Genomic DNA, 72,089 nt, shown 5'->3' on the forward strand with positions numbered 1-72,089 from the left:
GTTTTTATACACGTTATTTTGGTGCACATATGAGCATTCTTGTAAAGAACATACATATTTTATCTATTCCAGAGGAGATGCCATGATAATAAACTGAACTTCTACAGTTACTAATAAAATTGAGTCCATCGCCATATTTACTCATTATTGGGAATATCACCTTTTGTAGGTGGCTGTTAAAGTGCTTTTTACAACCCATTTTCATTTGGAATTGCTAGTTTATTTTTTAAGTTATTATGAAACAATTTTAAATTTAGAAAATAATTTCAAAGAAGGTACAGAGCAGACTGTTTCTTTATACCTTTCCCTCAAATTTCCTCCAATTTTCCCCAATATTAACTTAACGTATAATCCTGGTACATTTGTCAAAACTAAGAAATTAATGTTTTTAATGATTGATTGATTGATTGATATTTGGCTTCACTAGGTCTCCGTAGCCCTGTGGCAACCTAGGCTTTCTCTAGTAGCAGCGAGCAGGGGCTACTCTCTAGGTGTGGTGCACAGGCCTCTCATTGCGGTGGCTTCTCTTGTTGCAGAGCGTGGGCTCCAGGGTGCGTGAGCTTCAGTAGCTTCAGAACGCTGGCTCACTAGTTATGGTTTATGGGTCCAGAGTGTAGGCTCAGTAGTTGTGGCTTTAGCTCCTCTGCGGCTTGTGGGATCTTTCCGGACTAGGGATCAAACCTGTATGTCCTGCTTTGGCAGGCGTTGTCTTATCCGCTGTACTACCAGAGACGTCCAGAAATTAATATTAATACAATAATGCTACTAAACTTCAGATGTCATTCCCAAGTCAACAGTTTTTCCATTAATGAATACTGAATACTAAACCAATGATCCATGAGTTGTGCATTTTTCTTTTACTCATTTATGCATTTACTCTCTACACCATGCAGCCTGTGGGATCTTAGCTCTGCAACCAGGGATCAAACCCACAGCCCCTGCAGTGGAGGCACTGAGTGTTAACCTCTGGATCTCCAAGGAAGTCCCTGTGCAGTTTTCAATGTGATTGGTGGAAACAGATACTATTTCCTGTTCTGTAGGAGCCTTGGGTACTGTTATCCGCCATCCTTTCAGATGTCTCCCTTCCTTCACTCATCCCAGACTTGAGTAGTTTTCTCACATACAAATTGTAATCTGTATTATCTTCAAAACTGTAGATGAATCCCTACTGCTGTTGCTAAGTGACTTCAGTCATGTGGACTCTGTGCAACCCCATAGACAGCAGCCCACCACGCTCCCCCGTCTCTGGGATTCTCCAGGCAAGAACACTGGAGTGGGTTGCCATTTCCTTCTCCAATGCATGAAAGTGAAAAGTGAAAGTGAAGTCGCTCAGTCGTGTCCGACTCTTCACGACCCCATGGACTGCAGCCCACCAGGCTCCTCCGTCCCTGGGATTTCCCAGGCAAGAGTACTGGAGTGGGTTGCCATTTCCTTCTCCAATGAATCCCTACAGAACTCCAGTATTTTCTCTCTCACCCTTCATTCTCAGTCAGTCTTTCCCCCTCTCTCTTTCTCTCTTATTTAATCTCAATCCCCTCTTGTTAATTTACCTCTCCAGTACTCAGCTCTGTGAACTCCAGCCACTATGGTCTCCAGTGTGTCTCAGCTCTGGGTCTCTAACTCAGGATATTGTCTAAGTTCTATTTATGTCTACCCCTCTCCCACTTCTTCACAATGTCCTTGAAACACTATCAAATCAGCAACACAATAATCATAGAATTCCATTGATGTGTTTACTGCTTCACAGAGTCACAGTACTAAGTTGACTGATACTCAGTGCCTTAATTGGAGCTTCCAAGGTGGTGCTAGTGGATCAAACACGTCTGCCAATGCTGGAGATGTGAGAGACATGGGTTCTATCCCTGGGTCAAGAAGATTCCCTGGAGAAGGGCATGGCGACCCACTCCAGTATTCTTGCCTGGAGAATCCCATGGACAGAGGAGCCCGATGGGCTACAGTCCATGGGGTCATAAAGAGCTGCACACAACTGAAGCGACTTAGCATGCATACATATGCACAATGTCTTAATAACTGATTTATTGGTATATCTTGTAATTGATTCAGGGAAAGAGTGTGAATACATTTCCTGTTGTTCCATTGACTAAAAGCAGAATGTTATCTCTTAATCATATCTACTTTATTAGTGGAGTATTGAACTATGTAAATATTTTAGAATATAAAACTTTATTTCTTCTGTGAAAATATCAATTGAAGGGTCTTGTTATTTTTATTCTGAGTAAATGAAAACTTGCTAAAGATCCACAAATAGAGTACTGATTGTCACATATGTTAAATACAGGTTACTAGCAGTATGACCGGAGAAGGCAATGCACCCCATTCCAGTACACTTGCCTGGAAAATCTCATGGATGGAGGAGCCTGGTAGGCTGCAGTCCATGGGGTCGCTGAGAGTTGGACATGACTGAGCTACTTTACTTTCACTTTTCACTTTCATGCATTGGAGAAGGAAATGGCAACCCACTCCAGTGTTCTTGCCTGGAGAATCCCAGGGATGGGAAGCCTGGTGGGCTGCCGTCTGTGGGGTCTCACAGAGTCGGACACGACTGAAGTGACTTAGCAGCAGCAGCAGTATGACACAGTAATTTTAAATCACACTAATTTCTGTGAAAAGGCTTCCTGAAAATTGTCTTTCTTTGGCTAAATTCTGAAGGGCATTTAGAAGTGAACTAGACAAAGAAAAGAACACAGTAAATTAAACTGAGAAAACAGCATATAGGATTCATATGCTATATTTGATGAGAGGCTACTGCAAATGGTTTAATAAAATTGCAATGACAAATATCCAGAAAATGCCAACAGAAAAAAGCTGAAGATATCTAAATAAGCTAATTAAAAACATCAGTAGAGAAAATAAATTCATTGTAGGCTAGAGAAGAGGTACACATTGAAATTCGCATTTAACTCTGCTTCATCCTTCATGTTGAATTTATCAGAATAAATTATGTCTGACAAGTACTCCTATTGTCACTCAAATGCCTTTCTTTTCTTTTTTAAACACCTTTCTATATAAGCTAACAAATTTACCCTGAGTAAACTTTAAAAGTTTGAAAATGTTCTTGACCCTAGTTAAATATTGAGAAAGTTTTATTCTATACCCTTAATGAAGAATATATGACAGTCTTCACTTTTGCTAAATATTGGGAAAGGAAGGTTAGCATAAGAAGACCTCTTAGTGTCAAGGCATCTGGGTGTGCACTTCAGTGCAGTATCTGGGAATTACTTGAGCAAGTCTTTTTTTTTTTTTTTTTGTATTTAAAAAAAAACACTTTATTAAGGTCTGATTGATGTATTAAAAAGTTATATATGTTTAATGAATACAACTCAATGAGTTATATATTACTGTATTTTTTTCAGCTTTTATTTTATTTTATTTTTTCTTTTTTTTTTTTTAATTTTATTTTATTTTTAAACTTTACATAACTGTATTAGATTTGCCAAATATCAAAATGAATCCGCCACAGGTATACATGTGTTCAGCAAGTCTTTAAAAGCAAAATGAGCAAGAAATTGTAATATATCACTGGTTTTATTACAATCTAAAATTTAAAGAAATAAAATCATTGATTGCCCCCTTAGATGTTTTCTATCCTCTTCCAATAAATTAATTGCTCCTTAAAGCAATGGTTGCTTATAGTTTATTTTTTTAACCCCATGAGCTGATTTTGCACATTTTTACAAATAGGCATTGGTTGAACTATTTAGGAATAATTTTTAAGTGATGTTAGGTGTTATTTATCATGATTTGAGTTTGTATAACTTCAGAAAGATAGTCTAGACTAGAAACATGACTTCTGACAGTTATATTTGAACTGACAAAAGAAGACTAGAAATTTACTTCTGCAATGACTTGTGCAATGTTTCCTATTAACATGTCAGCTCCTTCTTTAAGACTGAGATTTATCCATTAAAACCAATTCATAAGAAGAAAAATAATTTGTACATAAAAGTACAGTGGGGTTTAAAAATTCTCTTGTTGAATGCATCTGTATTTCAAAGGAGGCTGACAAAATTGAAATTTAGAAAGTAAATCTAATTCTTACTGCAGTATTGATAAAGCAGTAGGGTGTGTGTGTGTGTGTGTGTGTGTGTGGTGCTGCTGTTTTTGTGTGTGTGTGTATGTTTAGCTGCTCAGTCATGTCTAACTCTTTGCGACCCCATGGACTGTAGCCCACCATGTTCCTCTGTCCATGGGATTCTTCAGGCAAGAATACTGGAGTGGATTGCCATGCCCTTCTCCAGGGGATCTTTCTGACCCAAGGATTGAACCCAGGTCTTCTGCGTTGCAGGCAGATTCATTACCATCTGTGCTATTGTTTTACCACCTCTTAAATTATTACAGCCAATTAAAAGTAGTGAAAGAAAGAGCCAGAAAACTATATGAAAATTTTAGATAGAGTTGTGTTTTTGAATCATGCACTCAGTTGTTCTCAAGATTTCCAGTAAATTACATCATGACTTGATTATTAAATAACTCAGGAATAATCTTATAGAAGGAATGACAATCACATCATCCATTAGCATACATTTCTTGGCACATATCTTCTGTGATTCTATGCATTTTCTCATCCTTCTCAAAGTCCAATTTTCTAGACAAAATGGTGTCTGGGGCTTTTAAATTAAAAAAATGCATGACTATTTACAGATTGCTTAAAAAGGAAGCCCTATTGCAAACACATCCTAATATGTTAGTCACCTTGCTGGAATAAAGACTCCTTAAATCTCAGTGTCTAACAATATTTATTTCTTGATTATATTACATAGGGATTGCTGGCCAGTTGTTGCTGTCCTTCAGGCCATGGTCTACTGTATGTCATTTCATGCAGCCTGTCATCCTGGTACAAGAGCTTCAAGAGCAGATTTTATGAGCTAACACAGGGAGTGTCAAATCAGAGTCTTAAAAAATGAGAGATCTTACTAAGTATAAAGATTTACTGATAATCTTAAGGTTACAGACAATCAGGTATCTCAGATGAAGAAGAGAGAATTCCAAGTCTTTGTGACTTCCCAAGTCTTTTTTCCAAAATTGACCTTGCACTTCCTGGGCCAAAATAAGATGGGGAATCTCTGAGTATATTTCATGCTTCTCTTCACACAAGAGTCAGGTTTAAGTTATGAGTTCAGTCTCTCATATGGCACAAAAATTGTATAGCTTACAAGTCATTGTAAAGAGGTATATCATAAGTCATTAGTCATTAGATCATAAGACTCATAAGTCATTAGATCAATTAGGCTGTATATATGATCAATCAATTGTTGAAAAATGATATTAAATCTCCAATTTTAATTATGAATCTATTTCCCCTGAAGATACTGTCATAATTTTTGTGTGCATTTCTTTGAAGCGTTACCATTAGCTGCCCTTGTATATAGGATTGCTATATGTATGTCAATTATCTTTTAAATAGATTAAAGATAAGACAAATCAGATTGCTTATACAATCATAGATATGCAGATCAGTATCAATTAAGAGTGTCAGAAAGAACCATCCTGCAGGTCGCCACAGCATCTCCCTGTGAAAGTTTCTTGTGTACTACATCCCACAACATGAGCCTCCTACGTTTTTCCAAACTCTGGTTTCTGTCTCTTATTTCAGTAAGTTGACTGGGCTTAGTTTACTTTTTCCCTATCTGAGCTCTAACCTGGAAATTGCCTCTAGACAGTAAAATTTTTCTCCCTTGTTTCACAGTAACTTGACAATTCTTCCAGGTATAAAGAAAGAAAGAAAGTGAAGTCACTCAGTCATGTCTGACTCTTTCTGACCCCATGGACTGTAACCTCACAGGCTCCTCCATCCATGGGATTTTCCAGGCAAGAATACTAGAGTGGGTAGCCATTTCCTTCTCCAGGAGATCTTCCTGACCCAGGGATTGAACCCGGGTCTCCTGCATTGTAGGCAGACGCTTTACCATCTGAGCCACCAGGGAAGTCCTTAACTTGACAATTCTTCCAGGTATAGACCTGATCCAATATTAAGACTTACCCATTTGTTTCCATTCTCTTGGTAACTACAGCACTGTGCTATTGAGGAATATTCTATAAAATACCTTATCAATATTCTTCAAATATTTAATACCACAAAAAAGTGAGAAACTCTTTGGGATTGACATGTACACACTGCTATATTTAAAATGGATAACCAACAAGGTCCTATTATATGGTACAAGGAATTCTGCTCAATATGATGAGGCAGCCTGGATAGGAGAGGAATTGTGGAAAGAATGGATACATTTTCCACCTGAAACTATCACCAAATTCTTAATTGGCTCCAAGGAGTAAGTGTCTTTTAATTTCATGGCTGCAGTCACCATCTGTAGTGATTTTGGAGCCCAGAAAAATAAAGTCTGACACTGTTTCCACTGTTTCCCCATCTATTTCCCATGAAGTGATGGGACCAGATGCCATGATCTTTGTTTTGTTGAGCTTTAAGCCCAATTTTCACTCTCCCCTTTCACTTTCATCAAGAGGCTTTTTAGTTCCTCTTCACTTTCTGCCGTAAGGGTGGTGTCATCTGCATATCTGAGGTTATTGATATTTCTCCCGGCAATCTTGATTCCAGCTTGTGTTTCTTCCAGTCCAGCATTTCTCATGATGTACCCTGCATATAAGTTAAATAAACAGGGTGACAATATACAGCCTTGACTTGAGGGCAAATGTTTAACTTTGAACAAGGTTGGTAGAGTTGAGAATGTTTTTATGCTCAGTCGTGTCTGAGTCGTTGCAGTCCTTTAGATTGTAACCCGCGAGATTACTCTGTCCATGGGATTTTTCAGGCAAGAATCCTGGAGTAGATTGCCATTTCCTCCTCCAGCGGATCTTCCCAACCCAGGTATCGAACTCAAATCTTCTATGTCTTTTTGATTGCAGATGGATTCTTTACTTGCTCAGCCATCTGGGAAGCCCAGAATGTTATTATGTCAATGTTAATATCCCAGTTTTGATCACTCTACTGTGATTATGAACATTGTTACCATTTGAGAAGCATTATGAAGTGCATTTGGGAATTTTTTGTGCTGCTTCTACTTCCTGTATATACTTTTGTGTACATGCCAAATCATTTCAATATGGAAATTCAAGTACAAAAAAGAGAACTATTCCAATAAAAATTGAAGCTACAAAAGGAGAAAATATCCAGGGGCAGTAAATTATTCTTGTGGCATATTCCTGAAATCCCCAGTTCTGGTGCTGACAATGTTACTAATGCCTTGGGGCACTTCTGCCTCCTGCTCATTCTTCATTATGCAGACCTTTCCATCCCATTATCAGTGTCTTATGTACTCTCAAACTTCTTATCTTTTGTTTTCAGCTACAATGTAGAATTTTAAAGCCATACTTGCAAGGCTGACAACTATCACAGATCTATCTGACTTATGAAAATAGTTTATTCTCAATGCAAAAGAAGCAGCATTTATATATTCTTATATTTTATCCTTCCCCCAATTATGTCTAATGTTAATAAAATAAACTGAGTTAAAAATAATTTTCAAGAATACATGTGACATTTCACCTTATACCATTAATGTAACCTTTCCAATGTGTATATTTATTATAAAAACAGATACTTGCCATATACAAAATGCCACTTAAAATGTAATGTGGAATATTTATTTATTATGATACAGTTTTAAAGGTTTTGGCTATTGTATTAACTTTAAGTAGAACTCTGAGTTACAGAATGACTTACAAACATTGATGTTCAACTGCTAAGTCATGTCCGACTCTTTGCAACCCCTGGACTGCAGCATATCAGGCTTCCCTGTCTTTCACTATCTCCCAAAGTTTGCTCTAACTCATGTCCATTGAGTCAGTGATACCATGCAGACATCTCATCCTCTGTCACCCCTGTCTCCTCTTGCCTTCAGTCTTTCCCAGCATCAGGGTCTTTTCCAGTGAGTCAGCTCTTCACATCAGGTGGCCAAAATATTGGAGCTTCAACTTCAGCATCAGTTCTTCCAGTGAATATTCAGGGTTGATTTCTTGTTTCTCCTTCTCACAAACTTGGTAGTCTAGAGCTCAGACTGCAGTTTCGCAAGCACTGTTGACTCAGTCCATGCTGTTACTCAGCCACCTTCAATCTCTAGCCTTCTCCTGGTGGTCCAAAGTACCTGTTCTAATGCTGGTCCCATGATAGCATCCCAGCTTTCAGGGACACAGACATGAGATAAGTTTAGTCTTTCATAGAAACTGCTTGCACAACATTTATTTGTGTCCCATTGGCCAAAAAGTAGTTGTAGGCTCACAGACAAAAGTGAGAGAACCTGCAAAATATAGTCTACTCAAGGCAGCCAGGTATATAGGGGTCCTATTATTCTATAAAAGCAGAATAGATGTTGGGAAACAGCTAGCTGTTTTAATAAAAATTACTTAATGGATAGATAGAAAGAAAAAAACATCTGTAACCTATCCAAATAAGAACCTTTATTTGATACACAATTTCAAATAATTTCTATCTTAAAAAGTTCCGTAATAGCCTTTTCTTTTTTACAAAACAATGAAACTGCTGTCACTTATTGATAGTGTCTTAATCATTACCTTCTCTAAATTTAAAACTCTACTTAGATTATTGATCATCTTGGAAGAGGAAGAGGGTCATGATGGAGAAGCATGTGAATGGGTTTCTGGAACCCTGAGAATGTTATGTCTTAACCTCAGTGGTGATTAAATGAGTGAACACTTTATAAATATTAGCTATGTTTTCTGTAACCTTTTAAATGTATGTTTTATTTTTCAATGCAAAATTAAATACACATATATGTGTGAAAAGCTAAAATAAAACTCTATACGTAAAATCAGTAAGTTCATTAAAAAAGAAGTGTTGTCTCTCATTATTCTGGAATTCAACACAATCCCAGGGCAGAAAAACAGTTATTACAAACATTTGACTAAACCATTGAATGTGTTCAAATTATATTGCACTGAGCACATTTATTAGGGACTCATATTCACTATGCCTATTTATCTTAAGCTATCATCCCTTGGACAACTTCACTGTATATGCCATAGAAATATGTCATTATAGACTTTAATTGCGTACATTTTATGGCTGCTGCCAACATAAGGGTAAAAAGATTAATCACTTCTGCACTTAGTGAACATACTAGGGCCTTTTAAAGGTTTCAATCTTGTTCATTTTTCTGAAGGGTTCATTTGAATGCACAGAAGTACATTTTGATTGACTACCTTTCCCACTATTTCAATGATCAAGCTAAAAGCCAAGACATTTATCAATAAAAAGAAAAACCCACTAGGAATACAGTACACCTGGGAGTAAAAATGTTGAATAAAACTTGCAATTTTGGTTGAAAGACTTGCATTGTTTCAAATAAAATGGCAAAGAAATACCTTGTTTTTTAAGTATTTATTTTTTCCAAAATGACACATTTATATATGTTTAAAGGTTGTGAGAGAATTAGAGGATACTACGTGCTTTTAATATGTTCTAAAACAAAAGTACAATTCAACTTTCTATCAAACACTGAATTGAACAGTAAGCAGAACTTTCCATAGATTAAATAAAAATTGTTCTGTGCTCAATTCTGCTGGTGTCTATGACCCCTGGTTAACTTTTATGCTTTCAATTTGGCTTTGTTCTGGAACACTTTTTCCTGCATCACTTACTTTCAGTTACTCTGGAGGGGAAAATGTATTATCAAAAGCAATGGCTATTTATGACACTGCTTCTAGAATGTTAGCACTTGATAGCTAATCTTAGGTTCCTGCTGTTTAAAACAGATTCTAGGATTTTGTTTTTCTTATGTCCAGTCATGTCAAATCAAACATTATTAACTTGCTAAAGAGAAAAGCTCAAAATAGTTTATGGCACTGATTGACCAGTGAATAGGAAATGCTTTCCCAAGAGTGTAGGAAACAAAGAAATGTGAAGGGTGTTGTAACTGACTAGATCAGAGCACAATAGACTGAAATCCCTAAATTCTACCTCTGTGCATCACACTGTCACACTTACCCTCCAGTAAAACCTCAGCATTTTTAAGATCATTGCTCCAGGTAACATCCTACATGGGGGAAAAGGACACCAAAAGTATCCATGTAGCATAGCTCCTCAGATTATCTTGTTTCTTTTCCCACTGAGATATGTCTTGACCCATAGTTCTAAGATCAAAATTCCTTGTTATAACATGATATATGCAATAATTTCCTTGGAGAAGAAAAGTAATTTTTCAATGATGGAGAAAAGGATGTTAATAATATGATTTGAAAATTAATTGACATATCAGTAAATTAGCACTTGGTAACGATTAAGTAAATTATTTTGTAGTTAACTTGGAGATGTGCCTAAGTTATGAACAGATTCTCCCCTAAATTTATTTTCTTACACCCAGTAGGTGTAAGAAAGCATAAATGGACATTGGGAATCTTCTGAGAGCACATACCCATCACTGCATTTTTCTATCCTTATTGTAAACAGAACGACTTCAGCTTTATGCTACTGAGTAAAAGTCATTCAGTCGTGTCCAACTCTTTGTGACCCCGTGGACTATACAGTCCATGGAATTCTTCAGGCAAGATTACTTGAGTGGGTAGCCTTTCCTTTCTCCAAGGGTTATCTTCCCAACCCGGGGATCAAACCCAGGTCTTCTGCATTGCAGGAGGACTCTTTACCAGCTGAGCCACAAGGGAAGCCCGAGAATACTGGAGTGGGTAGCCTATCCCCTCTCCAGCAGATCTTCCCAACCCAGGAATAGAACCGGGTCTCCTGCATTGCAGAGGGATTCCTTACCAACTGAGCTAACTTTATGCTAATTCATATACAAATATACTCTAATTTAAATTTATGTAGTTATAAAGAATTTCCTTAAATGTTTAGTGACAAATATTTTTCTAAATCAATCATTATCACAAATTTGCTTTTTAAGTTGTATATAATCCTTGACCTGATAAAAAACTACATGTTGCTATCCCATAAGTAACCATCACATGTGGATATTTTTTGTTTCTCTTTCCACTTTGAACTTTCTACAGAACAGAGAGCAACAACTAGGATTATATAATATAAAATTATGCACAATCCTATAGTGTCAACAAGTAGTATATGAAATTTCTAAAAAGCACCAATAAAATAGAGAGGCAAAGTTGGGATCTTTGATTTCCCTAATTCTAGCAGACTGAAGAGACCTTTGTAAATAGCACAGCTGTTTTGATACATGTGAACTGCCACCTCTACTTCCAGGTAATCTGATTTTTCATCTGACAGTCTTCTTCTTTGTTGCTTGGTACAGCAAGCTGCTAGTATGACAGAACTGGCTACTTGCTTCTGTTTCTGTGGTTATAGATGCCCAAACAAAAGTAAAATAATTTCAAGTCTATTCTGTAAACTGTTTGTGGGAAAGAGAATAGTATCCATTCCATCCCTATAAAAATGTTCATGCCATAATTCCTGAAAGCTAAGAATCTGTTATATTACATGCCAGAGGATTTCTGTGGGTAAAATGGAGCTCACACACTTTACTGAGATTACCCTGAATTGTCGGTATGAGGCCAATGTAATCATATAGGTCTTTAAAAATGGAAAAGGAAGGCAGAAAACCAAAGTGAGATGGCAATGGAAGAAGCAGGGAGTGATTCAAAACATGAAAGCAACTAGATCTGTCTTGGCCAACTTTGGAAAAGGGAGGAGATGGCCAAAAGCCATACGTAGATAGTCTCTGGAATGAGCGCATGTAGTGTATATGGTTTAGCCATTCTACTCCTCACCACTTACCGGACAGAAATGAAAACATATATTATACATAGACTTATACATGGATGTTCATAGCACCGTTAGCCTGAAATGGAAATGACTAATATTTCTATCAAGTGAACAGATAAATATATATTTAATACATGATCATACAAGGAAATACTACACATAAAAACAGGAATTATTATAACATGCTACACCACATATGTATCTCAAATAATTATACCAAGTGAAGAAGCTAGACAAGAAAAATAATATACACTTTTTAGTTCCATTTATATGAAAACTATAGAAAATTAAAACTAATCCCAGTCACATGGACAGAGGTACCTGGCAGGCTATAACCCATGAGGCTGAAAAAGAGACATGACTTAGGGACTAAACAGCAATAGTGACAAAAAACTCACAATGTTTGGTGGACATCAAGGAAGGGCATGATACAAAGATAGGCAAGAATGAAGGATTACTTAGTGGCACATGGAAATTTATGCAAGTGATGGGTATTATATATTAATTATCTTGATATTGCAGGTAGTTTTATAAGGGTAAAAATCTGAAGAATCCCTCACACTGACATTTAAATACATGAAGTTTATTTCTATGTCAATTGCATCTCAACCCAAGCCAATAAAAATCCTAGTAATAAATGATACTTAGATGTCTCAGTAAGCAAGATGCTTCCATATGATTTGAATGAAATATTAACTCTAAACGCTTTGCTATTATAAATACAGCAAAAATACATTTTTGCTGGAGGCAAGTAAACTTTGTGTATGTGTTGTCTTAAATATCCATTATCTGCTTTAGAATGTTACACAGAATTTTAAAATTGTAAGTAGATTATAGGTAAAATACTTAGACTATCAGCTCCTTGACTGAAATCTCTAGTGAATGTTGAAAGCAGAAAAGTAGTAATATATTACAGTGTTCTATTCCAAAGCATTTATATTTTTATGGCAAGTGAAGGGCACGTTTATGGGGTCTAGACGGCCCCACAGAAATTTTTAGTGTATAGTTTACATTTAATGGATTAAATTTATTATGCCAAGCAGATGTTTGCAATTGGTCATTTCCACACACTGGACATAAGAACTTGAAAATTAAGATTTTTTTTGAATTTTGGAAAGAATTATATATATATATATATAATTTTAGATAATATGCTTTATATCATCCTAAAGACAGTAAAATTTGAATGGGGTTTTTAAATTACAGATTTTAAAATAGTGTAATGCATATAATCAATTATAAACTAATGGGAATAATGTAAATTAATTGTTGTTGTTCAGTCGCTAAGTTGTGTCTGACTCTTTGTGACCCTATGGAATGTAGTAAGCCAGGTTCCTCTGTCCTTTGGAGAAGGCAATGGCACTCCACTCCAGTACTCTTGCCTGGAAAATCTCATGGACGGAGGAGCCTGATGCGCTGCAGTCCATGGGGTCGCTAGGAGTCGGACACGACTGAGCGACTTCACTTTCACTTCTCACTTTCATGCATTGGAGAAGGAAATGGCAACCCACTCCAGTGTTCTTGCCTAGAGAATCCCAGGGACGGGGGAGCCTGGTGGGCTGCCATCTATGGGGTCGCACAGAGTCGGACATGACTGAAGCGACTTAGCAGCAGCAGTAGCAGCAGTTTGCTCAAATTCACGTCCATTGAGTTGGTGATGCTATCAGCCATCTCATCCTCTGCCACTCCCTTCTCCTTTTAGCCTTCAGTCTTTCCCTGCATTAGGGTCATTTCCAATGAGTTGACTCTTTGTATCAGGCGGCCAAAGCATTGGAGCTTCAGCTTCAGCATTAGTTCTCTCAATGAATATTCAGGACCGATTTTCTTTAGCACTGACTGATTTGATCTCCTTGCAGTCTAAGAGACTCTCAAGAGTCTTCTCCAATGCCACAGTTCAAAAGCATCAGCTCTTCAGTGCTCAGCTTTCTTTATGGTCCAACTCTTACATCCATACATAACTACTGAAAAAAACATAGCTTTGACTTTACAGACCTTTGTCAGCAGAGTGATGTTTTTGCTTTTTAATATGCTGTCTATGTTTGTCATAGCTTTCTTCCAAGAGGCAAGCATCTTTTAATTGTATGGCTGCAGTCACCATCCATAGTGATTTGGAGCCCAAGAAAATAAAATCTGTCACTGCTTCTGTAAAACAATACAAAACTCAATAATCTAATTTTAAAACAAAGGCATTTATCTATAGTATTTCCAGGGTTTGAATTTCATCAACTTGTGTTGACAAATATTATCTCTAAAAATGTCACCTTCTTATTTACAAATTAACAGAAATACTCATGTAAAATAATAACCACATATATTTAGATATTTAGTGCTCTTTGAAAGGTTGGGAAAAAAGACAAAAAGTTTTTCAGTCCCTTTGTCATGTCTAGAAAATATAAACAGAAAATTTTTCCAATTTTACCATCCTTTTGTACATATATGTGAAAAGTTTACTCCAAACTTTAATAAGTTCTATTGAACTCAAAAGAATTTCTGAAAGAAGAAAACAATATTGTTTATTTTACAACTATTTTCTAAAGGGATCTAACTTCAAGATATAAAAAATATTTATTTAATTATATTATTTATATCAAATATCCACTATTTTGAAGGACTTTATATATTTCTTTGCATATGTTTTCTTCTCAGTCTATACTGTTCTTAGGCATCCATAATGATGTAATACTGGGATTACAGGGAGAATCAGTATAAATTCCTCTTATTCCACCTCTTCTCTTGTTTAGTCACGAAGTCATTTCTAACTCTTTTGTGACTCCATGGACTGTAGCCCACCAGGCTCCTCTGTCCATGGAATTTCCCAGGCAAGAATACTGGAGTGTGCTGCTCTTTCCTTCTCCAAGGGATCTTCCTGACCCAGGGATTGAACTCGTGTCTCTTATGTCTCCTGCACTTCCAGGTGGATTCTTTACCACTAGGCCACTGGGAAGCTTGAACTGTAAGCAAGCTCTTTCTGTGCTCAGACCTATGCTTTTATCAATAGCAAGTCACTGCCACCAAAAATGGACAAAGCTAGCAACTTCTCCTCCCCAATACTGGTGTCTTAATTTCTATTAAAAGTGAAAAAATATGATAATTAACATAAAAATATAAAAGTGTAACAAAAATGCCATCTCCCAAGAACTCTTTGCCTATTTAGGTGTCCATGAGATATTAACATCACTTGTTCAAGAGTTACCAACACTCAAGTGGTTCTTTTTTAAAAAATGTATTTATTTTGAATGCACGTGGTCTCTGTTGTTACATGAGGGCTTTCTCGTTGCAGAGAGTGGGGGCTACTCTCTAGTTGCAGGGCTCAGGCTTTTCACTGTGGTGGCTTCTCTTGTTACAGAGCATAGGCTCTACGCACTCCAGGTTTAGTTGCCCCGAGGCATGTGGTATTTTCCTGGCCCAGCAATTGAACCAGGGTCCCCCACTTTGCAAGGGGGATTATTAACCAAAGGAATACCAGGGAAGCCCTCAAGTTGTTCTTTGGGTCTGTGATGTCTATAGAAGAGACGGTCACACATCTGGTTAATGGTGTTTCTATTTGTTTATTGTTATACTCTCAAAATTGAATAGCATGATTCTACTATCCAGAGACATATCATTTTCTTGGAAATATTGTGAGTTTGGTATTAAGAGTGATCACTGGAATGAATTGTGCAAGTGCACATGCCTGGCAAGTCAGATGCCAGGACAATCGTCACTAAGCAAAGGATGACTATTCCTCAAGGGAAGTCAAATCTTACCCAGATTATAGAGAAGGACATTTATTAATCTGTATTTGTATTTTAATAAATGGAACAGAATTCTTAGGGCACAGTGATATCTACACTGAAATTGCTATTTACTCAATTCATTTGAGTAAAAATCAAATATTTATTTATATTTTTAAACTTTACTTTCCTAGATGTTGATTAAATATTTTACTAATAAAATATTTTCATTAAATATTTTTTATTACATATGTTTTCTACTTCCCACATACTATTTTGAAGCATAAAATTCTCCCTTTCTATATGTAGTCTAATCTTTTTTTTATTTGAAATTCTATTAGGATGAATCAGATGATATATAGAACTCAATACAGATTTACTAATAATGGTCCTGTGCAAGCTTTTGAAATAATTGTAATCAGTTTTAATTCTTAATGAAATTCTAATTAAAAGTTGTATCTGGGGTGAACTTTGAAAAACAGATATTTTGAGGCTTTCAATATTATATGGAAATTTTTTATAACATCTTTTTCAAACTGCCTTCTGATTTTAAAAATTATTTTGTCATTTCTTTTCTTTTTTAACTTTTGTCCCCCTGAAAATTATTTATTAATCTGAAAATACCACCAAAATAGTATTTTTCATATTTAATCTCAGCACAAAATTAATAGCACTATGTAAGAGTATCTATTCCATGTTACACTATGAAGGATTTTAATTGATTTGGTATAATTTTGGGCCATTTTATGATGTTTACTTTCCATCACTGTAAGTGTTTAAAAGCAGATATAAACTTCAATCTGGGAAACGGATTTATGAGGACATTTTAAAATACATTTTCCATTCTCTGAATAACAACTCACTTGGGTTTGCAATAGATCAAGTTTTGACATTAAAATTTGGATGTGATATTGCTTGTCATGGCAACTCATTTGCACTCATCAAAGTCTCTACATTGAAAGAAAGATATTTCACTTTTTAAAGCAATAAATTCAATCAAATTATATTTTAAAGTATATAAGTTAATTATAATTGCAGCCTAAAAATCATCCTTAGGTTTAAAAAATATTCAGTTCATTTCAGTCGCTCAGCCGACTCTTTGCAATCCCATGAACTGCATCAGATCAGGCCTTCCTGTCCATCACCAACTCCTAGAGTCTACCTAAACCCATGTCCATTGAGTTGGTGATGCCATCCAACCATCTCATCCTCTGTTGTCCCCTTCTCCTCCCGCCCTCAATATTTCCCAGCATCAGGGTCTTTTCCATTGAGTCAGCTCTTCGCATCAGGTGGCCAAAGTACTGGAGTTTCAACTTCAACACCAGTCCTTCCAAAGAGCACTCAGGACTGATTGCCTTTAGGCTGGACTGGTTGGATAGCCTTGCAGTTCAAGGGACTCTCAGGAGTCTTCTCCAGCACCACAGTTCAAAAGCATCAATTCTTCGGTGCTCAGCTTTCTTTATAGTCCAACTCTCACATCCATACATGACTACTGGAAAAACCATAGCCTTGACTAGACGGACCTTTGTTGGCAAAGTAATGTCTCTACTTTTTAATATGCTGTCTAGGTTGGCCATAGTTTTTTTTCCAAGGAGTAAGCATCTTTTAATTTCATGGCTGAAGTTAACATCTGCCGTGATTTTGCAGTCCCCCAAAAAGACAGTCAGCCACTGTTTTCACTTTTTCTCCATCTATTTGCCATGAAGTGGTGGGACCGGATGCCATGATCTTCGTTTTCTGAACATTGAGTTTTAAGTCAACTTTTTCACTCTCCACTTTCACTTTCATCAAGAGGCTCTTTAGTTCCTCTTTACTTTCTGCCTTTAGGGTGGTGTCATCTGTGTATCTGAGGTTATTGATATTTCTCCTGGCAATCTTGATTCCAGCTTGTGATTCTTCCAGCCCAGCATTTCTCATGATGTACTCTGCATACAAGTTAAATGAGCAGGGTGACAATATACAGCCTTGATGAACTCCTTTTCCTATTTGGAAACAGTGTGTTGTTCCATGTCCAGTTCTAACTGTTGCTTCCTGACCTGCATACAGATTTCTCAAGAGGCAGGTCAGGTGGTCTGGTATTACCATCTCTTTCATAATTTTCTACAGTTTATTGTGATCCACACATCAAAGGTTTTGGCATAGTTAATAAAGCAGAAGTAGATGTTTTTCAGCAACTTTCTTGCTTTTTCCATGATTCAGCGGATGTTGGCAATTTGATCTCTGGTTCTAAAACCAGCTTGAACATTTGGAATTTCATGGTTCATGTATTGCTGAAGCCTGACTTGGAGAATTTTGAACATTACTTTACTAGCGTGTGAGATGAGTGCAATTGTATGGTAGTTTGAGCATTCTTTGTTAAGATTCAAATAAAATACATATCCTCTTCTACATGAGAGTTTTCAAAAATTTGAAAAGTAGCTCTTTTTCTACTTCAGTTATATATTGCAGACCTCTTTCACATTCACTGCAAATTTAAAATATTTAAATATCCTTCACATCAAGATGCTTTTTCTCAGAATTTAACTCAAACTCAATGTCTTTAAACTAATTTTATCCATTACTGACAGCAATTCTCTATGTGCAATATAACCTACAGAAACAAGAAGAAAATAATGACCTCCCATAATGCAAATGTCATGCTCCTTATGTTAGCACTAAGATCACATTCAGCCTATGGAATGACCAACTATGCTATTCAATAAAATCCTATGCCTTTCTCATACATGCTGCCTGAGCCTCACATTTCTCTCATCATGATCCCTTATGGTGGACATTAAAATTTCAGAGAAACATATAGTTTTGTTGTTTATGAAGAATTTAGTCAATAACAAACCTGGGTGCCCTATACACTTAAAATTATTTTATGAATTAATTTACTGGATTCAAATAATTTAGATTTTTATTAAGAACATGGGCTCTATTGGCAAACTGTGTGGAAATTGAGTCTAAGCTTCATCATCTATAAAGTGAGGATTATATTCAACCTTACCATGAAAGAACACTGTATGGACTAAAGAGATAATTTTCTATTTTTTTCCCCATATTTACTAGCATGTGATAAATCACTTTAGTCATGATCTGACTCTTTGCAACCCTGTGGACTGTAGCCTGCCATACTCCTCTGTCCTTGGGATTCTCCAGGCAAGGATACTGGAGTGGTTTGTCATCCCCTCCTCCAGGGAATCTTCCCCACCCAGGGACTGAACCCGCATCTATTAAGTGTCTTGAATCAGCAGGTGGGTTCTTGACCACTAGCGCCACCTGGGAAGCCCAATAACTAGCACTGCTGCTGCTGCTAAGTCGCTTCAGTCGTGTCCGACTCTGTGCAACCCCACAGACGGCAGCCCACCAGGCGCCCCCGCCCCTGGGATTCTCCAGGCAAGAACACTGGAGTGGGTTGCCATTTCCTTCTCCAATGCATGAAAGTGAAAAGTGAAAGTGAAGTCTCTCAGTCGTGTCCGACTCTTCACGACCCCATGGACTGCAGCCCACCAGGCTCCTCCGTCCCTGGGGTTTTCCAGGCAAGAGTACTGGAGTGGGGCGCCATTGCCGTCTCCATAACTAGCGCAGTCAGCACTAAAATGACAAACATGATGGCAATGATGGAGCCAGAGATCTCTCACTTGTCACTTAAATCTCTTTTTAAAGCTTTTTAAAGCTATAAAGCACTAAAATCTATCATGTCATAACATAGGGAAGAATGGACTTCATTACCCTTATAAGAGCTCTTACCTAATGAGATATAGACATGCAAAAAGTAAATGGAAATTAACATAAAACGTATATGTAATGTATGTCTTTGACAAAAATGGAATATTGATGTACCCAGGTATATCTAGAGTAATCAAGGTAGTGTTTCCAGGGGAAACAGGACTTGAGTCAAAACAGAGGATGAATGAAAAACTTTCAAAACTTAAAATTTAAAAAAGTGAAAATGTTAGTCACTCAGTTGTGTCTAACTCTTTGCAACTCTTTGGACAGTAGCCCACCAGGCTCCTCAGTCCATGGAATTTTCCAAGCAAGAATACTACAGTGGGTAGCCATTTCCTTCTCCAGGGCATCTTCCAGACCCAGGGATCAAACCCAGGTCTCCTACATTGGAGGCATATTCTTACTGTCTGAGCCACCAGGGAAGCCCCAAGAAACTTTCAAGCAGCCCAGTAAATATATGATGTCCTGGGAAGATCAGAATAATTGCCTAAAGCTATAAGAAAGACTGGCATTGTCAGGGATGAAGAATGGTGAAACAGAAAATGTGAGGAAGGGAGGGGAGATGAGAAGACCCATCAGATTGACAATACCTAATGAGATTGCAAATTAAATATAAGATTTTGGATTTTTATTTCACACACTAAGGGAAATTATGGGACTAAGTAGGCAACTATCATAAGCATAGTAATGACAAAACCATATTCCAAAGTTTGAGAGATGAGTGTCATAGAAATAGAACATGTGAAATTAAGCAAATGTGTGCCTGATGGCAGGGAAATTTTTAAGAAAGAAATGAAACTATTAGGTTAAGAAAATTGTTATTGGTCAGTCACTAAGTCATGACCAACTTTTTGCAATGTCATGGACTGCAACCACCAACCTCCCCTGTCCTTCACTATCTCCTGGAGTTTGCTCAAACTCATGTCCATTGAATTGGTGATGCCATCCAACAATCTCATTCTCCGTTAAGAAAATATGAGATTCTAATGCAAGAAATAGAAATTAGAAAACAAATAACAAGTGTCGGGGATACTAGCAGGGAAATATTGAAATATTAATATGGGGTCTTACAAGCAAGAATTTGGAAGAAAATTGAAGTTTACTGTTTCTTGGCATAGGAGAAATGGTGCTCTATTCTGTGAAATAGAAAATAGGGAATGGATACAAGTTGGGAAACATAAGAGATTATTAGATTAAATTTTAAACTTAGACTGAAAGTTTTAGAGACCAAATAAGGATGAGGGGAAATGAGAGGGATTCTGAGAAACAGTTCCAATATGAGAGTCTCAGAGACAAAGTAAAATTGCTCAGACAGACTATGAAGACTAAGGAAAGCTCTGAGTACAAGCTAAGTACAAGTCCCATAGAAGGTCAATGATGACTGGGTATGTTTTGATGTGTGTGCTTGTGTGTGGAGGGAAGAAGTGAGAAGGTAGATTTGAAGGTACCCACAATTGAGCCAAATCCCCAGGGAAACTGAAGTCTTATGTTATGTTATAAATGCTTATGTTGAAGTCTTATCAGTTCTGAGGTCTAAGGCAGGTCATGTGATATCTCAACTTCCTCAACCATGTCATAAGAGGTAGATATCTAATAGGGTTTCTGTGAGTATTCAATGTTAATAATACATCACTTCACTTAGATGAGTGTCCTTATATAATAATAATAAAATCTAATTAATATTGGATTTTAAAATACTTAGAATTAATCAAAAAAATATTTCCACAAGATTAAAGCAGCATTGCAAAGAAATAAAGGTCTTTAACCACTAATTTAATGATAGAATCAGTCCTAAAATATAGGCTCCTTTCCTTTACATATCAATATTTCTTCCCATTCCTCAATGAGAAGGAATTCATGAGTTTAGTACTTAATGAAATATTACATTGTAATAAAATAGAAAATATCTTTGGCTTAACTACATTCCAGAAGAATACTGTTTTCTTTCTTTTGTTTTATCTTGATACATGTTACTACTCAGTACACAGAAAAATCCTAGATTTAGTAAATCCATTTCAGGCAGGAAAAAGCAGAAATATATTTAGTCTGGTTAGAGAAAATAAAAAGATAAAAACTTTAATTTTCAGTATTAAGTACAGTTAAATTGTAACTTTTAAAGGATTAAATACTTTCTTCCCATTAAAACTTAAAACATAGAGACTAAAGTAATTAAATGTTATACAATCTCTTTTAAGTTATTCTGATTAATTAAAGCAATCTAGAGGAAATAATTGCTTCCAGCTTTTAAATTGGAAGGTGATAGAAGATCGATACAGATAAACTAGACAGAAAGAAGAGATTACAGAAAATACATAGATAATAGTCTTAACAAAGACATCAAGCTTATTAGATGGATATAAGTAACTGGTAAAGTTAACTTTGCAACAGGAGATATTAACATCTGTTTCGTAATTCTTGACTCTTTCTTGTGTGTGGAAAAACACAGCTCATAAAAAATATTTAAATCTGTCATAAGAAAAAGCAAGGCAGTCATGAGAAATATGCTGTTTAATGTAATACTGAGCTCTGTCACTATCTGCCACTGAATTATGAAATGTTAGAAATAATGTCAAGAAGCTTAGCATATAAAATTTTTGATATAAACTACTCAAGACATAAACATAAATGATGTTTATTCAGTGATGCCCAAATATACAAACCAGGGAATATCTGATACAGTAATCTTAAATTCAAGAAGTAGGAAAAAAAATATGTTCAAGTCTGTAGCTGATTCTGTATAAATAAATCATATTTCTATGAATAATTGTATGGGCCGATCAATTCATGGAGCATAAAATATAAAAAGACAGTTTGATGAGTTTGTATCTATTTTATAAAACACTCTCCTTGCCAGATACGTGCAGTTTCTCACTTTTTAAATCATCTATAATAAAATTTATATGTATCTCCAAGGAAGTGTATATGACCTAGGACTTTCCTTTCTCAACATTGATGAACAGAGGTAAGAGGAGACTGATGACTATCAAACAGTCAAAAACCATTATTTTGAAAAATTAAAAAAAAAAAAAAAGAAAGAAAACAAATATACTGAAGAGAAAAGCAACAGCTTTCTTCTTTGGCAACTGGGGAATGTCAGATCTAGGACTAAATCCCTGGTCCCATAACTTCGCACTGTGTAACTTCTCTTTTAAAATATTGTACTTACAGCTGATAAATGTGCCATGTGTTTTCAATGGAAGTCACAAAGATGTCTACATTATACAGTTGAGAGTTTTAGAGATCAGGGAGTGAACAGAGTTGGAAGAAATGATTTCTACAGTTCAGCCCATGGCTACAGTGTACCATCAGTAAGAAAGTAGAGAGATTTTTAAAGCAACATAGTTCAAAATGCTTGAAAATTGGCTACATACTAACTAACATTAAAATTGCTTTAAATTTGTATTAAAAGATGAGTAAATGGAATTCTCCAGGCTAGAATACTGGAGTGGATAGCCTTTCCTTCTCCAGAGGATCTTCCAAAACCAGGGATCAAACCCAGGTCTCCCACACTGCAGATGGATTCTTTACCAGCTGAGCCACAAAGGAGGCCCAAATGGATGATACAGAAATAGCCCACAAAATGGCACCATTCTTCCTTCTGATAAATTATTTTCATAAGTTCCAAAAATATTTCCATAAGAAATCATTGAAATAAAAACTCCAGTTCAACCTGTCAACATACAAATATTAATGCAGAAAGAGCTAAAGATCTACATTTAACATGGATGACCAGATTTGATTAGAACAATAGCTACTGAAAAGTGACTTTTCTCTGATTTTCACTGTATGCTTACTTGATTCAGTATTAGGATTAGCTGTAAGTAATTTATACAAGTTTATCATTTTCACAAAAATCAGTTTCAAAAAGCAAATTAGAAATGATTTCATCTGAAAGCTTCTCATAAAAACTGGTTAAAACAAAAGTTTATATTCCATGAGAGTTCACAAAGGTTGCCCACAGGGAAGTACTAGCACCCCATGGATATATGCCAAGAGAGTTAGAACAGATACGTATTTTAATATGATTTTAAAAACGTTCTGCCAGTGATTGTATGATAACACGCTTCTGAAGGCTTATGTGAAACACTGGTTTTAACTCTCACTTGGTAACTTTTGAAAAAGTTCTGAAAAGAAATAAATTTTTTTGTTGTTGTTTTTTATGGGTTTGGGAAGTGGGGCACATTTTAGTAGCATACTTCTGAAAATTGCCTAGTGCTGTTTGTATTACAGGGCAGATAGATATGTAAAATCCGCTTCAGTCAGTTCATTTCAGTTGCTCAGTTGTGTCCAACTCTTTGCGACCCCATGGACTTCAGCACGCCAGGCCTCCCTGCCCTTCACCAGCTCCCAGAGCTTGCTCAAGCTCATGTCCATTGAGTCGGTGATGCCATCCAACCATCTCATCCTCTTTCATCCCCTCCTCCTCCTGCCTTTAATCTTTCCCAGCATTAGGGTCTTTTCCAATGAGTCAGTTCTTCACATCAGGTGGCCAGAGTAAAGAATCTTCAGCTTCAGCATCAGTCCTTCCAATGAATATTCAGGGCTGATTTTCTTTAGGATGGACTGGTTTGATCTCCTTGAAGTCCAGGGGACTCTCAAGAGTCTTCTCCAACACCACAGTTCAAAAGTATCAACTCTTCAGCACTCACCTTTCATTATGGTCCAACTTTCACATCCATACATGACTACTGGAAAAGCCATACCTTTGACTAGATGGAGTTTCCCGGCAAAGTAATGTCTCTGCATTTTAATATGCTGTCTATGTTGGTCATAGCTTTTCTTACAAGAAGCAAGTGTCTTTTAATTTAATGGCTACAGTCACTACCTGAAGTAATTTTGGAGCCAAAGAAAATAAACTCTGTCACTGCTTCCATTATTCTCCCATCTATTTGCCATGAAGTGGTGGATGCCATGATCTTAGATTTTTGAATGTTGAGTTTTAAATCGGCTTTTTCACTCTCATCTTTCACCTTTATCAGGAGGCTCTTTAGTTCCTCTTCACTTTCTTCCATAAGGGTGGTGTCATCTGCATATCTAAGGTTATTGACATTTCTCCTAGTAATCTTCATTCCACCTCATGCTTCTTCCAGTCCAGAGTTTAACATGATGTCCTCTGCATATAAATTAAATAAGCAGAGTGACAGCCTTGACATACTCCTTTCTCAATTTGGAACCAGTCTGTTGTTATACATCTGGTTCTAGCTATTGCTTCTTGACCTGCATACAGATATTTTTAGGAGGCAGGTCAGGTGGTCTGGTATTCCCATCTCTTGAAGAATTTTCCACAGTTTATTGTGATCCACACAGTCAAAGGTTTTGGTGTAGTCAATAAAGCAGAAATAGATGTCTTTCTGAAATTCTCTTGTTTTTTCTATGATCAAATGGATGCTGGCAATTTGATCTCTGGTTCCTCTGCCTTTTCCAATTCCAGCTTGAACATCTGGAAGTTCTTGGTTCACTTACTGTTGAAGCCTGGCTCGGAGAATTTTGAGAATCACTTTGCTAGCATGTGAGATGAGTGCAATTGTATGGTAGTTTGAACATTCTTTGGCATTGCCTTTCTTTGGGATTGAATGAAAACTGACCTTTTCCAGTCCTGTGGCCAGTGCTGAGTTTTCCAAGTTTCCTGGCATATTGAGTACAGCACTTTCACAGCATCATCTCTTAGGATTTGAAATATCTCAGCTGAAATTTCATAATCTCCCCTAGTTTTGGTCATAGTGATGCTTCCTAAGGCCCACTTGACTTTGTACTCCAGGATGTCTGGCTCTACGTGAGTGATCACACCATCGTGGTTTTCTGGGTCGTGAAGATCTTTTTTGTATACTTCTTCTGTGTATTCTTGCCACCTCTTCTTAATATCTTCTACTTCTGTTAGGTCCATACCATTTCTGTCCTTTCTTGTGCCCATCTTTGCATGAAATTTTCCCTTGGTATATCTAATTTTCTTGATGAGATCTCCAGTCTTTCCAATTTTACTGTTTTCCTCTATTTTCTTGCATTGATCACTTAGAAAGTTTTTCTCCCACTGGGGAAAGAAATGGCAAACCTCTTTAGTATTCTTGCCTTGAGAATACCATGAACAGTATGAAAAACACAAAACTCCCTTATGGGAAAACAGACAAAAATCAAAGAGATTGCATGTATTCAAGTGGTAGGAATGCAACAGTCAGACTGAGGCCAGTACTGTCTTGAGATGAGTTGACTAAAGAGAGTAGAATCACCTATAAGCATGTGGCAAATGTTGTGTTTGTTTAAATACTGGATCTCAAAATAAAAATCATAGTGCTTATATTAGTTCATCCATTAAGGTGAATGGGAAAATACTATAAACTCTCTATGTATTTATTTTCAGTTGATTTCAATATTATATTTTCTGTGAATGGTTTCTAATGGCCATAACCTTGCAGTACATTATGCAAGTACACACACACACACACACACACACAGGGCCAATAATACAGAAGCATTAGCTAATAATTGTTTTTCAGATGATCAAAATCAGAAATGATCTGATTTCTGATGATTAAAATGATCAAAATCAAAATGATCAAAAATCTTCAGATATGTCTGCTTTAATAGATGTGAAGTTTCTCCTAGGAAATTTGTAGATTCTAAAAAGCTGCAAAGAGTACAACAAGGAAGTAGGGAATGCTGTCATAGGTCAGTGATAAACAGAGACCAGGAAATATCTTTCAGCACAGATAAGACCTTAGTGGAACATAAGCTTTAACAAGTGAAAGATAAAGCTGGATTTTTTTCTAAGTAAATAAGAAACTCACTTTATAGCAAGATGCAGTTACAAATCGACCACAGAACAATATAGAGAACATACAGCAAAGAAACATCAGCTTCTAAACCAGTGCAAGAGAAAAAATAGTATATGGTGTATAGATCCAACAAAAACATAGAATAACCCAGACCAGCCCTTCTTAAGATAATTCAAAATAAAGTGCAAAGAAAGAATATAACATAGTGGTTAAGAACACTTTGTAAACTGAGAAATGGGCTCCATATTTCAGTTCTGTCTGTTACTGCCTGAGACCTCAAATTTGTCACAAAATCTCTCTAAATATCTCAGCATAAATCCCTGCATCTTTGAAGTGGGTATATTTCTTGTTTCTTTAAAAGATATAACAAAATAATGAGCATGGTATATTTAGGTCACTTTCTGAGGTATTTTATGCCCTCAATGGAGAGCAGCCATGATTAGTAGTAGTTTTATTGGAATACATTCATAGATTTATGCCTACTGTCAGAAATGATCCAGATGGAAAATAAGAGAAAAGGCAATATATTTTAAAAATTAAGACGTCAACTGCATCAAGTTTAGGAAAACCACTTGGTATTAAGTTAAGTAATCCATCACTGGTAGAGTGGGTTGAATGGTGGCCCCACCAAAAGATATATCCACATTGAAATTCTCAGAACCTATGAATGAGGCTTTATTTGGAGAAAACAAAAATCTTTTGGCAGATGCATTTAAGTTAAGATCTCAGGATGAGATCATCCTGGCCTATCCACTAAACCCAAGTATCCTTGTAAGAGACATACAAAGAAAGATATACACAGAGGAGAAGGTCATGTCGAGAAGAAGGTCAATTTGGAGTTCGAAGCCACAAATCAGTGAACCTATAGAGCTACTTGAAACTGGAAGAGGCAAGAAAAGACATCCATTCTACTACTTCAAGTAGGGGTACAGCCTCCAGACTGTGAGAGAGTAAATTTCTGCTGTTTTATTAATCAATTACCAAGTTTTCATGATGATTTGCTATGGCAGCCTTGGGAAACTAATAAAATTGCTTAAAACAATAAAGAATTAGTAGTTCAAGGTCGTTGCAAATATTGATACATTTATCAAGCACAATGTGTCTGCTATATATCAAAACTGTTAGGACCCATAAAAGATGCAAATATGAATAGCTCCTAGTAATTAAAATATTTGAGACCTGCTGCTGCTGCTGCTGCTAAGTCACTTCAGTCGTGTCCGACTCAGTGCGACCCCAGAGATGGATCTCTGGGATTCTCCAGGCAAGAACACTGGAGTGGGTTTCCATTTCCTTCTTCAATGCATGAAAGTGAAAAGTCAAAGTGAAGTCGTTCAGTCGTGTCCGACTCTTAGCAACCCCATGGACTGCAGCCTACCAGGCTCCTCCATCCATGGGAGTTTCCAGGCAAGAGTACTGGAGTGGGGTGTCATTGCCTTCTCCGATTTGAGACCTAGGTAACTCTTGAAGAACAGTTTTTTAACCTTTTAATTTTTTTCTGTTAACGTTTGTGTTCTGGACAATTTTGTAAAGGATTTCATGCTTTGTAGAGATACCCATTATTAAAGTAAAAATGTCCAATATCTAAGGGTTCTTTCAGAGATAAAGAATTTATCCTCTACCCTCTTAGGCTCATTGTCTGGGAGTATGTGAATTAAACCAACAAGAGGCAGATTAACAGGAGAAAAGGCAAAGAAGTTTTGTTAACATTCACATGGGTGGGAGTTCACAGAAAAGTGAAACTCATAAAAGTGGTTAGAATTGGGGACCTATGTACCATCTTAAAAAAGGAAAAGGGATTTGGGCTTCAAAGAAGCATAAACTGGGAACATGACTAGGAACTATACGGGGAAACCAATGGAAGTTAAGGGTTATTTCAATACAGTTTGTTTATGACTGCTCATCTTGTTCCTACTCTGTCTGCAATGATGAGTCACTCTATTCTTCCAGGTAAAGGAGAGAGGGACACCCTCACAGGGCAAAAGTGTGTTGCCTTCACAAAGGAAATCTATATCTTACTTTTATGGAAAAGGGAAGGGTAGAGAACTTCTGCATCTCCTCATTTTCAACTGCTTTCAGCTCAAAATAATCCTAGGCCAAAATGACATATTTTGAAGTCAAATATTCTAGACACTTTCAGTCCTAAATGGCCACTTTACTCAAATTTTGTGGCCCATGAATAAATTAACCAATTATGTAAATATGCATATACTTGCTAGAATAGTTTAAAAGATGGCTATTATTATCTACTAATTGCAGTTAAAAAACTGTGGTTTTCCAATTGTCTAAGGTCATGGTGGCATTTAAAATTATAATCAGCATTCAGACTAGCATTTGTCTGAATGAAGCTTGCATTCTGAACCACTCCTCTATTGCCATGTAGCATAGTCTCATATTGCATAGCTCATTATAATACAGGAAGTGATGAATCTGGCCCCCAAAAGTCATTTACATTTCATTGTGTTCTTATCATATTTAATTTTCATTTATTGCCATATGTAATCAACTATAATTTTTGTTGTTACAAGGTTTAAATGCCAGCAACCAGATAAGTGATAAACAAGTTGGCACAAGATTATCATTTTCTCCAGAAAGATATTTCTTAAAAATATTCCCTAGATGTTTAGGCAGCAGATGGTATCTAATAAGTTAAACTCCAATAGCAGTCATGACAGCGATGATTAAATTTTAAATCAAATCATGTTCTCAGATATAACTTGATATCTTATTTTATTCATTAATTGCACTCTGAATTGTTCAAGTCTTAGAAATAATCAGTGCAATTCCATGTGTCTACATTTCATAAGAAATGTTCATTTGGAAATTTGTACAGATAATCAGGGAGGCATAGATTTATAAAACTTTGTTTGCTATTTCATTTAACAATCCCAAATATATTGAGCTGTTAATATATGTTGAACTGCAAGGCAGGTGAAAGGGATAAATAATACATGACTCTTCCTGCAGGAAACACCTAATCTAATAAGACAGACTAAAATAAAAGAACACAGGAATTTCAGAATGTAAAGAACAAATAGTCATTGTACAAAAATGGAGATGAAATACATTTTGGGGTAGGTCAGAAATTGATTGTGAAAGGTGAATAGGAATTACCTGGCAGACAAAGCAAAGGCATATATTTAAGGCAATGAAACTTCCATAAACCAGATTAGAAACAGGATCGCTAACCTTGAGGATCAGCAAGTTTTTATTCTTAGCAAGCGTAATCTAACATTTATTGTACACTTACTATCAGGTGAAGATGTGGAGGCTTTAAAATTTACACACATTACCAATGGGAATGTGAAATGGGACAGCCACTTTTTTAATTCAGTTGACAATTCTCTTAAAAAGTTATGCCTATGCCCACAATATGACCTGGCCATTCAAATCCTTGGTACTTACTCAAAAGAACTGAAAGCATATATCAAGACAAAAACTTCTACACAAATATTTACAAAAGAATTATTTGTAATAGTCTGAAACTGGGAAAAGCTTAGATGGCCATCAATAGCTGAATGGATTAAAAAATTGTGAAATATTCATACGGTGAAATACTACTCAGTAATAAAAAGGAATTAACTATCATACATGTCAATGTGGATAAATCTCAAAATAGTCATGCTGAATCAAAGAAGTTTAATTTATAAAAAATTGTAGGAAATTCAAACTAATAGATTTTGACAGAAAATCGATCACTGCTTACTTGGGAATGACATAGGGACTGAGAATTGGGTAAGAGAAATGCATTACAAAAAAGCACTGAGAATCATTAGGGAGCAATGGATATGTTCATTATCTTGATTGTGGTGGTGGTTTCATAGGCATATACATTTGTCAGTACACCCCAAATTTACATCTGAAATAAATATATGCAGTTAACTATATATGAATCATACCTCCATAAAGTTGTCAAAATAAATGCTCAAAAGTTGACAGACTCAAGAAGAGAAATGTACAGATCTATGAGCTTATTTATGCATTATGAAAATTTCTTTCTGTAATTAAAAGAAAAATCAGTAAGAAAAAAAACAACATGAAACATTATGCCTAAAACACTCTACTAATTCACCTGAATATAATAATGCAGGCAACAGTGGTAGCATGCAAATTTATTTAATTGCAAGTGAAAAAATTACACTAAAAACATGAGGATGGGGTAATAAAGCAAGTAAAAATAAATTTCGTATGACTTAAATAATACAGTGTTATAGTGTCTGATTGTAGTAGCGCTAAGCTAAAATATATAACCAAAAAATAACTGGAAAATCCTCAATTATTTAGAAGTTCAAAAGCACACTTCTAACTTATCTCCTTAGGTCAAATAAAATATATTAATGGAAACTATACAATTTTTTTTTGCATAATGTGAAAATAATGTACACACAACTTCTAGGGTTTACTTAATGTTTGCTGGAAAATATGCAATTAAATATCTATATATTGTATGTGCATGACCATCCCATCATTATGTTCAAATAAAACTCAGTTTCCTTTGTACATATTAATGCTTCTCAGAATCATTGACTAGAAGGTTGAAAATATGTGTTTACCCAAAGGCTTTCATCTGTGATATTCGAGAGTTTCCTAGGGGAAGTATATCCCTAGTATTTGTATCTGTCAACAGTTTGCTTTAATCCTATATGTCAGCATTTTGTTGTGTTCTGTCCTTCAGTCATGTCCAACTCTTTGAAAGTCCATGGACTGCAGCATGCCAGGCCTCCTTGTCTTTTACCATCTCCAACTCATGTCCATTGAGTCAGCGATGCTATCCAACCATCTTGTCCTCTGTCATTCACTTCTCTTCCTGCCTTCTGTCTTTCCCAGCATCAGGGTCTTTTCCAATGAGTTGGTTCTTGGCATCAGGTGGCCAAATGATTGGAACTTCAGTTTCAGCATCAGCCCTTCAATGAATTTTCAGGGTTGATTTCCTTTAGGATTGACTGGTTTGATCCTTTACAATCAAAGGGACTCTCAAGAGTCTTCTCAAACACCATAGTTAGAAAGGATCAATTCTTTGGCTCTCAGCCTTCTTTATGGTTCAAGTCTCACATCAGTACATGACTACTAGAAAAAATCACAGCTTTGACCATGCAGACCTTTGTTGGCAAAGCAATGTCTCTATTTTTTAATACTGTCTAGGTTTGTCATAGCGTTTCTCCCAAGGAGCAAGCATCTTTAATTCCAAGGCTGCACTCACAGTCAGCAGTGATTTTGGAGCCCCCAAAAATAAAGTCCATTACTGTTTTCATTGTTGCCCCATCTAATTGCCATGAAGTGATGGGACCACATGTCAAGATCATAGTTCCTCGAATGTTGAGTTTTAAGCCAACTTTTTCACTCTTCTCTTTCACTTTCATCAAGAGGCTCTTTAGTTCCTCTTCACTTTCTGCCATAAGGGTGCTGTCATCTGCATATCTGAGGTAATTTATATTTCTCCCAGAAATTGTGGTTCCAGCTTGTTGTTTCATCCAGCCCGGTATTTCCCATGATGGACTCTGTATATGAGTTAAATAAACAGGGTGACAATATGCAGCTTTGATGTACTTCTTTCCCAATTTGGAACCAGTCTGTTCCATGTCTGGCTGTAACTGTTGCTCCCTCAGTTGCATGCAGCTTTCTCAGGAGGCAGGTAAGGTGGTCTGTTGTTCCCATGTCTTTAAGACTGTTCCACAATTTGTTGTGATCCACACATTCAAATGCTTTATTTAGCATAGTCAATGAAGCAGAAGTAGATGTTTTTCTGAAACTCTCTTGCTTTTTCTAAGATCCAATGGATGTTAGCAATTTGTTCTCTGATTTCTCTGACATTTCTAAATCTAGCTGGTATGTCTGGAAGTTCCTGGTTCACTTACTGTTGAAACCTAGCTTGAAGGATTTTGAGCATTACCTTGCTAGCATGTGAAATAAGTTCAATTATGTGGTTGTTTGAACATTCTTTGGCATTGCCCTTCTTTGGGATTGGTATGAAAACTGACTTTTTCCAGTCCTATGGTCAATGCTGAGTTTTCCAAATTTGTGGCATATTGAGTGCAGCACTTTCACAGCATCATCTTTCAGGATTTTAAATAGCTCAACTGGAATTCCATCACCTCCAATAGCTTTGTTCATAGTGATGCTTCCAAAGGCCCACTTAACTTCACATTTCAGGATATCTGGCTCTAGGTGAGTGATCACACCACGGTATTTATCTGGGCCATAAAGATCTTGTTTTGTATAGTTCTTCCGTGTTTTTTTGCCACCTCTTCTTAATATCTTCTGCTTCTGTTCATTCCATACCATTTCTGTTCTTTATTGTGCCCATCTTTGCATGAAATATTCCCTTAGTATCTCTAATTTTCTTGAAGAGATCTCTGGTCTCTCCCATAGCTTTCCTCTATTTCTTTACATTATTCACTTAAAAATGCTTTCTTATCTCTCATTGTTGTTCTTTGGAATGGACTTCTCTGATAGCTCAGTCAGTAAAGAATCTGCCTGCAAGGCAGGAGACCTGCGTTCAACCCCATTGTTGGGAAGATCTCATGGAAGAGAGAGTGGCAACCCACTCCAGTATTCTTGCCTGAAGAATCCCCATGGACAGAGGATCCTGGTGGCTTGAAGTCCATGGTGTCACAAAGAGTTGGACATGACTGAGTGACTAAGCACACACACACATTCTTTGGAACCCTGCATTCAGATGTGTATGCCAGCACTGTAGAAAATACTGAAATAAACATACATTGTCAATCAACTGTATTCCAATAAAATAAATCTTTTTTTGAAAAGCCTTAATTAGAGTCAAAAGACAAAGTGGAGTGCTCTGACATCCTGTGACCATAGTGAAGCCTAGCATAAAGAAGGGAGACTCCTGTCCCTTCGAGGCAAGGACTCAACCAATGAAAAGCCATGGACTCTTAGCTTACTGCAGTCATCTCATCAAACTTTCTTTCCCTCTTTATAAATGTGTTCTCCTTCCTTGGTGTACCAGAACTTATACATGGCTCACCTCAGACTGTCAACTGTAATTCTCTGTTGATCCAGAATAAACCCATTTTTGGCTAGAGAAATATCTGGCAGTCTATTTGTTTTAGATCAATATTTAACAACTTATAGCATCCCCTAGCATAATATTGCACTTATAACAGGCACAACATTTTACTTTTATTCTATTATCTTCAAGAGTTATATTAATGGTTTTGTTAAACATGGAAGGTAGATTTTAATCAATGTGTACACTCTAGCTTATTTACCTAGTTTTGAAGTCTTACAATATTTCCTTTTAAATGGATTTATGATTATATGTATAATCAAAATTGCTTAAACTTGAGCCTAATATAGATTTTGACATAACACTAAACATATATGTGATAATGCATGCTCAGTTGTGTCTGACTCTTTGCAACCCCAAGGACTGTAGCCTTCTAGACTTCTCTGTCCATAGATTTTCCAGGCAAGAATACTGGAGGAGGTTGCCATTTCCTACTCAAGGGGATCTTCCTGCCCGAATGATCAGAGCCATGTCTCCAATACCTCCTGTATTGCAGGTGGATTCTTTACCGCTGAGTCATGGAGGAAAATGTGATAATAAATACCAGCAATTACAAACTAGATTGCATCACGATTAACATGCAGTATCTTTGAAATATTCAGAACCTTTGAAATTATTAGCATAACTTTTAAGCATGTATTGTGAGTCATAGATTTACATTGTAAAGTGCATGCTTTAGGGAATAAGGTAGGTATGCCTATCATTTCTGATAAATATCAATTGTCACTTCAAAAGTCACATTTATAAATGTCAACACTTTAATACAAGTCTTCTTGTGTTTGAGGTGTCAGTGTACTAGCAGATTAGTTACTTTCATCCAGAAATCCCGCAGCTCAATATCCTCAGGGAAAGTATAGGATTTTAGAAGAACCAAAGGCAACAGGATTACATGGACATGCATATAAAAGATATGAAATAGAGAAACTACAAAGAATTTTAACACAATAAAATCCCCTCTGTGTAACAAAGCAGACAAGGGATTATATACGTATAATATACAGTTATTGCTTAGTATCCGTGGGATTTGTTCCAGGATCCCAGGGAATACCAAAATCTCAAGTTCTTTATATAAAACCATGTTCATTTTTCCACATAATTTAGATATATATTATTTATAATACCTAATACAATGTAATTTGTTGTTTAGTCACCAAGTCATGTCCAACTCTTGCAATAGCATCAAGTGTAGCCCGCCAGGCTCCTCTGTCTGTGGGATTTTCCATATTCCAAGAATATTGGAGTGGTTTGTCTTTTCTCTCCAGGGGATCTTACTGACCCATAGATAGAATCCTGTCTCCTACATTGCAGGTGGATTCTTTATAGCTAAAAAATCAAGGAAGCAATACAAAGTAAGTGTTATGTGAAAAGTGAAAGTGAAGTCCCTCGGTCGTATCCAATTCTTTGTGGACACGCAAGATCAGATCAGATCAGATCAGTCACTCAGTCGTGTCCGACTCTTTGCGACCCCATGAATCGCAGCACGCCAGGCCTCCCTGTCCATCACCAACTCCCGGAGTTCGCTCAGACTCACGTCCATCGAGTCAGTGATGCCATCCAGCCATCTCATCCTCTGTCGTCCCCTTCTCCTCTTGCCCCCAATCCCTCCCAGCATCAGAATCTTTTCCAATGAGTCAACTCTTCGCATGAGGTGGCCAAAGTACTGGAGTTTCAGCTTTAGCATCATTCCTTCCAAAGAATACCCAGGGCTGATCTCCTTCAGAATGGACTGGTTGGATCTCCTTGCAGTCCCAGGGACTCTCAAGAGTCTTCTCCAACACCACAGTTCAAAACCATCAATTCTTTGGCACTCAGCCTTCTTCACAGTCCAACTCTCACATCCATACATGACCACAGGAAAAACCATAGCCTTGACTAGACAGACCTTTGTTGGCAAAGTAATGTCTTTGCTTTTCAATATGCTATCTAGGTTGGTCATAACTTTCCTTCCAAGGAGTAAGCGTCTTTTAATTTCATGGCTGCAGTCACCATGTGTAGTGATTTTGGAGCCCAGAAAAATAAAGTCTGACACTGTTTCCACTGTTTCCCCATCTATTTGCCATGAAGTGATGGGACTGGATGCCATGATCTTCGTTTTCTGAATGTTGAGCTTTAAACCAACTTTTTCACTCTCCACTTTCACTTTCATCAAGAAGTTTTTTAGTTCCTCTTCAGTTTCTGACGCAAAGTGTTATGTAAATAGTGGTAAATATAGTAGTTATAAATGCTACACAAATAGTTGCCAGGGCAAGGTAAATTTAAGTTTTTCTTTGGGGAACTTTTGGGATTTGTTTTCCCTGGTGGCTCAGATGGTGAAGAATCTGCCTGCAATGAAGTAGACCCAGGTTTGATCCCTGGGTCGGGGAGATCCCTTGAAGAAAGGAATGGCTATCCACTCCAGCATTCATGCCTGAAGAATTCCATGGACAGAGGAGCCTGACAAGCTACAGTCCATGGGAATCACATAAAGAGTGGGACATGACTGAGTGACTAACACTTTCACAAATATTTTCACCTCATGTTTAATTGAATCTGTGGATATATAGAACTCTAGGATATGGAGAAGTGATTGTGTTAATATATATCTATCTGGGAGGGTTATAATTTTGATTTTCTTGAAACAATGAGTGGCAGTCAGATTGTGTTGTTCAAAGATCACCATAAAAATACTTCTAATTCAACAAGATGACTAAGAACACTACCATAATACCATTAAAAAATATTACTAATCTTCTCCCTTAAATCTGTGTGTGTACCTTGCTAATTACCAAGAGAATCAGTGGCAGAAGTGGAAGTCAGCAGCTTCCAGAGATAAAAGAGATGCAGCTTCTACGTTGTTCACTGGAACACTAATGTCGAAGTCCTGAATCATTATGTAGAAAATCTAATGGCCTAGGACCACTATTGTACTTCCCTTCTGGCTCATAAAGTAAAGAATCTACTTGCAATGTAGGAGGCCTGGGTTCGATCCCTGGGTTAGGAAGATCCCCTTGAGAAGGGAATGGCAACCTGCTCCAGTATTCTTGCCTGGGAAATCCCATAGACAGAGGAGCCTGGTGGGCTACCATCCATGGAGTCACAAAGAGCTGTATACTACTAAGAGACATTTCCTTCTCCTAAGACCACCATGCTAAGAGAAAGCCTGGGTCATATGAGAAGGTCCCTATGTAGGTGTTTACACTGACTATCTAGCTGAGATCTAGGCCAACAGCCAGCAGTAACCACTAGACCTGTGAGTGAATATCCTTCAAATCATTCTCTCTCCAAGCAGTTGAACCCACTAACCTATGGCTCAAAGTCTTCTCAACTAAATCTCTAGCCATTATGGAACAGACTACTGTCTCCATGACACTTTTTTCTGAATTTTTGACCTTGGAATAGATTATGAAATATTGTTTTAAATCATTAAATTTGGGGAGTATTCTATTAAGCAGCAGCAGAAACTAAAACAAACAAAACACTTATTAATTAACTGTATTTGAAAATTATTTATGAGAATTTGTGACTCAATTCTAGCTATTTTCAGATGAGTTGATGTGGGTTGAGCAGTATGTCAGTGTGATAGTTACTTTTTACTGGTGACTGTTATGAGTTCATGATATTAGCTCCCAGTGAACAGTTCATATGTTTAAATTCTTATAAAATGGAAATATGGAGATAGTATCAGAAATTTAAGAATTGAGCATTAATGTGGTTGGAATCACTTGAAAAATAACAAATTTTTCTTCGTTGGCTTACTCAAGGAATGACTTTACCCATTTCAGAGATATAAAAGTAAAATAATCTGATTTTTAAACTAGATAAATACATATCAATATATTATGTTTTTTTAAATAAATACCAAAAATATTGTTGTTGTTCAGTTGCTAAGTCATGTCTGACTCATTGTGATCCCATGAACTGCAGCACTCCAGGCTTCCCTGAACCTATAATAAAATATTGAATGTACAATAAAAACATTTTTGGTTTAGTTTGTGTTATAAAGTTTAAAGCCTTACTTAGGCAAAGCAAATTCTTTCAGCAAATAACTCTAAAAGTTACTTTAAAATATACCCAAATTATCCATGTGTGGTAATATCTCATTTTAGTTTTGATATACATTTTTCTGATGTTCTGATGCTCAGTGATGTTGAGCAACTTTGCATATATTTGTTGACAATTTGTATGTTTTCTTTGAGTTCCTCTGCTCATTTTTAATTTGTTGTTGGGGGAGGTTTGCTATTGAGTTGTATGAGTTCTTCATATATTTTGGATATTAACCACTTATCAGATATACAAAATATATAAATGTCTTCTCTTATTAGTAGATTGTCTTTTCATTTTGCTGATGGTTTCTTTTGCTGTGCAGTCTGACATACTTCTATTTGATGTCTTTCCTATTAATCCCAGAGTGTAATGACATCTGTAAATAATAACTTTATTTTAATTTTACACATATCAACCATCGATTAAGACCTCCTGTTTTTGTTACAGTTTCTGTTTTTGTTGTTGTCTATTTGTGTTTGAGACTGATAAATTGAGAAAGTGTGTGCTCTATTTATTGGCTCTGTGCAGTATTGCATGAGATCTGGGAGAACCTTTTATTATTTCTTTCCTCAATCAGTTTAGTCTCCATTGGTGATTTTAATTACTTCTTGGCACTCTCCAGTAATTGTGGCAGCTGTTTCTCTTTTGCTTTTCTCTCTCAAGATAATGACTTTATAGGAATTTAATGCATTGTAAAATGTTTGTTGACCTGATTGATATGCTTCTTCACCACAGTATATAAAAACACATATTATGCAAAATTTGCAACAGGTCAGTTCAATTCTTATGTAACCATGCCACTGTACAGATACATAGAAGACAGTTTATGCTATCTCCTGACATGGGAAAAATTTATGTTACCCACTGACACATAGGAAGCCTTTATGTTACCCATTAGCTAAATGAATATGCTAATTTCTGGAAGGATTTTTATCCTCTTAGAATTATACAGAAATAAAAAATGAAAATCCCCAGTAATTAGGGGGCTGTTTTATATAAGATGAATCTTTGCTAAATTTCACTACTAGAAGAAAGGAAATGTCTAACATTGGAAAAAGAAAATCTGCATGACTTTATTTTTTAATTTCAGTTTTTAGCATACTGAATGTCAATTATTTTTTTAAATTGAAAGTTATCTAAAACAAGACTAAAGTGCTTATACTAACCTGTTCTCTGGGCAGTTTTAAACATTAAAATGCTACAAACAAAAAAGTTTAAATTGATGAATATAAACTTTAATTCATAAAATATGGTTATAATAAAATAACTTGACTAGTAAAAAAGAATATAAGAAAATATAAGTCAAAATATACAAATTAGAGGAAAAAACACAAGAAAAAGTTCTTCGGGAATAAAAAATTAGACAAATCACTATCAAATTCAAGCAAGAGAAAATACAGAGGTCTTAAAAAATGATTAGAAATATATATAAGATAAAATAGTCTTGAAAGGAAAAAAGAAATATTGAGAGAACTGTTTCATTACAATGCACTGCAAGGATGTCCAAGAATACCTGTCACAAAAGGTATGCAACCAATGTAATTTTTGTTTGTTTGTTTTGTTTTACTATAAAGCAAGCTGAGCACTGAAAAATTGATACTTTTGAACTGTGGTGTTGGAGAAGACTCTTGAGAGTCCCTTGGACTGCAAGGAGATCCAGCCAGTCCATCCTAAAGGAGATCAGTCCTGGGTGTTCATTGGAAGGACTGATGTTGAAGCTGAAATTCCAATACTTCGGCCACCTCATGCGAAGAGCTGACTCATTGGAAAAGACCCTGATGCTGGGAAAGATTGAGGGTAGTAGAAGAAGGGGACAACAGAGGATGAGAAGGCTGGACGGCATCACCAACTCGATGGACATGAGTTTGGGTGGACTCTGGGAGTTGGTGATGGACAGGCAGACCTGGCGTGCTGCAGTTCATGGGGTCGCAAAGAGTCGGACATGACTGAGCTACTGAACTGAAACTGAAACATATTATTTCAGACACATAAAAATACATGTCCAAACTATCTTAAGAACAAAAAGACCATTTTGGAAAACTTCTCAGGTCATTTTATTAGGTCATCAAAAATTTAACTCCAAAACCTTATAAAGTAACTCAGAGTATAGATCAACAGTATTTATGAATAAAAATAAATAAATACTGCACAATATATTTTGAAAAGGGTATAAGTGTAGTATATAATGTTGTACTTAGTAAAGATGATTTATTCCAGAAAAAAAAGCTCATTATTATAAAACTATTTCTCTAGTACATCACTCCAATAAGTTAGAAAAAAAAAGTCAAATAGTTAAAGCACCATAAAAGAAAAATGTAAGTTATGTTTTAAAAATTCAACATGTTTCTCATGTTAAATCACTAAAAGGGAAAAATATATTTTATTCATAAGATATTGAGTAAGTATCATTATTAATCAAAAAGATTCAATATCACAAAATTTAAGATATTCAGACATTTATATAAGAATGGATATGCATGGCAGTAAAGCAGTTAAGACTTTGATTTTCAATGTAGGCTGTGTGGGTTCAATCCCTGGTTGAGAAGCTAAGATCCCACATGCCTCCTGGCCAAAAAATCAAAACATAAAACAGAAATAATATTGTAACAAATTCAATAAAGACTTTTAAAAAATGAATGGATATATATGATATACGGAACTAAAATAAAAGAACAAATACGTCTTCAATAAATAAGGGAAGCACCAAGTTAGATGGTTGGCAATTGCCAGTATTCCAAAATTCATTTATAGGTTCATCTTCAACTTGCATCAAAATAAATTCTAAATTAATAAAAATATAATTATGGATAATCATTAATGACCATGTGGAGTAACAAGGATTAGATGTAACTTCTCACTGTAAATAAGAAAACTGCAAAATACATGAAATGGCTAGTCTAACATTATACACCAGCTGAATAGGACAGGGAATCCTAGGAAAAGAAAACCAGTGAGGAGACTGGGTTATTCTATCCTTCTGCCTGTAGATAGATAATTATTGTTCTGCAAACACAGGGAAACTGTACAAGCTAGGGAAATAAAGAAAGAGGAGCTGTTAACCTAACAGTTCTCAGGGCTTACACAGAATGGGAGACATCTGAGCTCAAAACAGAGTGAAGAGTAATATCATAGGGCTTTTTCCCAAATAAAAAATTCTCTGTTTCATGTTTCTCTCTTTTGAAATGTCTTCTCATTTATTTGTTTTGACTGAGTTCACACAATTTGGATTTGCCTGTATGGCTTAGAGACTCAGATAATTTATCTTGTCAGCATTGCCTATGCACAAACTGAAAAGAAAAATAAAGCCCAAACTCTTTCCACTGGAACATTTTGTCTTTGTTTAATAAAACACTTCCTCTTTCTGTTGATGGCCATTCAGATAGTCTCTTTGTTATAGAAGCCCATATATCAGGGTAAAAACTGAGGTTTATATTTATGATGGGACTAAAGAGCAAAATCTAGCTTTGTGTATGCATATGTCTTTCTGTTAGTTTAAGTGCTAAATCTTGACACTCTGCTACAGTACTCATGAAGAAGAGATTGTTTTTTAAAAGTACTCTGTAATCATACAAAGTAACTTTAGTAAAGATAAAAAAGTTTTGTGAATATTGATTTTCAGAAGTGCTCAAGATTTAAAGTGAGAGACAAAATTTAAAAATAGCATCTGTAACATGAAGCCAAATGCATGAAAAACTTGATTTTATATATTTGCACTCAAAAACGTTAAGAGGTAAGATTATATGTGATGATCACTTTTTTCTTCATACATCCCTATTTAATTTTAAATCTTTATATTATGTTTATAACTATCTTCTATTTATTATATTAAAATTTATTAGCAGTACATTATTATTATTAGTTCATATCACTTCCTTGGTACAAGAACCAAGTGAATCACATACCTGTAGTCCTATCTTGTCTTCTCATAATTATACACATTAACATAAAGTAAAAAGTGAAAGTGTTAGTCGCTCAGTCATGCCCAACTCTTTGGGACTCCATGGACTGTCACCTGCCAGGCTCTTCTGCCCATGGAATTCTCCTGGCAAGGAAATTAAAGTTGGTAGCCATTCTCTTCTCCAGGGAATCTTCCCAACCCAGGGAATCAAACCTAGTTCTCCCACACTGTAGGCAGATTCTTTACCACCTGAGCCACCAAGGAAGCCCATATAATATAGCTATTCATTAATTATTAAGTATAGTATTTTTTCTAGATGTTATGGAATTTCAATGCTTGTCAGCATTCCTACCAGGGAAAACCAGAGAAGCCATAATTGACATATGTAGGTGCATTGTGTTTGTTTGAGTGTGTGTGTGTGTGTGTGTGTGTGTGTGTGTGTGTACATGCACATACACATGAGTATAAATTAGGAACTGATGAGCCTAATGGTATGTGATGTACCAACATCACATGAAGAAGGAACTATGGTGAGATAAGCATCTATTTTGCTCATACTTTTTCCTCAAGAGATGTTCCTATTCTTTCCAGAGGTGGGATAGAAGTTGAAAATAAAAACAGAGGGCCAGAACATAAAGCAATTACTGCTAAATGACAAAAAATTCATCAGAAAATTGGCACTTTCATAGGATTTGAAAGAGAAAAATTGAAATTCAGAGATACAGAAGCAGCTAGGATTTGGGAAGGGGGTAAATCTGTCCTCCACATCAATATTAATATATTAAATCTTAACCTCCTTACCTGAGAATATGCTTATTTGGAGACAGGACTATAAAAAAGGTATTTAAAGTGAAATATGATATATGGACCTAATCCAATATGACTGGTATCCATATAGAAAAAGGAGACAGGAAAGAGCCATAGGGAAGACCTTGTGAAGATACTGAAGAAGCCAGCCAACTACAGGCCAAGAAAGAGATCACAGAGAAAAATAAATCTACCAATATTTAGATCTCAGATCTCTGGCCGCCAAAACTATAAGGAAATATATTTCAATTGTTTAAGCCTTCCAGTCTATGGTACTTTGTGGTGACTTTGTTACAACTAATACAGATTCTAATGAGAGGGAAAACATAAAGTTTTGAGCCCAATCTGGCTATTCCTTCGATGCATTGGTCAAGTTTTTCAACTACAAAGGTATAAGAGAAAGAAGCAAAGCAGGAGAATGGTGAAGGGTAGAATAAATATATCAGGAATATCATGTATTGAGGAGGTCATATCTTCTAATATCTCAGTTAGGAAACTTGGAAGATCTTACCCTAGGATCTATTACAATCAGGGTGAACAAAGCTCTCCCAAAACAATAGCCCAGTTTTGAGTATGCTCTGGCTGAAGTCATGATAGAGTGGTGTACTGGACTTCCCTGGTGATCCAGTGTTTAAGAACATGCCTGCCAATGCTGGGAACATGGGTTCCATCCCTGTACTGGAAGATTCCACATGCCAGGCAGCAAGTAAGCCTGTGCACCACAACCACTGTGTACACATTCTAGAGCCCGAGATGCAACTCCTAAAGCCTGTGCAATGAGAAGCTCAGGCGCCACATCTGGAGAAAGTGATGCACAGCAACAAAGATTCAATGCAGCCAAAACTAAATAAAATATTGTTTTTTTAAATAATGATGTACCAGCACTTTGTCTTCCTACACAGAGTAAAGTGAACTCCCTCTGGTGTGAGATGATGCTATCCATTCCCTCCATAATTTGCCTCACACGACATTAGCCATATAAACAATTATTTCCATCTATATGGAGGAAAAAAAAGTCACACAAAAATTACATGCTAGAAAGCCTACAGGTGATTTACATGTAGGAGTTATCATAGATAACTTTAAAATTATAGTGGTTAAAATACTGTGGTCAAGGAAAATAGCAAGATATGTAGAAATGATTCAATTTTGGTGAACATTTAGGTGTGGAGGCCAAAAATTTTGTAACAAAATGGATGTAGATTTTAAGAGAAACATGGTTGCTGTAGACTGAATGCCTAAAATTCCTATGTTGAAATCTTATGTGATGATGTTAGGAGACAGGCCTCTGGGAGGTGAATAGGTCAGGAGTGGGGAATCACCATAATACTGTCTTTGTAAATGAGACCTTGAGGAGCTCCCTTCCCTGTCTGCCATGTGAGAACATAATGAAATATGGGCCATGCTGTGGGCCCCTACAAAACATAGGTGACTTGCTCTTGCTTATTCTTGGAATTACCAGCCTCCAGAACCACAAGAAATACACAATCATTGTTAAAGTCACCCAGTCTATGGTATTTTCATGATAGCAGCCCCAAAACACTATGAAAACAGGAAGTAAGGATGATACCAAGATTTCAAGTTCTTTCTTTACATGATGTCTTTTGTAACACCAGTTCTCAGACATTAACTATACATTCAGTAATTCAATTTTGATACTTACTAATAAGATTTAATGCAAACCTCAAGAGTTAAGGGCCCATTTCCACAAGTCTGTCCCTACTTCACTGGCCAGTCACAAGTTCGAAGACCAATCCCACATATGGCCAATTGGCTGTAAGTCAAGGGTTCCCACAACTCCCTCTGTGGGCTTGGTAATTCAATAGAATGTTCACAAAACTCAGGAAAACACTTCCTTAATGATTCTCCATTTATTATAAAGGGTACAAGTCCAGCAAATGGAGGAAGTGATACAGCCAAATGGAGGAAGTGATGGGGAAGGTACTGGAAGAGAAAGATTTTATGCTGTGTACTGGTGTGCCAACCTCTCAGAACTCTATTATATTCACAACGTGGAAGTTCTCAAAATTAGCTTTGAGTTTTCAATGAAGATTGGACTAAGTAGGTGTGATTGACTAAATCATTGGCCACTGGTTATTAAATTCACTTTCTAGCCCTTTGGTCTTCCTAAAAGGGTGTGGGTGAGGCTGAAAGTTCTAACCCTCTAATCACTTAGTGATTTTTACTGGTGACCAGAGCTGCCCTAAAGGTATCTGGACGCACACCAAGAGTGACCTCATTAGACTCCACTCAGGGATAATGTAAATGAAAGGAATTCCTTCTGAATAACAAAAGATACTGTTAACACTCAGCAGATTCCAAGGATTTCAAGAGCTATGTGTCAGGAACTAGGAATAAATACCAAATATAATTTTTCTTTTATTTGTTTTTAATTGAAGGATAATAGCTTTATACTACTGTGTTGGTTTCTGCCATACATCAACATGAATCCACCATTGATATAGATATGTCCCCTCCATCTTCAACCTCCCTCCCATACCATCTCACTCCTATAGATTATTACAGAGCCCCAGTTTGAGTTCCCTGAGTCAACAGCAAATCCCCATTGGCTATCTATTTTATATATGGTGGTGTAAATGCCTCCATGCTCCTCTCTCCATTTCTTCCACCCTCTCTTTCTTCCACCCTGCCCCATGTCCATAAATCTGTTCTCTATGTCTCTGTCTCCATCGCTGCTCTGCAAATATGTTCATCAAATATACTTTTTATTCTTTACATAAGATTTGTGACCTGAACCCCTGAAGGATGTAATAGCCATTAATTAAAAATGGGAAAAATTCAGGTAGTTTACAACTTTGAAGGAAAACGATAGTTTAGTTTTGAACATATTTACTTTGAAATGTCAAGTAGTATTCCAAGAGATGCTGAGTTTATGGCTATATCAAAAACCATAAACTAAATTAAAATTTGACAGAATATTTCTAGAATCACTAATATAAACTGCAATAAAAATTTTATTTAAAATAAGCTTGTCAGTTCAATTCAGTTGCTCAGTCATATCTGACTCTTGTGACCCCCATGGACTGCAGCACACCAGGCTTCGCTGTCCATCACCTACTCCCGGAGTCAGGAAGATCCCCTGGAGTAGGAAATGGCAACCCATTCCAGTATTCTTGACTAGAAAATTCAATGGACAGAGGATCCTGGCAGACTATAGTCCATGGGGCTTCAAAGAGTCAGACATGACTGAGCAACTAATTACAGCACCATAAAAAAGGAAAACACCAGAATTAGATACATTTGAATATGTTATTCCTCTAATTACAGTAGAACCAAAAATTCTAATACATCTATTGAATAACTCACTAGCTAATAATCAAATTAAATAAAACGTGATTTTGTTTCAATACAGCAAGAAATTAGTATTAAAATTGGAAAAGGTAAAAAATTATAATAATAGCATTGATGAGAACTGTGCAGAGTCTTTGGTAGTAACAGTGATTGGTAGTTAGACATTAACAGCAAGCGGGTGACAGAGATGAAAAGACAAGAGGAGAATCATCATGTTACACCCTAACCATCTGAAGAACATGTGAGATTATGGTCACGTGGTGGGCAACTTATCCTGATAAAGAGGGAGCACAGTGACACGAGAGAACTTTCCCCAGACTAGACAGGTACATAAACTCTAGTAAACCCAAACTTATCAACATAAAATCTACATGTGATTTCACCACCCCCTCAGGTGGGCTTTTCTTAACAAATCTAGGCTAAAGGCAGGCACAATAATAATTTGTTACAGAACTTGAGACAGTCAACCAAATAGTGATGGCCTATTACTCATCAATTATCACACTCCACCTTTTCCCCCTTCACTTATCCATTGATCACACCTGTCTCCTTGAAAAACAGTTCCTTATAAACACCCTTAACCCTGTATATGAGGGCTGGCTTCACCTCGAAGTAACTGCCCACTCTTCCTCTGAGAGTGTATCTATGCTTTAATAACTTTGCTTTGTGCTTAAGCCCAAGGCAGTAGTTTGCAAATTTTTGCTTGCTATGGCAAGGACTGAGATTGCTGGTCTGGGTCTCCCGTTGACCTCCTGGGTTGAAGCCTTCTGTCTGATACAAGCATGCCAACCTGGTATTACTACCATAGTTTTCATGGAGAAAAACTCAGCATATCAAAGACTTATAATATATTCATTCTCTTCCATGTATTAATAGTAACTTATTTTATACTTTTAAGGAAAAAAAAAAGGCTTTTGAAGGAACTACATGTGGAGTACTATGATTTATTTTTGTTCCTTCTCAATGGTTTTTAGGATTGAAAGGAACTGTAGTTATCTAGAATACAACATATCTTATCCCTTTTTTCTTTGCTTGAGTTTCTTTAAATCTTGTCTAAATCAATTGAAATTTTCAAAAATCCTATGCTCTAAATACAGTGGCTAAAGTAAATAAATGCTTCCTAACCATGAAGAAACAAATTTCCTAGTTTCCTAGGGCCATAACAAATTGCCACCAACTTGGTGGCTTAAAACCACAGAAGTTTCTTCTCTCATAGCTCAAGAGCACAGAAGTCTGAAATCACATTATGGCAGGTTGCTTCCTTCCAAGTCTCCAAGACAAACTGTCCCATCCTCTGTTAAAAGATAAACTGAAGCTTATTAAATTTTAATAAGTTTATTTGAGCAAAAATCTATTTCAATCAGGCAATGCCAAACCAGAAATAATTAGGAGCTCTCCACCAACAGGAGCTAGGGGCAAGACCTTTATAGTAAAGTCACAAAAGCAACACAGGGAAATTATATTTGATTGACTACAGCTTAAGTGGCTGCCTTATTTGGGAAAGCACAGTTACCCTTTGCAGCAGGCTGTCTTTAGGTTTTGATTTCTTAGCCTCAAGCTATTTACAGGTTTGTTTTGCTGCTTATCTGGGTTACTAAGACAGAACTACCTCAGCCTAATGGAGGTAGGTTAAAAAAAGCCTCCTTGTTTAATGTAATACCTCTCTCCTAAGATTTGTTGGTTGCAAACAATCTTCGGCATTCTACCCCAGTATTCTTGGGGCTTCCCTGGTGTCTCAGATGGTAAAGAGTCTGCCTGCAATGCCGGAGTCCAGAGTTCGATTCCTGGGTTGGGAAGATACCCTGGAGAAATGAATGGCTACTCATTCCATATTCTTGCCTGGAGAATAGTCCATGTTATAAAGAGACGGACACATCTTTCACTTTGAGCTTCCCAGGTGGCACCAGTGGTAAAGAACCACCTGCTGGTGCAAGAAATATAAGAGATGGAGGTTCCATCCCTGAGTCAGGAAGATCCCCTGGAGAAGGGCATCTCAACCCACTCCAGTATTCTTGCCTGAAGAATCCCATGGACAGAGGAGCCTGGCAGGCTACAGTCCATAGGGTCCCAAAGAGTCAGACACGACTGAAGTGACTTAGCACGCACCATGCACAGCTTGTAGATGCATCATTCCAACCTCTATCTCCATCTTTGTATGGCTTTCTTCTCTAGGTAGGTATCTCCACATGGCCTTCTTATAAGAATACCAGTCATTGGATTTAAGGTCCAATGTTATCCAGTATGATCTCTTTATAACTTATTATATCTGCAAATACCCTATTTCCAAAGATGGTCACAATCTGAAGCTCCAGGTAGACATGAATTTTGGTGGTGCACCACACAACTAATATGTAATGTAAGTATGTATTAATGTAGATGATGTGGTTTATTATACACCTAAGATCAAAAATTAATGAAATTATATTCTTTTCTTCACTGTCCCCTTGTTTCATCTATAAAGTGATATTTTATAAGTCTCAGATCACATCAGATCAGATAAGTCACTCAGTCATGTCCGACTCTTTGCGACCCCATGAATCACAGCACTCCAGGCCTCCCTGTCCATCACCAACTCCCAGAGTTCACTCAGACTCACGTCCATCGAGTCAGTGATGCCATCCAGCCATCTCATCCTCTGTTGTCCCCTTCTCCTCCTGCCCCCAATCCCTCCCAGCATCAGAGTCTTTTCCAATGAGTCAACTCTTCGCATGAGGTGGCCAAAGTACTGGAGTTTCAGCTTTAGCATCATTCCTTCCAAAGAAATCCCAGGGCTGATCTCCTTCAGAATGGACTGGTTGGATCTCCTTGCAGTCCCAGGGACTCTCAAGAGTCTTCTCCAACACCAAAGTTCAAAAGCATCACTTCTTCGGTGCTCAGCCTTTTTCACAGTCCAACTCTCACATCCACACATGACCACAGGAAAAACCATAGCCTTGACTAGATGAACCTTTGTTGGCAAAGTAATGTCTCTGCTTTTGAATATGCTATCTAAGTTGGTCATAACTTTCCTTCCAAGGAGTAAGCGTCTTTTAATTTCATGGCTTCAGTCACCATCTGCAGTGATTTTGGAGCCCAAAAAAATAAAGTCTGACACTGTTTCCACTGTTTCCCCATCTATTTCCCAGGAAGTGGTGGGACCGGATGCCATGATCTTCATTTTCTGAATGTTGAGCTTTAAGCCAACTTTTTCACTCTCCACTTTCACTTTCATCAAGAGGCTTTTTAGTTCCTCTTCACTTTCTGCCATAAGGGTGGTGTCATCTGCATATCTGAGGTTATTGATATTTCTCCCGGCAGTCTTGATTCCAGCTTGTGTTTCTTCCAGTCCAGCATTTCTCATGATGTACTCTGCATATAAGTTAAATAAACAGGGTGACAATATACAGCCTTGACGAACTCCTTTTCCTATTTGGAACCAGTCTGTTGTTCCATGTCCAGTTCTAACTGTTGCTTCCTGACCTGCATATAGATTTCTCAAGAGGCAGATCAGGTGTTCTGGTATTCCCATCTCTTTCAGAATTTTCCACAGTTAATTGTGATCCACACAGTCAAAGGCTTTGGCATAGTCAATAAAGCAGAAATAGATGTTTTTCTGGAACTCTCTTAATTTTTTGATGATCCAGCGGATGTTGGCAATTTGATCTCTGGTTCCTCTGCCTCTTCTAAAACCAGCTTGAACATCAGGAAGTTCATGGTTCACATATTGCTGAAGCCTGGCTTGGAGCATGACTTTACTAGCGTGTGAGATGAGTGCAATTGTGCGGTAGTTTGAGCATTCTTTGGCATTGCCTTTCTTTGGGATTGGAATTAAAATTGACCTTTTCCAGTCCTGTGGCCACTGCTGAGTTTTCCAAATTTGCTGGCATATTGAGTGCAGCACTTTCACAGCATCATCTTTCAAGATTTGGAATAGCTCAACTGGAATTCCATCACCTCCACTAGCTTTGTAGGAAATGTTTATTGTATATCTTGTTTATAAGAATCACACAGTGGATCTAATCACATGCAGTTTATTGTTGGGAGTTTTTAATTGTTCAAAATCCAATATTTCTGTTAATCAATTCAGAAAATCCTGACTTTTTATCGTCTGACAGGATGTTATGTGATATAATGTGTTTGCTTTTCATGAATAGCTACTCTGTTTTCCTTTTTAATCCGTATTTGAAACTGAGAATTTACCGAGATTATAAAACAAAGGTAGACAAATGTGATTTGTCTTATTTTTATAAATGTACTTATTTACTTTGAAAGAAATCCAAGTTTTAATAAACAGATTCTTTTGGGGGTGGATTCTTATGTCTTATATTTTTATAACCCATATTTATTTCAAAGTCTTATTCATAGGGACAGATAATGTCATTTTTAAACACTCATTTAAACAGGGTAAATCTAAAATATCTGCTGAGGTAAGTAGCCTTGTTTTATGCTAATCTTCAGTCAATTTCCGGACATCGACAAAGTAATGAAGCATTGCAGCAGATTGACTTGTAATTTTTCTAGTCTCTGTAGTAATTTAGTTCAATTTAATTATTTTGTCCCATTTCCCTCATGTATGTATAATATGTCATATTATCAGAGCTTTAACTCTAAAACTACAATGTTTTAGGAGTTTTAATTCTTTAAAATAATTTGTTTTCAAAGTGCTATTTATACAATAATCTGAAAGATCTGTTATTAAGTCATTTTAGAGTACTCTAATTATTTCCAATAGAGCTGATTATCACTTAAATTCTAGACCCATTGTGAGTAGAAAACTAACCCATCACTTACCATTCTGAATGAATAGGAAATTATTTTAATAGCATTTCTAATGAACTTGAGATTGAGGAACAATTGATTATCTAGGCCAAGACTTTTCCATGTTCAAATATATTTTCATAATTGTTCAGCACAATTGCTTAGCAATTAGGCATGATAGCAATATTTGCTAACTAAGAGGTAATATGTCCCTATTTGCTTTTGCCAGTACTGATAGATAACTGATATTCCTAAGTAATCAGTAGTCATGCTTCTATTTTCATTCTTAAAAAAAAAATAACTCCTAATTTGGACAGTAAATTAAATACCCAGCTAGTGATAATATAAGTTTTCTTTACCCATAAATATGAAGCCTAATTATATGCCAAGAACTATTCTCTTCACATCTGGAGAGAAGAATCCAGAATGAATTCTGTTTACCAATAAGAAGCTTAAGGATCAGTTTGTGGTAAATTTCATATTTATCCATTTCTGAATAGATGAATGTGCAGATTCCAAACTAGTAACATGAGTAAAACTGAAGAGACATGCATTTTATCCAACTAAAATTTCAATTTAATTCAGTAGGTATGTTAACTCTATAGCATTTTTATAAGAATAACTATTGCCTATTGATAACATGAACAAGAAAAGTTACATTATAAATAACGTGTATTTTTTTTAAATGTGCTAAGCATCTCTCAAATTCATGCACTACTACCCGTTCAGTCTGAGTCACCATAATTGTATCTGGACTATTGGACATGTTACTAGTTTCTGGACACCCACTGTGAAGACCCTCAGGTGTGTCCTTTCTGTTGCCATCAGTCTGATCAGTTTCAAAATGAAATCCAATGGCATTGTACTTCTCTACTGCTCACACCATGTACTCTTATCTTGTTACTCTTCATAATGAACAGTTAGTTGACTTTTTGTCACCCCCAAATCCCACCAGATTTCATTCTTACTAACTCTCCAACCTTGTGTGCCACAATATTCCTGCTATCTGCCGCCCAGCCCTCCAGGCTTCCTGCAGATCCTCGCGATGTCATCCAGTGTTTTGCCTTTCTTTTTGTACATGCTTTTCTCTTTGCCTAAATGTACATCCACCCAACACCTATTTAATCACCTCCAACTTATTGCTTATGTTATTGCTTTTATCCAGATACAATTCAATCCCTAAGAGAACTTCCAAACTAAGTCAGTGCTGAAACAGTATTGTATGGGCCTTGGGATGCAATGTCTCGGCCTGGGGATTCCTTGTCCTGTGTTTGGTGTCTGGTGTCTAGGTGTTCCCAGTTCCTCTTGGGCTACAGTATGCAACCAAGGGGTGGGGTTGGTTCTCAGATCTCAGCAGTGCACCCAGACTGGTTTCCTCTCTACTAAAGCCTCAGTCAGGATACATACAGAAAACCCACTTTTGGCATAGGCTATGGAATAATGGAATAATTGGCTTCCCCAGTGGTGCAATGGTAAAGAATCTGCCTGTCAATAACAGGAAACTAGGAGCTGTGGGTTCAATCCCTGAGTCAGGAAGATCCTCTGAAGTAGGAAATGGCAATCCCCTCCAGTATTCTTGCCTGGAATATTTCATGGACTGGGGACCTGACAGGATATAGTCCAAGGGGTCACAAAGAGTCAGACAAAATGAGCTGTGCACACAATGAGCTGAGCTTAACTCAATGAGCTAGGTGACCTGATAGTTATTTGTGGATGAGATGACATTTCAGTATCTCTCAAGTTATCCTACAATCAGATCAGATCAGATCAGTCGCTCAGTCGTGTCCAACTCTTTGCGACCCCATGAATCTCAGCACGCCAGGCCTCCCTGTCCATCACAAACTCCCAGAGTTCACTCAGACTCACGTCCATCGAGTCAGTGATGCCATCCAACCATCTCATCCTCTGTCGTCCCCTTCTCCTCCTGCCCCTAATCCCTACCAGCATCAGATTCTTTTCCAATGAGTCAACTCTTCGCATGAGGTGGCCAAAGTACTGGAGTTTCAGCTTTAGCATCATTCCTTCCAAAGAAATCCCAGGGCTGATCTCCTTCAGAATGGACTGGTTGGATCTCCTTGCAGTCCAAGGGACTCCGAAAAGTCTTCTCCAACACCACAGTTCAAAACCATCAATTCTTTGGCGCTCAGCCTTCTTCACAGTCCAACTCTCACATCCATACATGACCACAGGAAAAACCATAGCCTTGACTAGACGAACCTTTGTTGGCAAAGTAATGTCTCTGCTTTTGAATATATTATCTAGGTTGGTCATAACTTTCCTTCCAAGGAGTAAGTGTCTTCTAATTTCAGGGCTGCAGTCACCATCTGCAGTGATTTTGGAGCCCCCAAAAATAAAGTCTGACACTGTTTCCACTGTTTCCCCATTTATTTCCCAGGAAGTGGTGGGACCGGATGCCATGATCTTCGTTTTCTGAATGTTGAGCTTTAAGCCAACTTTTTCACTCTCCACTTTCACTTTCATCAAGAGGCTTTTTAGTTCCTCTTCACTTTCTGCCATAAGGGTGGTGTCATCTGCATATCTGAGGTTATTGATATTTCTCCCGGCAGTCTTGATTCCAGCTTGTGTTTCTTCCAGTCCAGCGTTTCTCATGATGTACTCTGCATAGAAGTTAAATAAACAGGGTGACAATATACAGCCTTGATGTACTCCTTTTCCTATTTGGAACCAGTCTGTTGTTCCATGTCCAGTTCTAACTGTTGCTTCCTGACCTGCATACAAATTTCTCAAGAGGCAGATCAGGTGTTCTGGTATTCCCATCTCTTTCAGAATTTTCCACAGTTAATTGTGATCCACACAGTCAAAGGCTTTGGCATAGTCAATAAAGCAGAAATAGATGTTTTTCTGGAACTCTCTTGCTTTTTCTATGATCCAGCGGATGTTGGCAATTTGATCTCTGGTTCCTCTGCCTCTTCTAAAACCAGCTTGAACATCAGGAAGTTCATGGTTCACATATTGCTGAAGCCTGGCTTGGAGAATTTTGAGCATTACTTTACTAGCGTGTGAGATGAGTGCAATTGTGCAGTAGTTTGAGCATTCTTTGGCATTGCCTTTCTTTGGGATTGGAATGAAAACTGACCTTTTCCAGTCCTGTGCCCACTGCTGGATTATATGCTTCTTGCAGGAAAAAGGACAAGCTTAAGGATTTGGTGATATGAACCCTTTCTAATAAACTGATGTTACATAGATCATTTAAATTATGTAATTTATCAATTAGAGCTATAAAGGAAGAGAGATGATGCAATATTTGTCCTCATTTCAGAGACTCACAATGACATAAATGAGGTTAACTAATTAACAGAAGATAGTTAAAAGAAGGAAGATGAGGGCAGCTTCTATTTAAATGCCACCACATCCTAGCCTCCATAGAAACATTTCACATGAATTCTCAAATTTAATTAAGTATGTACTACAGTAAGCCTCAGTGAATATTTTTAGATGTACATATCAATAAATAATACAGCACTTTAGGGGTAAAGTATTATTCAGTTAAGTTCAGTTCAGTCACTCAGTCATGTCTGACTCTTTGTGACCCCCATGGACTGCAGCATGCCAGGCCTCCCTGTCCATCACCAGCTCCTGGAGTTAACCCAAACTCATGTCCATTGAGTCAGTGATGCCATCCAGCCATCTCATCCTCTGTCGTCCCCTTCTCCTACTGCCCTCAATCTTTCCCAGCATCAAGGTCTTTTCAAATGAGTCAGCTGTTCCCATGAGGTGGCCAAAGTATTGGAGTTTCAGCTTCAACATCAGTCCTTCCAATGAACACCCAGGGCTGATCTCCTTCAGAATGGACTGGTTGGATCTCCTTGCAGTCCAAGGGACTCTCAAGAGTCTTCTCCAACACCACAGTTCAAAAGCATCAATTCTTTGGTGCTCAGCTTTCTTTATAGTCCAACTCTCACATCCATACATGACTGCTGGAAAAGCCATAGCCTTGACTAGACAGACCTTTCTGGACAAAGTGATGTCTCTGCTTTTTAATATGCTGTCTAGGTTGCTCATTACTTTCCTTCTAAGGAGTAACCATCTTTTAATTTAATGGCTTCAGTCACCTTTTGCAGTGATTTTGGACCCCGAAAAAATAGTCAGCCACTGTTTCCACTGTTTCCCTATCTATTTGCCATGAAGTGATGGGACCAGATGCCATGATCTTAGTTTTCTGAATGTTGAGCTTTAAGCCAACTTTTTCACTCTCCTCTTTCATTCTCAACAGGAGGATACTTAGTTCTTCACTTTCTCCCATAAGGGTGGTGTCATCTACATGTCTGAGGTTACTGATGTTTCTCTCAGCAATCCTGAGTCCAGTTTGTGCTTCATCCAGCCCAGCATTTCTCATAATGTACTCTGCATGTAAGTTAAATAAGCAGGGTGACAATATACAGCCTTGACATACTCCTTTTCCTATTTGGAACCAGTCTGTTGTTCCTTGTCCAGTTCTAACTGTTGCTTCCTGACCTGCATACAGGTTTCTCAGCAAGCAGGTCAGGTGGTCTGCTATTCCTATATCTTGAATTTTCCAGTTTATTGTGATCCACACAGTCAAAGGCTTTGGCATAGTCAATAAAGCAGAAATAGATGTTTTTCTGGAACTCTCTTGCTTTTTCGATGATCCAACAAATGTTGGCAATTTGATCTCTGGTTCCTCTGCCTTTTCTAAAACCAGCTTGAACATCTTAAGTTCACGGTTCACCTATTGCTGAATCCTGGTTTGGCGAATTTTGAGCATTACTTTGCTAGCGTGTGAGATGAGTGCAATTAAGTGGTAGTTTGAGCATTCTTTGGCATTGCCTTTCTTTGGGATTGGAACAAAAACTGACCTTTTCCAGTCCCGTGGCCACTGCTGAGTTTTCCAAATTTGCTGGCATATTGAGTGAGTGCAGCACTTTCACAGCATCATCTTTCAGGATTTGAAATAGCTCAACTGGAATTCCATCACCTCCACTAGCTTTCTTTATAGTGATGCTTTCTAAGGCTCACTTGACTTCACATTCCAGGATGTCTGGCTCTAGGTGAGTGATCATGGCACTGGAGTGGTGAGCAGTGCTTAAAAAAATCTAAAATGTTTGTCTCTGAGTATAAAAATATCCCTGTCTTAAACTATTACTAAAATGATGAATTACAGAAGCTATGCCACCATAAGATTTATTTCAAAAACCTCTTATATTAGAAATATGGCTATATTTTAGCTATAAGTCTGCAACTATGAGTCTACACATTTCTCAAAATGGTCACTAATGATTTTATAAGACCTTTATGTTTTTTTGAATTCATTAATCAACTAAAATTTAATATCCTTGCTACTTTGGTCAATCTTATATTACATCATAGTTTATAATGTTGATAATAAAGAATATACATGAAAAAATTTCAGAAAATATAAAGACCCATAAAAGTGAAATTTCAGAATGAATAGTTTTTTAAAAATTACATGTTTCCATAAAGGGGAAACATTGTCAATCAGACAGTAGCAAAATTCTCAGTGGAATTCTACTTCCCGATATCTCGGTTAGTCTAGAATCTTTAATGTTCCAAAAGAAAACTTTTTCAGTCTTGAAAAACATATATATTCAGTTTAAAAATCTACATATTTTATCCAGAATTGTTCAATCAATTTATTTCCTATGAATTATTTCTTGGGATGAACTTGAGATTAATACCAGAGCTTAAACCTAAAAATAAGAAAACCTGGGACTGGTGAAAAAAAAAGGATACAAATATCAACAGAAACCACAGGATGATAGTGGTGCAGAAGGACTGGAAAAAACAAGCTCCTCCTGACTGTATACCTTCCAGAAATTACATCCCAGAAAAATAATAGGTCTAATATGAAAGCAAAGAATAAAAGTTTCTGGACAACAGTTTAAGATAGTAACTTAATGCCATTGGCATTGGAAAAGATTTTGTAAATAGGATACAAATCTACTGACTATAAAATAAATAATAAAATCAACTGAACTGTATTTAAAAAAAGAACTTCTAATTATGAAATTACATGTGATTTAAGATGTGATATAGTCAATAGAAGTGTCACTTGAAACACATTTAAATAAATCATATAGAGAAGTTATTGTCATCGATAAGAAATTTGGCAGACAATTCAATAAAAATAAAATGACAGCAAGAAGCTTAAATAGACACTTTGTTGTTCAATCATTCAGTCCTGTCTGACTCTTCTGACCCCCTATGGACTGCAAAAGGACAGGCTTCTCTATTCTTCACCAAATGCTACAGCTGGCTTAAACTCATGCCCATTGAGTCAGTAATGCCATTCAACCATCTCATCCTCTGTTATTCCCTTCTTCTCCTGCCTTCAGTCTTTCCCAGCATCAAGGTCTTTTCTAATGAGTTGGCTTTTTGCATCAGGTGGGCAAAGGACTGGAGCTTCAGCAAGTCTTTCCAATGAGTTATCAGGACTTATTTCCTTTAGGATGGACTGGTTTGATTTCCTTGCAGTCCAAGGGACTCTTCAGAGTCTTCTCAACTCCACAGTTCAAAACCATCAATTCTTCAGTGCTTCTTTACAGTCCAGGTTTCACATCCATACATGGCTACTGGAAAAACCATAGCTTTGATTAGATGGACCTTTGTTAGAAAAATAATGTCTCTGCTTCTTAATATGTTGTCCCGGTTGGTCATAGCTTTTCTTCCAAGGAGCAAGCATCATTCAATTTCATGGCTGCCGTCACCAACTACAGTGATTTTGGAGTCCAAGAAAATAAAGCCTGCCACTGTTCCATTGTTTTCCCATCTATTTGCCATGAAGTGATGGGACCAGATTCCATGACCTTAGTTGTTTGAATGTTGAGTTTTAAGCAAGCTTGTTTACTCTCCTCTTTCACCTTCATAAGAGGCTCTTTAGTTCCTCCTCACTTTCTGCCATAAATGTGTTGCCCTTTACATATCTGAGGTTATTGATACTTCTCCCAGAAATCTTCACTTCAGTTGTGCTTCATCCAGCCCAGCATTTTACATGATGTACTGTGCATAAAAGTTAGACAAGCAGGATGACAAATACAGCCTTGACATACTCCTTTTCCAATCTGGAAGCAGTCCTTAGTCCATGTCCAGTTCTAACTGTTGATTCTTGACCTGCATACAGATTTCTCAGGAGGCAGGTCAGGTGGTCTGGTATTCCCATCTCTTTCAGAATTTTCCACATTTTGTTGTGATCCAAGCACTCAAAGTCTATAGCATAGTCAATAAAGCAGAAGTAGGTATTTTTATGGAATTCTCTTGCTTTTCCTATGATCCAACAGATGTTAGCAATTTGATCTCTGGTTCCTCTGCCTGTCTAAATCCAGCTTGAACATCTGGAAGTTCTCAGTTCATGTACTGCTGAAGCCTAGCTTGGAGAATTTTGAGCATTACTTTGCTAGTGTGTGAAATGAGTGCAATTGTGTGGTAGTTTGAGCATTCTTTGACATTGCCTTTCTTTGGGGTCTGAATGAAAACTAACCTTTTCCAGTCTTGTAGCCACTGCTGAGTTTTCCAAATTTGCTGGTATATTGAGTGCAGCACTTTAACAGCACCATCTCTTAGGTTTTGAAATAGCTCAACTGGAATTCCATCACCTCCACTAGCTTTGTTCATAATGATGCTTCCTAAGGCCCACTTGACTTTTCACTCCAAGATGTCTGGCTCTAGATGAGTGACCACACCATTATGATTATCGAGGTCATTAACATCTTTTTGGTATAGTTCTTCTGTGTATTCTTTCTACCTCTTAATATCTTCTGCTTCTATTAGGTCCATACCATTTCTGTCCTTTATTGTGTCCATCCTTGCATGAAATGTTCCTTTGGTATCTCTAATTTTCTTTCAAAGGTCTCTAGTCTTTCCCATTCTATTGTTTTCCTGTATTTCTTTTCACTGTTCACTTAAGAAGGGTTTCTTATCTCTCCTTGCTATTCTTTGGAACTCTGCATTCAGATGGGTATATCTTTCTTTTTTCTCCTTTGCTTTTGCTTCTCTTCTTTTCTCAGCTATTTGTAAGGCCTCCTATCCCAACCATTCTGTCTTTATGCATTTATTTTTCCTGGAAACACTTGGAGACACTTTGTACAGGTGTAAATACAAACACCCCAAACATATAAAAATAAGTTAAAATTCCTTAATAATCAAAGAATTAAAACCAAAAAAAAACAAATGCCATAACCTATTTACAGAATATTTAAATATAAGAATTAAAATTCTATAAGTTGTTGATAAAGGAGAGCCCTACAAATTTGCATATAACATGGAGAGTAACATATGCTTGTACCTCCACAGTTATAAAGCATTTGCCAATATTATTAAAAACTTAATTTATCATGTTTAAAACAGTATTTATTTTGGACAAATTTATTCTTGGTTAACAAGTGGCTTAGCATTATATTTAGGAATTAGGAGTGATTTCAGCCTGAGTATTTTTTCCTGGTTAAAGCCACTGAATGAATTGTTATAGAAGATGAAGTGGAGTCAAGAAAGTGGAAAAATGATGAACTAAGCTAGCATAGTGTAATGCAGTTAAATATAATCAAGAGATTGAAATTGTCTTTTAACAAATCCACTTGGCCATCTCCCAGTCTGTCTCATATCCAGAATATTTTTGGTTTCCAATAACCTTCTTTCCCCTCCCATTTGGTCAATTTTTCACTTAATTGTGTATTCATCTTTAGGTCTTATGTGCTAGTTTAGTTAAAAGAAAACACACACATATTACCATCTAGTGTGGTGCTGGAGAATACTCATGAAAGTCGCTTGAACCTCAAGGAGATCAAATCAGTCAATCCTAAAGGAAATCAATCTTGACTATTCATTGGAAGAACTGATGCTAATGCTGAAGCTCCAATACTTTGACCATGTGATGCAAAGAGCCAACTCATTGGAAATGACTCTGATGCTGGGAAAGATTGAAGGCAAAAGGAGAATGGAGTGGCAGAGGATGCAATAGTTAGATAGCATCACCAACCCAATGAACATGAATTTGAGCAAACTCTGGGAGGTAGTGAAGGACAGGGGAGCCTAGCATGCTACAGTCCATGGGGTCTCAAAGAGTCAGACACATGACTTGGCCACTGAACAACAATCACCATCTAGACTCTTACCTGTGTCTTTGAATTCTCAATTCCCCAAGAAGAGGCTGTGTAAAAGCTGTTCTGTCACAACCATACTCCTCAAGAACTAATATTGTTTCCGAGTATGCCAACTCTACTAGAAATTTTTTTTTGCCTGAGGTGCAAGAGTTGGCTATCCATGCCTGTGTGTACTGCAAGCTGACCATGTTGAGCAATTAACATACCCCATGGGGCAGCCCTCAGAAATCACCAAAGAGAGTTTGCGCATAAAGATCAAACTCATTTGTCCCTCAGGATAGGAAATGATACCTCTGTTCTATACTAACCCCCAAGTTTCTACAGTAGGGTCAATCTCCAGTTGCCCCAGGTGGTAACTTGCCTAATAATGTATCACTATTGTCATCCTGTCCTTCCCTTTCCCGTTTATCCATTCCTACCAGTGTTTCCTACGATTACCTTCCAAATAAAATAGTTACTCTTGAATTCTTGTCTCAGGGCCTGTTTGTGTAAAACAAAACTGAGATTAATACAGTCTCTATTTAAACAAGTTGATCTCTGTGTGGATTTTTTTTTCTTTTTTCTTTTTTTTTGCTTATGTATTATACCTTTTTTGAGATAAAAAGAATATAATTTATGTTCTTGATTCTTGGCCAGTGAAGGGATGTGCTACCAAGTAGAATGTGTACATATAAGTTTCTGGGCCCTACCGTGTATAATGGCACTAAATTTACAGATACTTCATCTGAACTGATTTACCAGTATCATATTTGGATATTTGTAATAAGTTTGCTTGCCAGATCCCTGAAATGATGTTAAAGTTGAAGATAATTTTGTATACACTGTCTAATAAGAAATAACTAAAAAGCACAGTTTGTGCTTATATCACTTTTTATTGCTTATAATGTTGGTTTGTCTATGGTAACAGTGTAATAAGGCAAGTAACTTCCCAGATTAAGACCATTACTTTTTTTTCTCTTAATGAACAAGCTCCAAGTTGTTTGCTTGTTTCTTTTGGTTTGGCTCTCATACTCATTAAGGTAAAAAATAAAGGTTCAGGCCAATTTGACTATGTTTGTGACATTTTTAATCCAATTATCAGAATCATCGTAGGTTGCCCCATTGTGAAGTTGACATCATCTCAAACCACAGTCTTGAGCCATCTGGATAGCCTAGAGGAAACATACATGTTTCTTAGTTTGATTTATCATTTCCTCTTTTGCTCAGGTAAGGGCATAGACCAAACAAGATGACAAAGAAGAATCAGAGAGGTAAACAGATGAATATCTGGTGTTTGGTACAGATTTATCTGCACTTAAAATAGAATTTGGGCTGTGAATTTGATGCATCTTCAAAGGAGATACCAATTTTTGTTTTATATGGTGTTTAAATAAACTTGTGAACTCAGTCAGAAGACAGGTAAAAAGAATGTAAGTTACTTCTTAGATTACATAACCAGCTGATCTATGTTTCTTTGGAGATCTTACAGTCATTTCTTTTGATTTATACTTAGTCTACATGTCTTATAATTCTCATAATACTGGTACAGAAATTACTTCTGTTAGCATGAGACCACAGAATCACTTCAGAAGAAACTTTGAACTGATCTCTGAAAAGCCCTTAGAAGGATATCCTTGGTTAGAAATATGTTTAGTAAACAGAATCCAGGATCTATGAGCCATGGTCCCCTGGAAAATGTCTCATTAGCTGTATAAGTCCTTGGGCTTATAAATGAAGACTTTCCATAATTTAAACACACTCAGCTGGGGGAAAAAAAAATTGCAGGAAAAGGACTAGGTTGAAGAAATTCATGAATAACTTGAAGGAACAGCATTTTGAGTTGATTTTGGGAAAACTTAAAAAAAAAAAAAAAGCATGTAATAAAGCCTGCCATGATATTTTCATATTTTTTTAATCCCCTATATTCTGTAGCCAGTTTTGTGCAAAGAAGGAGCTGGAGGGAGGGCGGAAGCAGTGTCACATAGTATATGTACTGTCCTTTCCATCATAAAGGAGCTGCCAAGAATAAATTTTCAAAATTAGCCAAAAATGATTAAGGGAAAATGTAAGTGCATTGAAATTTACTAGTGTTTGGAGATAATAATAAATACCACAACAGAAAATGGGACAGGGATTTCCATGCTTCCACTATGAGTGAAAGGTTTAAAATAATCTCTTTACATAATAATATGTAGTTATTAGAAAGAATAAAGCAGCTTTATGTATTGATACTGAATATATTTAAATATTTCAGAATTAATTTAATTCAAGTCTATAAAACAAATACACTTATCAGGATATAAAGCAGCGCCATGGACCATGTATTTTCACTTTTCTAGGAACGTCTATCCTGATACTAAAAATCTTTAAAATTCATAAACTACATTTCTTCATTAAGTTACAGCATTGAGCACTGTCACTGAACTCATCAATCTGCAATAAAAAGGGAAAGGAAAAACCTCTTATCATATCTAAGCTATGCCAAATTAAAAGGATGTAAATATATGAAACTTTTAGTAATTAAATTAGATTATTTACTATATAACTTTTCTCCCCTGCATTGAAACACAGACATGAATGCACAGAGAAGTACTACATAGATTTTGACTTGCATTACTCTGATATTCTTTATTGTTCCTGTTTACTTAACAGGAGACTGCCCTGGATATTTATTCCCCAGATTGCACTGATAAGCATTGATATTTAGTTAAGAAGTGCATTTTAAAGTAAGTCATTAAGGGAAAACAAATTTTGTATATTAATGTATATATGTGGAATCTAGAAAAATGGTACAGGTGAGTCTATTTGCAGGGCAGGAATAGAGAATGGACATATTGAAACAGAGGGGGATGGGAGGGTGGGATGTATTGGGACAGTAGTATAGATATATATATATATATATATACACTACCTTGTGTAAAATATATAGCTAGTGGGAAGCTGCTGCATAGTACAGGGAGCTCAGTTCTGTGCTCTGTGTTGCCCTAGATGGGTGAGATGGAAGGGAGTTGGAGAGAGGTTCAAGAGCAAGTGGATATGTGTATATATGGCTTATTTGCTTTCTTGTACAGCAAAAACTAACAGAATATTGTAAGGCAACTCTACCTCAATTTTTTAAAAAGTAACATTTTTATGTGCCATATTCAGTGATATGTAACTTTTGTATAAACAGTCAACAATTTTCAGTTCAGTGAACAAGAGATATTAGAATACTACTTGGAATAATCAGAAAATAAACAGCAGCATGGACCAAACCACTTTCATTCATTGCAGTTTCATGTATTTGGAGGTATAGTATGTAATTTCACTTTCCTAACTTTGCAGTTGAAATCACACCTTTCTATTCTTACACTGTTAGAGAGAAAAGATTGTTTTACAAATCTACAGCTAACCCAACTCCTATAGTTTCCACCCCCCTCCCCCCTTAAAAACAAAAGGAACTAATTGTCCAAAATCCTTCAAATATCAAAATACCGAGATTTACTTCTAAAGTCCAGACTGGGATGTGAATGCTGTTTGACATATAGAAACACATTTCTCTGAACCCAGCTGCTTACTTGAAAGAAAGAAAGCATCCTATGACTTTTTTAACTGGTTCTTACAAGGACTCATTCTCTTTTAAAGGTCAAATGACTGTGAGCACCTTGGTTTCAGGTCAATGTTTTTCTCTGGAAAGTATAAAGGGCAAAGGGCTAGCTGAAATGAGTAGCTGTCTTTGATTCCCAGCTGTGAGGTGGATATGTGCTGACTGGAAAACAAAGACTGCAGAAGATGAGCTAATTTTTCTCATTCAAGACCTGCTGTTGAGATGGCATCTGGCCCTTATCATTCCAATACTAGATAGCCACAATCTGGTTAGGAAATTCACAGTAGCTATTGAATTATAGCTCTCTGGTGAAGCAAAATTAAGTAAGATCATATCTGAGATTCAGATACTTTGAGATGCACATTGTAGGTATCTTTTTTTATTTAAAATATCAAACTGTTTAAAAAGTGTCAAAGATTGTGGCCAATTCTGAATATACAACACAAAATGAATCGAAATTATTGTCTCCCATCCAAGTACTACCAGGCCCGACCCTGCTTAGCTTCCGAGATCAGACAAGATTTGGAGCGTTCTGGGTGGTAGGGCCATATACTGGGAATTATTTTCTATTTCATTTTAAAAGAAAGATGACATAAAACAAATCTACAATAGTGCATTTGAACCTCAACTCAAGAAAGATCAAGAATATACACAAATATTCAGATAATTTTCTAGAAATGCATATTTCTTAAGCATTAGTTACCCGACTGTGGAAAAATGTGATAAAAGGTCATATTTCCTTTAGAAAATTCATATCCTGTTTTAATTTCGTTCTAAGTAATCATGGGTTCATGGTTCCTTATCTAGCTCTACTTCAGGATATGTAAGACTAGTATAAATATAATTTCAGCCAAGAAAACTTTATTAAACTTCCATGTTATATCCATTTAGGAGTACTCAAAATAAAGAATCCTCAAAATAACATTTAATAAACAAAATCAAAGAAAATAGGATTTTCTGACCTTTACATTTATTTTGTGATGTGACTGGGAGGTACAAAAATGGTTAATCAAGGTCTGTTGTTGTTTTATAGTTACTAAGTCATGTCTGACTCTTTGCTCTTTGTGGTTATAGCCCACCAGGCTCCTCTGTCCATGGGATTTCCCAGGCAAGATTACTGGAGTGAGTTACCATTTCCTTCTCTAAGGGATCTTCCCAACCCAGGGCTGGAACCCTAGTCTCCTACATTATAGATGGATTTGTTACCAGTGAGCCACCGTGGAAGCCCCAAAGTATACCAATGTACATTTTCAGGGGAAAAAAAAAAAAAAAAGAATGAACTTACAATACTTGGCTAATTCATTAAAATACTAAAACACACTTAAATCAATGTCCATATCATCTGCTGTCATCTTATATTTGAAAATCAGGCTTGAAGTTAAATATTTATAGATCTTTTTTGAAGTTTTGAGAACAGTTTTTTTAATAGTCATTGGTTTTCAATTTTAGTGAAGGCTTAGTATGTCTCCCACTTGTGAAATTATATATCTTAAACGTAATATATATTTTATGTTTTTAAAGAAAGTCTCTCAAATAACCTTGCTTGAATAGGAGAAACAGTTAGAGTGTGTGGTTTATTTATCTTTTGATGTTAGAGAACAAAGTGCAATAAAGTTGCAGGATATAAAATCAACACACAGAAATCCCTTGCATTCCTATACACTAATAATGAGAAAACAGAAAGAGAAATTAAGGAAACAATTCCATTCACCATTGCAACGGAAAGAATAAAATACTTAGGAATATATCTACCTAAAGAAACTAAAGACCTATATATAGAAAACTATAAAACACTGGTGAAAGAAACCAAAGAGGACACTAATAGATGGAGAAATATACCATGTTCATGGATTGGAAGAATCAATATAGTGAAAATGAGTATACTACCCAAAGCAATTTATAGATTCAATGCAATCCCTATCAAGCTACCAACGGTATTCTTCACAGAGCTAGAACAAATAATTTCACAATTTGTATGGAAATACCAAAAACCTCGAATAGCCAAAGCGATCTTGAGAAAGAAAAATGGAACTGGAGGAATCAACCTACCTGACTTCAGGCTCTACTACAAAGCCACAGTTATCAAGACAGTATGGTACTGGCACAAAGACAGAAATATAGATCAATGGAACAAAATAGAAAGCCCAGAGATAAACCCACACACATATGGATACCTTATCTTTGACAAAGGAGGTAAGAATATACAATGGATTAAAGACAATCTCTTTAACAAGTGGTGCTGGGAAAACTGGTCAACCACTTGTAAAAGAATGAAACTAGAACACTTTCTAACACCATACACAAAAATAACCTCAAAATGGATTAAAGATCTCAATGTAAGACCAGAAACTATAAAACTCCTAGAGGAGAACATAGGCAAAACACTATCTGACATACATCACAGCAGGATCTTCTATGACCCACCTCCCAGAATATTGGAAATAAAAGAACAAATAAACAAATGGGACTTAATTAAACTTAAAAGCTTCTGCACAACAAAGGAAACTATTAGCAAGGTGAAAAGGCAACCTTCAGAATGGGAGAAAATAATAGCAAATGAAGCAACTGACAAACAACTAATCTCAAAAATATACAAGCAACTCCTACAGCTCAACTCCAGAAAAATAAATGACCCAATCAAAAAATGGGCCAAAGAACTAAATAGACATTTCTCCAAAGAAGACATACAGATGGCTAACAAACACATGAAAAGATGCTCAACATCACTCATTATCAGAGAAATGCAAATCAAAACCACTATGAGGTACCATTTCACGCCAGTCAGATTAGCTGTGATCCAAAAATCTACAAGCAATAAATGCTGGAGAGGGTGTGGAGAAAAGGGAACCCTCTTACACTGTTGGTGGGAATGCAAACTAGTACAGCCACTATGGAGAACAGTGTGGAGATTCCTTAAAAAACTGGAAATAGAACTGCCTTATGATCCAGCAATCCCACTGCTGGGCATACACACTGAGGAAACCAGAAGGGAAAGAGACACGTGTACCCCAATGTTCATCGCAGCACTGTTTATAATAGCCAGGACATGGAAGCAACCTAGATGCCCATCAGCAGATAAATGGATAAGAAAGCTGTGGTACATATACACAATGGAGTATTACTCAGCCATTAAAAAGAATACATTTGAATCAGTTCTAATGAGGTGGATGAAACTGGAGCCTATTATACAGAGTGAAGTAAGCCAGAAAGAAAAACACCAATACAGTATACTAATGCATATATATGGAATTTAGAAAGATGGTAACAATAACCCTGTGTATGAGACAGCAAAAGAGACACTGATGTATAGATCAGTCTTAAGGACTCTGCGGGAGAGGGAGAGGGTGGGGAGATTTGGGAGAATGGCATTGAAACATGTATAATATCATGTATGAAACAAGTCGCCAGTCCAGGTTCGATGCACGATACTGGATGCTTGGGGCTGGTGCACTGGGATGACCCAGGGGGAGGGTGTGGGGAGGGGGGAGGGACGGGGGTTCAGGGTGGGGTGCACGGGTGTACCTATGGCGGATTCATTTCGATGTTTGGCGGAGCTAATACAATATTGTAAAGTTTAAAAATAAAATTTAAAAAAAAAGATGGAACTTTGCAAGAAATCAAAATACATTTATTTTTTTAAAGAATATGTATTTATTTGGCTGCACAGGGTCTTAGTTACGGCATCTGTAATATGCATCGTGATACATGGGACCTTTTTTTAGCTGTGGCATGCAAACTCTTGGTTGAGGCATGTGGGTTCTCGTTCCAGGGAAGGAACCCTGGCCCCCTACATTGGGAGCATGGAATCTTAGCCACTGGACCACCAAGAAAGTCCCTAAAATACATTTCTTAACATAGAATGTTACAGAAATGCAATTCAAATAATTTGTTATTTTACTTATTTAACTGTTTATATGGATAAGCTTTTCACCTCAAGATGAATGCATTTTTAATTGTTTTGGTCAAAAATGAAATTTCACTGAATCAATATAAACTTAATGCCAGAGGCAAATCCTATTATCTCAGGAAATCATGGAAACTTCTGGAGAGCAGATTCCCTTAGTGCCTGTGTGTGTGTGTGTGCTCAGTTGTGTCTGACTTTTCACTACCCTAAGAACAGTAGTCGGCCAGGCTCCTGAGAAATTTTATTTTAAACAGTGCATTGAAAACCTATGAGATAAGCAAGGAATAAGTAGTTTCTTATTTCTATGAGCATAAAACACTTTTCTCCCCACAAGGACATCTTATTAACACTATATGGTTTTGACATTTAATGAAGCACTTTAGTTACTGAAGCTTACAGTATGTGAGAAAATCTCTTCTTTGTCTCCTTATCATACTGCATACATTCCAGACTCTAATACCCTATTTAGACTCCTCTCCCCTTGATTTATCTATATTTGAACTACATTCCAACTTGGCTGTAACTTGCATATAGCCTTAATTTTAATCTATGTAATAAAAATGTTCCTTATAGACTCATAAGATAGAAAGAGCAATTTGGTCAGTTCAATGTACAAAGAGTAAGATGAAATTCTTTTTTTTTAAACTTATGTGTTGTGTTCTGATGATGACTGTTTTTTCATAGAAGTTCTTTCCTACAGTGAGAACTTCTAAAATTTCTTAGAATTTTTACTAACTTGTTCGGTATGTGCTCAGTCACTTAGTTGTCCGACTAAGTTGTTCAACTTAGTAGATTGTTCGACTCTTTGCATCTCATGAACTGTAGCCCACCAGGCTTCTCCATCCATGAAATTTTCCAGGCAAGAATACTGGAGTGGGTTGCCATTTCCTTCTCCAGACCTGTTCAGTATAGCATTTGTGAACTCTTAAAGCAGAATAAAAATAAAATGATACTCTATTATTGAACATACTTTGTAGTAGCTAAATAATCATTTAAGAAATGAAATCAAGCCTAAAACATAGTCATATAATGTAAGTGCTGAAATATAGCTTTGAGATTATCTAAAGGCATGTGCTTATTTTACAAATGAGTTGTGTGTGTGAGGCCTAGAAAACTTAGCAGGCTTAACCTTACATGGTAACAGATGTATTTATTCTACATAAAATATATGTCAGGTATTTTTGAAATGTTCATTAGTGAATGTTTAGTTACTACTGTTACTATAAACTGTTTGAATTTAAGATTAATATTTACGTCATAATACCATTATTTATGTGAAATGGGTAGATAAGGATAATACTGATGAAGATACACTTTTACCATGGCTTCATGTCTTTTCCCTCTTATGAAATGATATTTTTATAGTACTGTAATAATCTACCTTTCACAAACCTTCATGGCCATATGAGAAACCTGAAAGGCTTTCAGTATTCCTGACAAGGTAGCAATTTAGTATCACAGTAGATCTGTAAAGGCAGAGGACTGAATAGGGAAAGAAATGAGGAGGTGGAAGAGTCACAAAGTGGGAGAATCTGGCTCCCTGGGAAGCAGATTCACTGTGCTAAAAGGATGACGGCCTGAGCAAATCTTTCCCCACATATGCTGACATGATGACGTGCCTTATTTCATGCTCCATTGAGAGAGAATGCAGGAGTTCAGCGTTAATGTTCATTGTCACTTTCCCCTCTCCTGCTGATATGAGAGCCTTCATTACTGGATGTAAATGCACTGCAGCATGCAAGGTAATATTCTGTGGGTCGTATTTTGCTCTGTCGTTATCTACCCTCTAAAATGGGTGCACAGTTTTGCTACACAAGTTCATTTCTGTATTCCATGCTTCAAACCACGGCTGTCAATTGGCAGTAAAAATGTGCAAAATGACTTCCTCTAGATTCAAATGCTATAGACCAGCCAAGGTTTGCTGATATTAATGCATAAAATTTTTGTGATGAGAAGCATAGTATAGTATAAAGATCATGGTCAAAATATAGGTCCAGGTGCAAGCCCTGTGACTCACTAATCATTGTACTTTTGGGAGGCAATGTTTCTTGGCCCAAGTTTTTCATCTCTAAATTATGACAATCGTGCCTCTTCTGAAGAATTATTCTAAGGAATAGAAACAACGATTGTTAAAGGCTTTTACAGTACCACACAGTAGTTATAACTAGAGAAGGTCTTACAGATTTATCAGTTAGGGTTTATTCAGAGAGACAGAACTGATATGAATGATATAGAATCATGGACTCATTACAGGGATTAAACCTTAATAGTTTTAAGAACATATACAGACATCTATGAAATTGCAGTGATTGCCCTAAGATTGGGAACACAAGAAGCATTGTGAGAGAAAGAAAGGAAAAATTGGATTCCATGAGCCCAAATTGCCTCCTGAAGGCTCTAGCTGTAGGTATCCTGCAGGAAGGTACCGCTTGCCATGAAGCTGCATAAGCGTGACCTAGGACTCTGAGAAAGAAGATCTCCGAGTAGCTGCAGGAGTTCCTGAGCCAGCTGCTACCAGACTTCATTCAACAAAGTAAACCAGCAGATCAGCAAAAATGTATGCAAACCACCAGGGTGCCCAGTGCCCTAGTTTGACCACCAGTACATGCTGGCTGCCACTTTGCTTCTGTCTTCTGAATCTCATGTATTTTTCTCTTATGTCCTGTTCTAACCCAGAATTGGACTTCTCAGGTGACTCAGTGGTAAAGAATTTGCCCGCAATTCTTTGATCCCTGGGTCAGGAAGATCCCTGGGAAAAGGAAATAACTACTACTATTCCAGTACTCTTGCCTGGGAAATCTGGTGGACAGAAGAGCCTGGTGGGCTACATTCCATGGGGTCACAAAAGAGCTGGACATGACTGAGCTACTAAACAAGAGCCTGGAATCATGTAGAGAAAGAAGTACTAATAAGAATAGTTCTAGCATAGCTAAACTGACATAGTACAAAGATACTCCAATAGGACAGGCTATGCCATTTTTTTTGTCTTTTCCAAATCTTGGAGACTTAAGTCAATATAGTCTTAAGTTTATTTCTTGTGAGAGTTACAGGTTAATACTGTGTCTGTGGTAACTGTATTCCACATCCTCCTTCTTCCTGGACTGGGTCTGACAAAGCAGAACCTGGCATTCATCATGGAAGAAGAAAAGAAGTAACATTAAACAATGTGCTTGCTCATAAAGCTTATGTGCAGAGGTAATGTAATTTATTCCTGCTTACTTTGATTGGCCTAAACAAGTCATAAAGTCCAAATCTGATGTCAGTGAGGCCTCAAGGAAGGGAGAAGCAGGTATTTGCAAGCAATAGTAGAGTCTTTTACAGTCAACTATTCTTGTGAAAAATATTTGGTGTAGTCTTTTTTCTATATGGAAGTACACTTACAGATTCTCCAGGGTAGACCACACAAAATGTAATTTACTAATGGCATCAGACTCAAATCCAGGTCTCTGTAGGTTTTCTTGATCCAGAAACCTTGCCACAAACAACAACAACAATAACAACAACAGCAAAAAAAAAAAAACTCACAAAACAAAACAGAGTTTTCCTGGTGGTTCAGTGGTAAAGAATATGCCTACCGGTACAGGTGACATGTGTTCAGTCCCTGACCCAGGAAGATCCTACATGCTGTGAAGCAAATAAGCCTGTGTGCCCTAGAGTCAGTGCTCTGCAACAAGAAAAGCCACCACAATCAGAAGCCCCCACAATTTTTTCTGGCTCTTTACACATTTTTGTGGTTATCAGCCACCCAACAACCACGTTTGATTTCTTTTCATTGAGTCATTTCCTTCAACTGAAACCTTTATTGTTTACTGCCAAGCAGACTATTAATTTTGTTTTTGATATAAAGCTCAGTTTTCTTTTTGGGCTTGTCATTCAGATTTTATCTCAGTCTTATATTTTAATATTTACAATTGATAGGAAGTTACCTTGAAGTTCCTGAATTTCTGGTCCTACTTTTATTGGAGGACATTTTTCCATCAGTCTATCCCTTTTTGTACATCTCATGGGTGAGACACTGACTCCTTACTTTCTCCAAGACATCTAAATAACTAACAGCATTTGATGAAGATATAATGTCCTCCCTCGAAAGCAAAGTGTAGATATGCTTATTGTCCAAACAAGCTGAAATGTCTTGTAGATCAGGGGCAATTACATTTATTTTCTAACATAAAATATGTGTGTTTCCTAAGCTCAGAATTCCTCTACTGTAATGCAACCCATTGAATGCGCAGATACCATCTGGCCCTCTTCCCAGAAGTGTATGAGCTTTGGGCTTAAGGATCTAGCACAAAATGCTGATACTCTGACTATTACTTCCATAACTTTGACCCAGAAGTCTCATGTTTTCTACCAAGAGTCACCCATGAAATCATGGCAGGCTAACTATAATAGTTAGCTTGCAAGTAGTATATAACCTCAGACTCCTGAGAGTTCTTAATATGTCTGTGTTATTTCTGCATGCAAGCTGGACTTTTTTTTTTTTTTAGTGAGCTCATCTCTTATGCATTCAATTGCCAGATTTAGCCAATGAAAACAAAGCACTTTGCTAATACTTCACTTCTCAATTTCTTAGCATGAAGTATTACTCAGTAAATTATTGCCTTTTAAATTGTCACCAGTATCAAATGATTCACAGTGAATAATGCACTTTCTATCACCTAATAAGTTCCTCACTACACTCTATCTAGCTCCTAAATCCATGTTGTATATTGGCTTTGTTTTTGTTTTGATTTTGTTGTTGTTATTACATCAGAAATCTATCTCCCTGATCCTCAGAATTAGTTCTCATCTCATCATCCATTTTACATCTACCGGAAAGACTTAAAATATAAATTACTAGTGAAGATCTTTATTATTGTGTTTTTACCCTATTTTAAATGTCACTTTAGTGGGATTATAAAAGGGAGAGATGATGAACACCTACATTTTTCATAAGGCCTTGTCATGATTTTTTAGTTGCATTAAAACTTCTCTGTTCTCTTTCTCTTACAAAAAATATTCTGATGCAGGATTCTTGACTTAACTAGCACTGCTGAAAGGAAAGAAGGAAAATTTCTAATGTACACAGATTTTATAGTTTAAAGCAATTTTCCAACAGAAACTTTAGATTAAACTCTAACTATAGATAATTCTGAACTTTTTGAACTTCATAACAACTCAGTATCGAATAAACTGGTATTTGCATGGTTTAATGATGTCTGTTGATTACTTGAAATTGTATATTTTCAACTAGGGAGTCACATTATTTCATTTTTCATTTAGCTCTACATATTTCATTCATTAAAAGTTAATTGTCATTTCATAATTTATTCTAATTAAAAATTCAAGTTATGTACTGAATGAAGCAATTAATGGAATGACTTCAAATAGTCCTAGCTCTCCCCAATATAAATACCATTGTGAAATGAAAACAGACAAAGCAAAACTTTTTAGTATTGACTGTAAGGCTATAAGTATTAAATAAGAAATAAAGAAATAAACTTAGGCCCCAATTGCTATTTGGTTTAGGGCCAGCAACCTGTAAGGGCTTTCCTTGTGGCTCAGTGGCAAAAAAATCTTCCTGCAATGCAGGAGACTCGGGTTCGATCCTTATGTCAAAAAGATCCCCTGGAGGAGAAAATGGCAACCCTCTCCAGTATTCTTGCCTGGAAACCCCATTGACAGAGGAGTTTGGTGGGCTGCAGCCCAGTTTGGTGGGGTTGCAAAAGAGTCAGACACAACTAAGTCACTAAACAGCAACAAAAATAACCTATACTCTTCATTTCCTATCTGTCATGATGAGTCTTCTCTGATCCACACCACAAA

This window comes from Bubalus kerabau, chromosome 2 (genome assembly GCF_029407905.1).
Source record: "Bubalus kerabau isolate K-KA32 ecotype Philippines breed swamp buffalo chromosome 2, PCC_UOA_SB_1v2, whole genome shotgun sequence".
In the NCBI taxonomy this organism is placed as follows: domain Eukaryota; kingdom Metazoa; phylum Chordata; class Mammalia; order Artiodactyla; family Bovidae; genus Bubalus; species Bubalus kerabau.